This window comes from Globicephala melas, chromosome 2 (assembly GCF_963455315.2).
Source record: "Globicephala melas chromosome 2, mGloMel1.2, whole genome shotgun sequence".
NCBI classification, from domain to species: domain Eukaryota; kingdom Metazoa; phylum Chordata; class Mammalia; order Artiodactyla; family Delphinidae; genus Globicephala; species Globicephala melas.
Window position 1 is genome coordinate 115,287,091 of NC_083315.2, and position 72,089 is coordinate 115,359,179.

Below are 72,089 nucleotides of genomic sequence, written 5' to 3' on the forward strand. Positions count from 1 at the left end.
TTCCAGGATGGAGTTCTGGCTCATCCCATTAACTGGCATTCTATTGCAGTTTATAAAAGATGTTTCCTTAACAGGTGATATACACATGAAGGAGTAATAGGAGTTCTAATCTCTTAAAGGCAGACACATTAAATGAATACGATTTTAAAGCGGGATTTTTAAAAAGCTAAAAGAATAATGATAATTGTATCAGAGAAGCAAAAATGGATAAACTGAGTAAATGCCCAGTTCCCGGTGGAAGTGAGAGTACCCTAAATCAGGAGAATACTCTGTGAAAGGGAAAGTTAAACCAGGAAATGGTATCACGCGTTACCTGGACGCTAGCAAACTTCTACGTAGAAACTGATGTTTGTGTCATTTCTTTTCAAAAACCGATTTTAAAGAATTTGCAAATGAGCAAATTATAAGCAATTTTTAAAATATATTGCTGCAAAAGAGGTTTTCAGGGTTCTGTCCTTAACTAATATCAATCCGGTTAGTATGATAGCTTAGAGAACTAGTAAGTTGAAGTTACGTAGAACTTTCTAGATGTAGAATATGTATGAGCTTTTAAATGCATATTCCTTCATGTATCACATGTACACACACACACACACACACGCTTACTATGTATGTGTGTGTTGACTTAAATTTAAAGTAAGGGTTTGCAAGAGAGTTTCCTCTCAAAAGTAGTTCTCTGCTATAGCAATTAAGAGAAAATGGTGAAAGGAGGAAAATGAATTCTGAAATGCAAAAGGCTTTTGTTAAATGGCAGGTTTTAGATAGTATGTCTTAGTGAACCTGACTGGACTCAGGCTGGTAAGTTCCGGCTGTGAATTCTGCACAAGTTGAAAGATGTGCAAAAACTGCAGCATCAACAGTTCATTTCAAAAAGGTTCCAGAAAAAAAAACCCCTGCAGTCACATTTCAGCATTAATAGATGGGGTTGCCATGGGCACCAGAGAGAAGCTGGGGATAAGGACTGCTGACTGAAGTTCCTTGTCGGGGATGGACAAAAGCGGGAGGCGAATATGTAGGGTTGGGCATCCGCAGCTGAAGGGGAGCGTCGTCATTCCATGGGGCCTCAGCAAATGTCGCGTACTGTTGGTCAGTGGAAGAGAATGGGTCTGTATAATTGTGGCACGCCTGTTAAGTGAGAACTAACTGATACCCTGGAATTTATAGACAGAGAGACTGAAGTTTCTTGCCCAGGGAATGTGACTAGGGTTAGAGAAACAGTTGGTAACTTGATGCAGTTGCCCAGGTACTAGTCCTTGCTCCCGTGTGCTGTAGTTTAGGGAAGTGACTGGCCAGGTATCCTTCTGGATAACTGATTAGCTCAGGTCGGAATTAACCCCACGCTGCAAATACAGACAGAAGTTTGGTAAGCTTGTGTGGCCCTGGAACGAAACCAGCAGAAAGCGTCAGAAAAGGACTTAGTTCCTTCCAGTCAAATATAGAGTTTGTATTTATTCAGGGAGAAGTTTAGGGTAGTCCAAATGAGCCACCTCTCCTGATGGAGGTCCCAACCTCCTGCAGAAGCCTAGACAGACCCCAGAGGGCCAGAAATAAAATGTATCCTCAGCTGAGAACCACAATCCTGGAGTTGAAGAGTTCAACTTATTATATTCCATTCCATGAACATACAGAAGGAGCTTTATTGATTAATGGTAAATTCATAGAGTAGAGTCTGTTAGCATTAGCATTGTAAGGAGACCCTCTTAAAGAAAATGGAAACAGTAGCTGTTATGGTACAGGAGAGAAAATGAGCAGATACCCAAACATCGATGAATAACACATTCCCATCTTTCCTAAACTTGGGACAAAGAGGCTAGGCAGGGATCTGATTTTTATTCCCCTCTTTTAGCCAATAAGGAGAACTTTAAAAAAAAAAAAAAAGAAAAGAAATCCATGGAATAAACTAGAAATGTGGCTCAAGACAGACAAAGGGAATGCAAAATTAAATTCTTGATGTGAAAAGGAAGGCACAATGAAGGCTTCTAGATGAGATACCTTTGGAGAAAATTTCAATTTCACTGTTTCTTTTCTTGCTTGCTTGCTTTATTTTTTTTTTTCACAGATATGCTCTGTGGAATGCCTGAAAGCCTTTGTATTATTTCTTATTTTCTTTCTCTTTTTACTATGTGGTATACATTCATTATTTATTTTTTATCTTCCTTCCGAAGTGGTTCCCATTTTTCTAGTTTTGTTTCTGACACCTAGCTGTGCCCAACAATACCTTCCATTGAATCCTTTCTTTCATCTGCTCCGTTTCTCTTATTTCCTCATCTCTCCTGTCCCTTCACTTTCCCTTTACTTCTTATTAACCCTTGACATTCCAGGTATATTGTGACTCTCATAATGATACACTTCTCTTTTTTTTTCCCAAGCCTAACCTATTTGTCTACATAAGCTCTAGTTTCTAGCCATGATTCTGTCTAACTAGGTCCATGAACTCAGTCTTAGCAGACAAGGAACTCATATTAATTTATTATATGTTATATAATTTTACCTACTTTTTGAGGTATTTATAAGATGCTTTTCTCCTTAGGAGAATAAAGTATATTTTAGTCTGGATGTAGAACAGCTCCACAAACAGCTTTATATTGCATTAATTTGCTAAGTCACTGACTTCCAAGGGTCTCTGACACTAGATTTTGACATGTCTTAGACATGACATGATGTCTTCTGTCAGTTTTTCATATCATTTTTCTTATGAAAGGGTGGTGAGTATTCCACTGAATGACATTCATGTCAGGAAAACGGATCTTTAGGAAGCTAAACTTATAAGAGATCAACTAAAATTTTAAATTGCCATATTATTTCAGTATCTTGAGCTCTTCCAGACACATGAACGCCCATGACATTTGGGTGCATTCATAATTTTTCACCACGAAAATCCCAAATTTATGAATGAGAGTTATCTCATTACAGTACCGTCCCTATTCATGAATATTTGCATTTTGCTATATTCTTCCACATGTTTATTTTTTGATGTTATATTCCCCAATAAAATACTCTGAAACATACGGGAAAAAATAATATTTTCGGAAAACAGGGATTATGTTTGCTTGTGAGTGTGGAAGATGTGTAGGCTTTTCTTTAAATACCATCATCTAATATAAAGTCAGAAAGGTATAAAATCCAAATGTGCTTATTTATTAGACGTAAGTCTTCCTTTAAATATACTCAGAGAGGGATTTTTTTAAACTCACACTTTGATTAAATATTCTGAATTTACACCTCACAAGAGTCTCTGTAAGTTAAGGAACTTATTGGAAAATTGATTAATATGACAATATATTTTGCATAAATCAACCATGAAATTTTTACAAACTTAATCAACTTGGAATTTCTTTTTTCGTGGTCTTTTCTACTTTGGAAGTAAGGCTTAAGGAAAGTACTTTTACTTTTCTTCCTTTAGAAGGAAAAGTTCTTTTTTAATACAACATAGAAATAAATTTTCACTTTTTAAAACATTTTATAGAAGTCAAGCCTTGAGCAAATAGAAACTTTGAAAAACTTAGGGAAAGACTTTTTGGCTGTATCTCAATGATAAAGACGTGTTATTTTTGTGACAATACACTCGTACATTCCATGGAACTTACTCTAGGTCATTAAATAGAGCAAATTTAAAACAAATGAAACAAATCATCTCAAGGAAAAGACTATAATCAGAAATAACCTGAAATGTGAAATATTTAGGAAATCTTAGAAACTTTTTAAAGTAGTATTTTAAAAAAATTTTGTAAATACTATGCTTTCCAAATTCAGAAAATCCATGAACTCTAACAGGCTCCTGTACCATTAAAACTCATGGAACACAGAATTGCTCCTCACCACCCTATTCTAAAGTAGCCACAAAACTGAAAATATAGTCATGCGTCCAAAATATTTGTTCACGTGACACAGATGTCTTTCAGTACAAGCAGTCATGTTCAATGGCAAAATGTGTATTTCGAAAAGGTTATTAGAAAGTTTGACAGGAAATGGTCTTTCTGTCTTAGGAAGAGGTTCTCTTTTCACTTTCGTATTCTCTTTCTGTATTTTCTTAGTTGTCACTTGCATCATAAACTTTCATTTTCATCAGTTGGACTTAGTAATATTTTTATTTCCACTGTGTTCTAGAAGGGATTTTTAGTAGAAGTGAATTGCAAAGCCAGTGAGCTTGGGGCATGGCTTTTCTTTTGTCTTTTATTTATCTATTATTAATTTTTATTGGGGTATAGTTGCTTTACAATGTTGTGTTAGTTTCTGCTGTACGGCAAAGTGAATCAGCTATACGTATACATACATGGTTTTTCTTTTATTCATGAATTCGGAGGTATTGTTCTAGTAAAATATGCTTTCAGTATTGCTCGGGATATCATATTCTTTTAATAGGCAACAGTAATTTTCTCCAACTACATTATGCCTCTCTGTGTCAGTCTAACAATTATATGCTATCAGTTTTGTGTCATTTCCTTGGGGATTCCCTGTCTGTCATCCACCACTTTTGAGTGTTTCACTTCATTCAACATACTCTCTAATTGCCATATCAAAGGTTTCCTTGTACTCATTTTTAAGGATAATGCATTTGACCATAAAATCAAGCATTTACGGTTGAGTATGCATTTATGTCAAACTTATAGCTTTAAATTTCACTTAGGGGAAAAGCCTCATATTTTAATGCAGGTTTTGAATGCAGATTTACTATCAAATAAGTGAATAATAATGCCGGGTTATTTTGGAAAGTGTTCTTTTATGCAATCGCTGCATTTAGTACAGTCACAAAATGGCAGCCCAACAGGTGGTCTTTTCAGAGTATTAAGCCACAACAATCAGAACAAAAAGGACACCAGAATCTAATGTTCTTCAGAATTTAAAAAGCTGTTCACTTTCTTTTGTTAATTTTCAGATTTAGCCATGTTCATTATTGTTGAGTCCCAAATGCAGGACATTCTTTTTTGACATTTTGCCCTAAATAGACACTGACCGAGGCTGACTCTCCAACTAGCTGTTTTGTCACATGCAAGCGGAAACTAGTCGTGAACAATGAGTGGGCATTCTTGGTACTTAAATGGCTAAGGAAAGGACCAGTTTTGACATGCTGCAAATCTGGCAAAGTCTGGGTTAACAAAAGTGTGTTTGACAAAAGATGAAGTTTCTTTTCCTCTATTTTCCCCAAAAGTATTTAATTATGTCCTAACACATTTTCTTCTTCTTCGCCTGGAGGATTATATGCCCTAGTGACAGGCTTATTCACTCTCTGAGGTTATCGGGTAGAATTATGGACCGACCATGCCATTCAAAAGCTTTCTGTAGGAAGAAACTATTCTTTAACTATTAATTATTCACTTAAGGGAGAAGGGTTACAAAAATATATAATTTCATTGTAGCATTATTGTTACACTGTGATAGTAGCATTTTATAAGGTAAAGTTGTTTGAGAAACTTCTCAGAAAATTGATAAATGTGGCAATATATCTTTCTAAGCAAAAGAACGGGCTACGTTAAATACAAGAAGGAAAACATTTCAAAGGATTTGAGTTTATAAATGTTCAAGTAAAGAAGATAACTTCTATACTTAAATGCAAGACGTAAAGTACACTTTAGAGTAAGCTGTTGAATATCTTACCCTTCATTGTAAAATCTGTAGCCTTTTAAATTGAGGCTTTAAATATTAATATATATAAAACATGGCATTATTTACATTTCCATAAAGCTAAATAATCCTCTACTTAGAGAAAGAGGCTAGTGATAGGTGCTTGTGAGAAGAACGTATAGATCTTATGATACGAATAAGTTAATGTATATGTAATAAATTACCATTCATTTGCAATGAATAAAAGGGAGGTTAAAATAATTGAAACTGTTTTGTCTGGATAGTGTCATAGAAAGAAGCAATAAAAACATCTTACATTTTAGGGTTTTATTTAAAAAATACAACCTAGGGAATACTGTGGGCTGTTCCAGGTTCAGCCAGGTCACCCTTACCTTCTGCGTCAACCATACTATTCAAAGAACACTGATGTTCAGAAGGGTGAAACTGAAGCATTTGGACTTCTGCCTTGTCTGCACCATCATCTTTCATTACATCTGGTAGAGTTTTTTAAAACCTCTTTGCATTATTGTATCTTAATTCTTGGCACTCAGTACTGTGTGTATTATAAGTGGGACTTTCAGTTTTAGAGACACAGAGTCTTTTAAAAATGGAGTTTATTGTGATGCCCATAGCTTTTGTGAGACTGGCCTAAACAGCTCTCATTCTTCAAGGATTCCAAGGCTTTCTGGTTTAGAGAATTTCAGCCTAAAATTCTATCTGATTTTTAAGGTAGACCTAAGTTTTTCCATGTAAATGTGGACTGACCTCAGAGAAGATCTGGCAAGAAGAGACCAGGTGGGTTAGGGCCAGGCCAGAAAATGGCTTACATCATGTCTTTGGCTTATATCACTCCCACCCACGTTCTGTTGGCCAGAATCGGTTGCATGATCCCTATCTAACTGCAAAGGAGTCTGAGAAGTGTAGTGTTCCTTTACATCCAGAGAAAGAAAATGGTATCGGTGAATCTCTAGTAGATCTCAGCCACATTGATCTTTACCCCGGGTTACAGATCATTTGCTTTTTCTCCCAGTCACTCAGGTATCCAGATTTCCCAAGCTTGGCCTTCTTGTGCACACATCTGAAGTGTCTTGACCTCTCTGGTCTGCACTGTAGACTGAGTTGATCATTAGCACTTAGGAGAAAAACTAAAACGCCCTTCCAGTCCTTCCAAAGCATTTTTAACTGATCTGGATTTTAGGGAAACAGCTTTAATTAGCTTCTGGTGGCATAAAGAAAAAAAGTGTTTTGGTATTTACCTACTAAACTCTGGCCCTTAAACTTGTTTAGGTTTATCCAAATGTCAAATCTAAATACAGAAAAAACTATATATATATATATACACATTTGCATAGTAAAGTTCTAGAAAAGAAAACTGAAAGGTTCTGAATAGACATTGTGGTATTTCAGTGGTACTAATTATAATTCAAAGCAAGACAACAAAGGTGTGAGGTTCAACATAGTATATTACTAAAGTGGAAAAAAATCTATTCATTGAAAAAAATTAGAATCAGTGCTGTCCATGAACTATTTGAGTGGACTATGGCACTCTGGGTTATCAAACGTATATCTATTTACTTATTTTTAACAGATGATTATAATTTTTTATCCTCTGACTCAAAGTGTGAGAAGTCTTCAGTGTGAAATTTATCATCAAGTAGCATTGAAGATGACTGTCCTTTTATTGTGCTCTTGGAGAGTGTGCAGTATATTGTGAAACTAGAACACTGTGCCGTTATTAATTTGGGTAGCTAGTCCAGCCACATGGACAGAAGCAATTCACTTGCACTTATGAAACTGATTGGTAGGCAGACTCTATTTTACTGCTGAGACCAAGTAGATTTTTCATGATATTGTTATGCTTAGTTGAACATCACACCTTTTATGTTCTCTGCATTTGGCCTTGAATAAACATCAGTACAATAATAATCTCAATGGTTCCCAAGTGGTCATGAGCAGTTGCCTATGTGCTTTGGACAGAATTATATAAATCAATTACATGGACATAAAAGCCAAACAAATGTGGGTGAATCAACAACAGAAATGAAATGGACGAACTCTTCAGTTTTGTTCATCATATATAACCCCTTTAGTAACCAAAGATGGGCAAATTACACTCATTGACCTTGAAAAATTAGATGATTTGTACATAATAGGTTTGAAACAATACTTTTCTACTCCCAGTTGTGATGAGTATTTTGTCCCGCACAGGCATAGTTTAATTGGAGGTCTACAAAGGGGATTGTTTGGATATGGTTTGCTCCTTTCTAGAGAGATTATTCCATAAAATTAGCATGTATTTGTTTTTCACTCTCGAACTCAAACTAAAAAATCCAATTGCTCAGTTATGCTTAGGTAAAAGTGAACGTTGACTATCCTAGGAGCAAAGTAAGTATGTGTTTAGTTTAAAGGAATCAGTACTGAACCTGGGGTCAGGGACTTACCTTGAGAGAAGCCAAAGGAAACAGTGTTTAAGCTTTCTAATGGGTGTTTGTCAAGAGAGTCTTAAACTAGGCATCACTGCCATGAAAAACCTATCAATGAAGAAAACATGCATGTTGGGATAAAGTTAAGGCAATATCTGAAACATCTAGTTTTTCTGAGACTGTCCTTCTCCCATAAAAGGAAGACTCATTGAGATTACTTTTCCAGCCATGAGGCTGTCGGGGAGATCATTACTGGTAATCCCTGAGAGATGGGTTTTGGGTTCTGGTTCTGTTTCCTATAAGACACTTCAACATCACTGCATGTGGGTTGTCCCCTCCCCTGTCAGGGAAGCCTCCAATTTACAGGATCGGGGTTGAAAATCCCAGTGGCACCCTCTCAGAATGGCTTTGGAGAAAGCCATTGGCCATCAATTCTCCAAAATGAGAAAAGCCTATGCATGAATAAACAGGCTTGTGTTACAGAAAGGGAGCATTATCTTGCCGTAGGAATGATTTGACGGCTTAATTAAAATGAAATGGGCTGTGTAAGTGGAGAGTTATAATATGATGGTTAATTTTATGTGTCAACTTGACGGGGCTAAAGGTATCTGGGAAAACGTTATTTCTGGGTGTGTCTGTAAGGATGTTTCTGGAGGAGATTACCATTTGAATCAGTGGACTGAGTAAAGAAGTTTGCCTTCACCAGTGCACGTGGGCATCATTTGATCTGATGAGGACCTGAATAGAACAAAAAGCTGTAGGAAGGGCAAATTTGTGCTCTGTTGAACGGGAACATTCATCTTCTCCTGCCCTTGGACATGAGACTCCTGGTTTTCAGTCCTTTGGGTTTGAACTGAAGCTATACCACCACATGTCCTAGGCCTCTAACTTGCAGATGGCAGATCACTGGACTTTGGTCTACATAATCATGTGAGCCAATCTCTCATATCTATCTGCCTGCCTCTTTGCTTGCCTATCTCTCTGTCTGTCCTATTGGCTCTGTTTCTCTGGAGAACGCTGACTAATACGTATACCTAAGAACCTCATCAGATGTTACCAGCCTGGACAAAAGATACCTTGAATCTCCTTTCTGTGCTGCAAAACTACTTAAAATGACTGCAGGAAAAATATTTTCTTTCCATCCCTATCTTTTGTCAATGTTTTTTATTTATTTCAGGCAACTTTTCTTTTTTTGAGGACGTACTCTGTGCTAGGCCCTCTGCTAAAAGCTCTGCATCTCTCATGTCCTTCATACCTCCCTCCTTCCCACAGCGTCTTCTGAAGCGTGATGTGATATAAATCTAACATATTGAAGCCATAAATTTTTAGCTTGTTCTGACAGTATGTCTGGGCTATCTTTCTAATTTCCATTTGCTATCTTTTGGCGTTTTTTTTTTTTTTTTTTACCAGCACCTACACACATCTTGATTTCTTAATCACTCTGGGTTGTTGCTTACCATTGCTGTTTTCAAAGCTCTTCCTGCATCAGGATTAATCCAGAGGACTTAAGCTTGGCACTGGAGGAGTTAAAACACTTGAGGAGTAGTGTACATTCTTAATTAATACAGAAAGAAGAATCACTTATACTTTACTTAAAAAAAAAAAAATCCAATGCTGATCCAAATAACATTTTGGAGTAAATGGGTATGTAGTGAACAGTCTTCTATGGTTCCTCATTCACTGATTCTTCCTGCTGGTGTGAGGGCTGTTCAGAATAGCACTTCACTTTTTGGTTTATTTATTAAGATCCTGCACTCAACTATAAGAAATTAGCCTCCTAGAGGTGAATCACTTTCTACAGTGCAAAGAAGAAATCTGTTCCTATAGCAAAGAAGAAAACCCTGCACACATTCCTGAGGCAGACAATAAAGAAAAGATCAGATAGGTTTATTGCATAGCCTATTCCCTGTGTAAAATAGGGCAGCTGGATGTTTAAGTAATGTGGACTGTAGTGTCTGAAAGAGTGATTTCCTTACTACCCATTAGACAAGGGGGACGCCTGAGATGGGAACATGATGGGTTTGGGGGTGAACTTTTAAACTCAAAGCTCTTTAATAATTGAAAACTGGAATAGCTCGAAGAAAAGTGTTTCTCCCCACGTAGGATATTCTGAAAGCTAATAGCATAACTGCACAGGAAAAGACATTGAGAGAGCTCTAGTCAAGCCCCGTGCCAGGTACGTTCAAATCCCCCTGCTGCGAGTCACGGTCCTTGCTTTAATTATCCGCAAAACACTCTGACAGTTGGAATGTTTCTCTTCCCTCCTGTCCTCATCCAGTGTACTTGTGGCTGCTTTACTGCATCGGAATTTTCAAAGACTCCCCCACTTCCATTTCCAGGGAGAGAACGCCAGTTAGACTTTGTCTCAACAAAAACAAACTCCTCGATAAAGGCCACCTCCAGGACACAGGTGTACTGATTTATGGTTGGCCTGCCTGCCTAAGTGATGCTGTCTGCAAGAGGCCAGATAGGGGTGAAGAGAATTACTAAATTTGGCCTTGCCTCTCTCCCCGCCCACTCCTTTTTTCATCTTTTTTCTTTGCTGCTTTACTAATAAGTAGAAAGGCACAAAAACATCCACCCATATTTAGAAAAGCTCACACATGGCTCACACTATGCCCCGTGGAAAGGGTGTACATATGTGTGTGTGTGTGTATATATATACTATATCAATATATACGAAGGATATATAAATATATAAATAATCACTTTGTTCAACTGAGCAGTTTTTAGCCTGTTCAGATATAGCCAGTGGAAAACTTGTTCAATAAGCATTAGTTTGGGGCCTGACTCCTAATCCCTACTTTTCATAACACCTCAACAATTCTTCAAGAAACACTGAGCAGTGACTGTGGTCACAAGAGTCCGTGGTCTGTTGGATATGCAGCCCTGTCCTCTTTACCTAAATGGACTCACTGCTTCCTGGAGAGCTGGCCTTCTCTTTGAGGCAGGTTACCCTGGGCCAGCATTTTCTCCTTGCACCCACCCCGTCGAAGTTCACCAAATCTGTGTTCCACTCCTTGGAGTTTTGGTAGCTGACTGGCCAGTTCATAAGGTGAGTGGGTCGTGATGCAACCATGCAGATTAACCAAGACCTCCACAAGGTAGTAGGGAGGCTGGTTTCACGAAGGAGACATTTCCTGTGCTCTTGGAATCTCAATATGTCTGTAACCATTGGTGGCCCCCTGGCCCTGGATTAGCCTGTGTCTTTGAAAAGGCATGAAGTGATTTTTTCAGAGTGACGGGATCTCCCTCCAAAGAGAGTCTGTATTCTAGAATTTTTGTCACAAGCCTGGATGAATGCTCCTTTTGGAGACGGGAGACCCACCATTCCTTGTAGCAAGGCATGTTACCTTGCCAGGTAGCCAAATACACTAAAGCAGCTGGCTTTCAGAGGATGTGGTGCTGATCAAACCTCTTTGGCCAATGACAAACAGTCTATATGAGAGGGGTTGTGTTAAATGATTTAATAAGTGGATTTCTTCTCTGTAGCATTTTATCTTTAATATTAGTACCTCAGCAAGAAGACCGTCTCTTGAATTCTGTAATTCAATAGAAACTATACTTATGATTGTACTTGTCATATTCCCCAAAATTCAAAGTTGATACTCTCCATTATTCCATATCTCTTCATTTGAGAAGAAAATTTGCCTTTCTTTCTCTTATGAAAAGGATAATTCCTCATATTTTATTTTTCCAATTAAATGTTTGCCTTTGCTTTAGCTGACCATTTTCCCCCTTTTATTCTGTTGTTATTCAAGGTTACCTCAGCCTTTCCCCAATCCATCTGCTGCCTAACTTAGCTGCACCATAAATGTATTTGCAGCTTTTTGTAGAGAAAAAACATGGGCTTAGAGAGGGTGAGGGCCGGTTAGCCAACCCTGCCCCTTGCAGAGGGCCGTACTCACCTTTCTGAATCTCAGATCCATTATCTGCAAAGGAGGATAATGATAACAAGAACCTTTCAGCCGACTGTAAGGGTTAAACGAGATAATGCATGAGGTCTTCATCCTCTGTCTGGCTTGAGTAAATCCAATTGTTAGTTCATGTCAGGTCTTTCTTCCTTTTTCTCCATTTTAAACTCTTCTCCATTAGTCAGAATTCACAGACTCGAATACAATTGCAGATGTTTCCTATTTATATAATAACTTTAAAAACTACGTTTAGACAGACCGTAGTAGGATATTTAAAATAGACCTACTGTGGTTTCTTCAAAGGGGCCCTTTTCTGAAATTTTTACTTGAAGGCCCAGAGGTTTAAGGTTAAGACCCTGTTTATAATAATAACTTCTTAAGTGTAATGTAGGGAACAATAGTAATCTATTCCCCATGCTCTAGCCAGAAGCCAGAGTAATTTTTCTAAGGAGCAAGTCTGACAGGGCCATTCCCCTGCTCCTTCCATCGGCTCCTTAAGCTGATTTACTGGGCCCTTTGGACTTGGGTCCTTCTTCCCTCTCAAGGGTCTTTCTCCCACCCACCCCCATCCCCCCACCTGACACAGTGCTCTGCATACAGCAGCCGAACAACAGCTGTAAGTTGAATGAATAAGTATATGAAGGAATCAACAAAGAACAAGGTGGTCACATATTTTATAGCTTTTATTAAGCTATAGAATTCAACAGATGGCCGCCTAGCTGCAGAAAAAAAGTTCATTTATTAATTTAAAATATATATCTGTAATTGGTGGCTATCAAAGAAAGGCATAATTGGGAAATTCAATCACAGTGTTTGGATTTCTTTTTTAAGGTAATTTTCCCCCATGGGAATTTTCTATTTTGTCAGCTGTGTGTCTGGTGTATTTTTTGGAAGACAAACCTCTTTTCTCCAGTTTACAGCAGCCGGTTAGCTTTAAGTGGAAATCAATTATATTAACATACGTGCATATGTATTAAATTGTGCAAATAGCAAGGAGGGAGAGATAGCAGTGCCCGTGTTTTTCCAAGTGTTTTCATAAAAAAAAGCTTTCAACCCTTCAACACGGTGGAAAACAAATATGGTGAAAAATGAAATTCTTCGATCACAAATTAAATTTGCTTTTACGCTGGAACAGCTCACATGGAGATGACTTTCCAGAAGAGGGAGCAGACAATAAATGTGATATTTAAGTAATTATGTAGCTTGTTAGAAGAAACTGTTGGGAGGAAAGGAACAAAAATAGGGCAGGTGAGAGGAATCTGGAATGTGAGGGTAGAGGGAAGGCAGGATGTACTTGGGTGGGGACAGAATCCACTGTAGGGTTGCCAGATTTAGAAGACAACAAAAACAAAAGGGCACCCAGTTAAATGTGAATTTCAGATAAACACTGGGTAATTTTTTTTTAGTGTCCATGTGTTCCATGCAGTTTTTGTGGGATGTAGGTGGCCGTTTATTGCTTATCTGAAATGAAAATTTAAATGGTGCCCGGTGTTTTTTTCTGGCGCGTCGATGTCATCGAGAGTGATGTTTGAGCAAAGGAGGTGCAGGGCATGTGGGACAATCTGAAGAAGGCATTCCCGGCCGAGAGGTGGGCATATGGTGAGCACACTGGGGCATCAAGGCAGCCAGTGTGTCTGAGGCCGAGGAGTGGAGAGGACACCGTCACAGAAGGACGGGGGCAGGCGGGTTCTGCAGGGCCCTGTAGACTTCTGGAAGCATTTTGTTTTCTCTCTTGGGTGAACTAAGGATCCATTGTAGCGCTCTCAGCAAAGAAGTGATGTGAACTGACTCCCGACTTTAAGGGATCACTCTGGCTGCTGGGTTGAAAACAGAGACGAAGGAGCCAGGGCAGAGGGAGGGAGACGCACAGGGGATTTCGCAGTTACCCAGGGGACTGGCGTGATGGTGGCTCAGACTGGGGTGGTAGCGGAGAAGTGAACAGAAATGGTTGTATCTTGAATATATTTTGAAGAGACAACAGAATTTTCTGACAGATTAAATGCGGGGGATAAAAGAAAGGTAAGGGTTAAAGGTGGGTTTTGATCTGAGGGCCTAGAAAGAAGGGAGTGGCCATCTCTGAGATGGGAAAGATGTGACGGGAAGGGGTCAGAGGAAAAGATCAGGAGTCCAGTTTCGGAAGTGCTGAGTTTGCTGGGACTCAGGACGGCTCAGGGGTGATCCGAGTGCGCCATGGGGAGAGGAGTCTGGTCTGAGCAGGAGATGTCAGTTTTGTGCTTTTTGTAATCTCCACGTAAATCAGCATTCCCAAGGAGAAACGATTTCTCACCATCCTCTTAAGGAAATTGTTGCTCCTTCCTTCTAGTTTTACTTAGAAAATATCTGTCTTTGAACCCGTTGCTGTGTTTAGTTTCCTGTCACCTATCCTTCACTTTTGAAAAAAAGAAGTGTGGCAGATTTAAAACATCTTCACTTTTAACCCTCCTGAAGTCCAGGAAAGTGGGAAGAGTCATTCTTCCTATACAATGATCCTTTTAGTGAGATGCTTCTCAAATTTGTCCTTGAGGATCCCATTCTAGGTAATCTGGTTCTTTTTTTAAATTTGACTTTTGGCTGTTTCTGAATCAAGATGTAAATAGGATTTAAATTCATACAAGTGTCTAGGCCAAGGCTTGCCACGTTCTGGGTTCATGTGGAATATGTCGCAGTTTCTAATAAGGGGAAGGTGATAGCAACATTTGAAACAGAAATATTTTGAATCTAATATATCTGAAGTTCCTAGATTTCAGGGACCTAAAAGCTGGGGCTACACTGGAAAGGATAAGGTCTAAAAGAAGACATTATATTTGAATTTATTCAGAAGAGAGATTCTGAATTATTTTTTTGCTCTTTTAAAAGGTTTTAGAGGGTCAAATAATTTTAAGTTACATGAAACTTTGCTAAACTGATCCAAAAGCTTTGGGTTAGGAGAAGTAATTAGGTTTTAATCCTGATTCTGTAACTACTTAGCCATGAAGCCCTTGGGCAAAGCTTTTACCTTTCAACACATCCCAGTTCTCACATCTAAAAAAATGAGGAATCAATGCAGCAGGTTACCCCTTCCTAGAGTAAGAACGTGGTACAATTCAGATTACTGTATGAGAAGGTAACTTGAAAACATAAACCAAAGGGATTACTTCCCTATTGTCAGCAGTATTATTTAATACAAGAAGAATTCCTTCTACTCCGTCACTGACATAAAACATAAAATTTGACTTGTTGGCACAATATAAAACAGAGTCAGAGACATATTTTTATTTCTTGAGGGACGAAAATGTTCGTTCAGTAATGGTGTTTCATTGATGAAATGAACAAGAGTTTAAATATTGAGCGATGCCTAATTTCTATTATTTCCCACTTGAAGTTTCAGGTTTGTAATTATTTTTCTGAGACCAAGAAATTATGAGAAAGACTTAATGGGGAAATAGGCATCTCCCAACATTGACCTTCTTCCCCTGTTGCAAAACATAGTCACATGGAAACATTAAAAGCAAATTAGTTGATCAATTTATTTAACACAGGGATTTTAATTTCCCATTTACATCACTGTCTGTATATCCCTGAGCTTTACACAATACCTGTCCTCTATTTGGTTTGTTCATTTACTTATTTTTTCAGTTAAAAGTAGAGGACATTTGGCATGTAGGTGTTCAATAATTTAAACTGAACTATATTAGTCTAAGCCAGTCATGGAAATGTAATTCCTCTGGACAGTCATTGGTTTGGGAAGGCACATGGGATGCAGTTCTGGCCAATGAGATGTAAAAAGAGGAAGTCTCATAAAAAAAGAGACACTTGAGAAGAAGTATCACAAGACAGCTTCTTCTGCTGTCCTACTTACATTGTTTTATCTGGATGTGATGCCTGGAAGTGTGGCAGCCATCTTGCCACCGTGAAGGCTTATAGGTGACAGAGCAGAAAGATGGGAAGAACCTGGGTCTTTAATGAAACTAGTGGATTAACCTATCTTGGACTTCTCTTTATGTGTAATAACAAACTTCTCATTGTTTAAGCCAGTTGAGTAAGAGTTTTCTGTAATTTGCATACAAAAGCAGCATAATATTACAGATAAACAAATCCTAATGGTGAGCTTTTCTGGTTATTTTCATTCATACATTCTCTTGGTCATGTTAGTTATGCTTCCTGGCATTTCCAGATCCCCCTAGTTTTCTTGAAAAGAAGTAACTAGGGCTGTTGTCAATGCTGTGGATAAGGACATATACTGCTTCAGGCTTCTGAGGGCAGCAATTGCATCTGTTTTGCGTATCATTGTATACCCAGCCCCTTTATTGTGCTTGTTATTTAATATAAGTTGAGTGAATAAATGAATTTTCCATAATGCCTTTTTTACCATAGTGTTACATTAGGATGATAGCCTTAGGCAGCAGACTAAGGTTAACAGAATGCCTTTTCAATTCCATTCTTTTTTTTCCCCAATTTTGTTTATAAAGGCAAATAAAGGTCAGAGGCCATGACTTTTCAAGCATCAGTCACATTTTTTCCTCCACATTTGTTAACTGGCATGAGAGGTCATCTATGCTTGTCTATCTATTGAGACAGAAAAATGAGATCACAGTTCCAAGAACAAGGGGGAATAAAGGGTGGTGAATAGCAGCTATTTAATAGGCTGCCACGTGAAGGCTGAAGTTCTTTAGCAACAGTGAATTTTAAAGCATACTTCCCATGCTATTAAGCCTTAAATGTTTAAATCAACTGAGATGATACAGGAAAGAAACAGAATTTTCACGGTTAAAAATTGAGCATACATTTTATGCTTGGTTAAGCTTTCCTATCTAACGTTTGAAATATCTGGTTCTATCTGTATTAAATGACTGGTTAATTTGCATCCCTGTTTTAAAATTACATTCCAGAAAATCTCTAGGGTAGCTTGTTTTCCAAGGTTGGAAGCTATGTGTTTTGGAAATCTATCCACTCCAGAGGCTACCACCTGTACTTCAGGGTACCAGCCAAGAAGTAAAACGAGTGGAAATAACTTAGATGTCCCTCGTTGGGAAATGAACATAGAAACTCTAGTTTATTCATATATTTGAAATACTAAGTAACAGTTAAAATAGGTAAAGTAGATATACATAAGTCAATATGGTTAAAACTCAAAAACAATGTTCAGTGAAAAGTAGCAAGCTTTAAGTAGGATACAATTAAAATAACATGTTAAAAACAAAACAGTACTAAAAAAAGTGCATGAAAATGATGCATACCAACTTCAGGATTGTGGTTCCCTCTGAGAGAGGGAGATTGATTGATTTTCACTGTATCTCCACTTGGCCTATTTCTTTAAAAGTAAAAACTTGAAGTAAGAATGGCAAATGTTAACACCTGTTAATGCGGGATGATGGGAAATGATTGTTTGATATATTATTGTCTGTACTTTTCTGTATGTTTGAAATAGTTCATACTTTTTTAAAAAGGGGCTAATTTCACAGTTCTGGAATGGCAAAGATCTATTATTAACTCCTGTATGATAGTCTAAACTTATATTAATATTCAAACTTTTAATTTTAATAACTTGGAAAATTTTTCTATTTCCTAGTGATTTATAGCAGTGTAGATTAAAGTCATCCCAGGAAGGCCATTTAGACAAGAAAATAGTACTTATAATAAAATAAATTTCTCAGACAGTTCTGTGCTTACCAAGACTACAAGTTATAAAAAATGAGTAAAGAATATTTGAAGCATTTTGTCCTACAACGATGGGTTGTTTTTGAAAGTGTACCAACTTTTTACGTAGAGAAAGCAACTTAAATGTTTACTTTTTCAAAAAGCATAAGCATGTGAATATTTTGCAACCCAAGGATTTTCTCACAATTTTATTCATTCCTCTTGACTAAGGTTTCCTAGAGAAACTGCATGGGTAAGTGACTTCATGTCTTTAAATTTCTTGAAACCATTAAAAAAAAAATCTTGGAAAGTGATTTCATCTTGCCTAAATACATGATAATTTTTTTACTTTGTTACTATTATAAAAATTAATATTGGCATATGAATTTTATAAAGCTCTTCATATTTTAAAAATATATCTTAATTCTCAATATACCAGGAAAAATACCATTACCATCTGTGTCCATTAATCTTAAAATTTAAAACTATATATTTTAAGTCATATTATGAATAATTTACAGAAGTATAAAGGGATAGCCTAATTTAAAACTTTAAAAGGAATTTTAACACAGTAAACACAATTTTTATTTCTTTTTTTTTTTTGGCTTTGAAGTTATATATACTTGAAATGAGTAATGTCAGTTGAAGGTAACTAACGGCTCATTACCTGCCATGCATGAACCTGGAATATATCCATCTTGTTAATTATGACTCCAGATTTCAAATACGTTTCTATTAGGTTCTGGCTTATCATTACTCTGGTTCTTCTTGCATGTGCATTACCAAAATGCAATACTTTAAAAAACTTTGACATAATTTTTTGAAGAAGGATGGCAATGATTGGAAAACATTTTAATTTTTTGATTTAAAAGTACAAATTAGAATAAGTCCAGTAATTTTTTCATTTCTACATCATTTATTTACTTTCAGTCACATTTGTGTACATACCTGTCTTCAGCATATTTCACTTAGGAACTATGTCAAGTAAATTTTGGTGGCTAAACATCATAAAAGGTGAAAGAATACTGCCAAACTATCTACTTAGCAAAATTAGATGGTCCAGGTCCTTGTCGTAAAATATTGCATGATGAAGCGCTTTCTGTTGAGTAAGTGGATGAGAATACCATATTTGCTTGTTGTCCTTAGAAATGTATGGTTCACTCATCCATTCGTGAGTTTGAGAAAACTCATTTAGAATATGCACCTGAAGACTCATGGTCTGAGGTTTTCCCTACATGATCAGTTTCATCACATCATTAGGATCTAGACTGTCCTCTCTTTGCATTCACCTTCTGATTCTCTTAATAATTGTGAAAATTCCTCCGTTAATGTTCTCCTACTTGCCATTATGGTCAAAATGAAAAATTCTAAACTCTCAACTGTACTACTCATTGAAAGCCTTTTAAAAAAAAAGAAAGACTCAAAAGCTGGTGTCTTTCCAGAATTTTATACCTTCTCAAAAGATGATGTTAATACTGGGGGCAATGCGATATGAAAACTAAGGATGAAGTAATAGTGATCATTTATTGTAAAATAATTACATGGGTATAATTAATTAGTAATGATTAAATAATTCCTGAGCTAATGAAATATCTCAAAAGATGTAGGAAAAATTGAATAAAATTAAGTCACTGAGATTCCATAATGTATCTTAGAGTTATAAAAGGGTCCAATGGACATGCATAGGGATTGAAAGATATAATGAATTTTATTATATTTTTAAAAAGTAGGTTTTCTCGGGCTTCCCTGGTGGCGCAGTGGTTAAGAGTCTGCCTGCCGATGCAGGGGACATGGGTTCATGCCCCGGTCCGGGAAGATCCCACATGCTGCGGAGCGGCTGGGCCCGTGAGCCATGGCCACTGAGCCTGTGCATCCGGAGCCTGTGCTCCGCAACGGGAGAGGCCCCAACAGTGAGAGGCCCGCGTACCGCAAAAAAAAAAAAAAAAAAAAAAAAAAGTAGACTTTCTCTTTATCCCTGGGAGAATATTAAGAAAAAGCAAAAGTCATGAAATCAATCCTTATAAATAGTTAGTTGCTCAAAACAAAACAAAAACTAAAATTTTGTCCAGTGGACCCAGATGGTGTCTCTAGGGTTAACAGTCATAAAACGTTTTCAGTTAAAGTAACAGGTAAAAAGGTACTTCTTAAAGAACTAAAAACTTTATAAGGCGGCAGAGATCACAGGGGCAGAGTTCCCAGCCCATGATTTCTTTCCCCATAGGGCTGGGCAAGTGTGGCTATTTTTGTTCTTCTAGATCCTAACACTCAAGCCAAAGATAACTGGCCCAAGTGTGGACAGCTGACCCAAGTTGAGAATATGAGTTCCTCTTTTTCCAGATTTTGAATCATATGAAACAAACACGGGACACCGGAACCAAAGGGCTACGTCTAAGCTAACAGCACCATGGAGCCCAAAGTCTCGAGCAAAATCAAACTGCAAAGAGGCAGGAAAGAAGACATCTTTCAGAGAAGCCAAGCTACAGAGTGAAGCAGGTATGCAGAATCCAGACAACATGCCCCAGTGCGGGCAAGAGGGTAACCAATCCTGGCTGAACTTCCTGCAATTTGAATTATTCACGTTCTTTATTACAACACCCCTTTACTTAAGTCAGAATTGGTTTTCTGTTTCTTGGAAACAAGAAATCCCTAAAACGGAAATCAGTGCCAGGAATAGGATTGTAATAGGCTCTGTGTAGAACTAGCTGTGGAGTCAAGGCAGAGGGATGGGGTGAAGGCAGGGGTGAGAGAGAGAATTCCCAATTCCATAGAAAACGGGTGGCATAGAGGTAAGAGGTGGCAAAATACCTAAACAACTGCCCCAAATCTCTTGGGCCCAAGCCACATGTCACTAAAGCCACAGCTTCAGATTTAAGTAATCAAATGTTGAAATGGAGGAATGTGTTAATTCCCTTTGGACATAATTTAAAAAGTCAGTGGCAACGAGTTTTCTGTACCAGGTTGTCGGGCTAAAAGTAAATAGGAAAAAGCAGGAAATTACATATCTATGTTTCATAAAGGGAATTCTTTTCTGCTAAGATTGTTGAAGGTAAGATCCGGATATTATTCATGAATTTAGAAAAGCTCAGGGCTCAGGAACCTAGCAGTTGAAAGGAGGATAGCTACACTAGTTGGGGAAGCTCAGCCCTTTTCCACAGGATGAACCCCCAGCCCCCAATTTCCAAACCCTAGTAAAACACGTCCCTAGATTGGAATGTAACCTGTGGAGGGGAGGGATTTTTAAGGGCAGACTAGGGAAGAAGTGCTTCCTGTCCTACAATCCAATCCTCTTTCAAGTCACTTTTCCTCCTTTATTCTCTTGAGAACAGAGCCATTAAGAATAATGGGGTCTAAGAAGAGCTGAATAACAAAAAGTCCTGAAGGAATGGTCATTAGGTGGCCTGGTGATTAAGAGAGCAAGCTTACTCGCTCCCCGGTCCACCCCAGAAATTCTTGGCATCACCTTTTAGTCAGTGATGCACTCAAGAAAGACAACGATTGAAAGCCCACTGAAATACTGGGTAGTTATCACCAGAAGAACGGGTCTTAAACAAGCAACTACACCAACTCACGCCAAAGGCCTCTTCTGGAGGCTCCGACTCAAGCAGAAAAGGATGCTGGCACCAGACATTACTTACTGTAGACAGGAGGACTCTCTAATGTCCTTCAGAAGAGTAAGTCTGAAGGATAACAGAAAAAGGAAATCCTTCTAATGGCCAGATCCTAGGACTGTCAGACATGACTTAGGAACATATTCTACTGCTAACAGCCAAGAAACAGATTTGTGGTATTTATTTAGGGGCAGACTAGTGACCAGTATATGATCCTGTTTTCTAGGTTTCTTCCCCACCTCTAAGTCATCCTCCTTTTCTAATCGATAATTTTTGTTGAGGTTTTTCCTACTGTATTGCTGATGTGATCGTAGTACCATGTGCCAATAAACCCAGAGGTCATTCTGTCAGGATGGTGGTTACAAGCACTGGATAGAGACTGAAGGGCAGACATTTGTTGCTGTACCTATAATACTGGATGACATTAGGCAAGATTATCTTGAAGGATAAGTTTGTTCTGCCGAGAAGAAATATAGTGGTAAGACATTAGTGGAAACAACTTGTCCACATGCAGTTCTTGGGAATGATTTTAAAGTCCCATTTTTTTTTTTTTTACCAGGTGACCCCATTTTCAAGGATTCCACAAACATGGTACAAGACTGTGTGTACAGTGCATATTCCTATGAAGAGGTCCTGCCCCATCATCCTGGCCACAACTGACTGAGACCCCTGATGACATTGAGATTCAGTTTCTGAAGGACCTGAACTAAGATACAAAGACAGGTAAGCAGGCAAGGGTCAATGGAGTTGCGAGGCTCTATAGAGCTGGGCTCAGAGTGTGCACCATGGAAGTTCAAAGGCATGAACAAGCCAAGGTGATGGAGACAGGGCTAACATGTCACCCATGTGAGGAAGCAGAAATGAAGAGGCCTTCAGAGAAACCAGTTCACAGAGAGAGAATAAAGCAGATGCATAGATGCTTATGTGTAAGAGAAAAAGAATGAGGAAGACAGAGGGAAAGAGACACAGAGGGAGAGGGAGAGCAGAAAAAAAGGAGGGTAGGGGACAGAGACAGAAGCAGAGCCAGAGGCAGCTAGAGACACAGAGAAAGAGATGAACCAAACCACTGGTAACCTTCTGGATGCCACACTGTCAAGCTATACTTCCTGCAATTAAATTCCAGATTTCTGATGCTTTTTAACAATTCTGCTTTACAAGCTATTTTAGGTAGATTTCTGATTCTTGCAACCAATTACTGAGCTAAACATCTGCTCCTTGATTATACCTGCTTTAAAAAAAACTTTTTTTACTGCAGTATAGTGGATTTATAATATTGTGTTCCAGGTGTACAGAAGTGATTATTTTTGCAGATTATATTCCAATATAGATTATTACAAGATAATGGGTATAATTCCCTGTGCTATACAGTAAATCCTTGTTGCTTATCTATTTTACACATAGTTTCTGTTAATGCCATACCCCTAATTTGTCCCTCCTCACTTCCCCCTCACCTTTGATGACGGCAGGTTTGTTTTCTAGGTCTGTCTGTTTGTGTTTTGCATATTACATTCATTTGTAATTTTTTAGATTCCACATGTAAGTGATGTCATAAGTATTTGTCTTTCTCTGTTGGACTTCACTAAGCATGATATTCTCTAGGTCCACCCGTGTTGTTCCAAATGGCAGTTATTTCATTTTTATGGCCAGGTAATATTCCACTGTGTGTATCTACCACATCTTCTTAAGCCAATCATCTGTTGATGGGCACTTAGGTTGGTTCCATTTCTTGGCTATTGTAAATAGTGCTGCTATAAACATTAGGATGCATGAATCTTTTTAAATTAGTGTTTTTGTTTCCTCTGGATATATACCCAGGAGAGGAATTACTGGATCATATGGCAGTTCTATTTTTAGTTTTTTAAGGAACCTCCCCAGTGCTGCACCAATTTACATCCCAACCAACAGTGTATGAGGGTTCCCTTTTCTCCACACCCTCTCCATCATTTATTGTTTGTAGATTTTTTGATGCTGGCCATTCTGACTGGTGTAAAGTGATACCTCATTGTAGTTTTGATTTGCATTTCTCTGGTAGTTAGTTGAGAAATGATGTTGAGTATCTTTTCATGTGCCTGTTACCCATCTCTGCCTTCAGAAAAATGTCTATTCAAGTCTTCTGCCCATTTTTTGATTGGATTGGGTTTTTTTGATAGAGTTCTATGAGCTGTTTAAATAGTCTGAATATTAACCCCTTGTCAGTCGCATCGTTTGCAAGTATCTTCTCCCATTCTGTATGTTGTCTTTTTGTTGATGGCTTTCTTTGCTACGCAAAACTTACAAGTTTAATTAGGTCCCATGTGTTTATTTTCGCTTTTATTTCTTCTGTATTGGGAGACTGATCCAAGAAAATATTGCTACAATTTATGTCAAAGACTGTTTCACCTATGTTCTCAGAGTTTTATGGTTTCATGTCTTATATTTAGGCCTTTTAACCATTTTGAGTTTACTTTTGTATATTGTGTGAGGGAATGTTCTAATTTCATTCTTTTCCATGTAGCTGTCCAGTTTTCCCAGCACCACTTGTTGAAGAGACTGTGTTTTCTCTGTTGTATATTCTTGCCTCCTATGTCATAGATTAATTGATCATAAGTGTGTGAGTAGTAGCTGCATCTTTTAAATGTTTAGTTTGCAACTATGGAAATATATGTGCTGCCTAATATAAAACTGGGGCACTCCAAAAAGGTGAGGCTCTCAAGGGAGAGGAACTATATAAGTTGTAACATCTTAACTACTTTCCAAAGACACACTTGGTTTTAGTCAATAGTAATAATAGCTAACATTTACTAAGCACTTCTTTTAGGCCAGTTTCAAAAGCTGTACATGTATGATTTCAACTACTGTTCATAACAAATGTAGGATATATTATCCTACATTTTACAGCTAAGGAAATAGATTAAGGTCACACAGTCTAAAGGGATAAAAGGTATGGTCTACTATTTAGATTAAATTGACACTTGGAAAAGAATATATGCATTCATTTAAAACTCACTTCAAATTTTTATTGAATGCCTATTATGTACAAAGTACTGGTTTAAACTAAAACTGGTTAGTATCAATGTTACAAATATAAAGTCTTCTTAAATATCACTATTCAAAATAAATCTTCCTTTCTGTGGTAAACACACACATACACATGAAGATGTACTTTCAAATTAAGTTTTTCAATTTCCAAAATACCTCCTTTAAAACAGAAGGGAATAAATTCCAACATTGCTATTTTCAATGCATTAACTATTTTAAAGTACACTGGAATATTTGAAGATTGCTTGCTGCAAAGTGGACTCACATGAAAATAAACCTTGCTTTCAGAGGGACGTCTACATTAATACACTGCAATTAATTAAATGGCTATGTAAGTAAGTTATACACACATATCTAAAAAAGTAAAATGACAACAGAGGAGTTTTTCATGGAAGGTGATGCGTCACCATAGATTCTGCTTCTCTTGATTTTCTGAGCAGAGCTTGCTTGAGGGCACTAATTTTCTCATCAAGTTCAGCCAGTGAATAGTTCTGCTGTAAACAATAACAAATTGCTGAAGTATCTTAATGCAGATAAAGTTCTAAATGTACTATAAATATATAAAAATCCAAAAGCATGGTAAATACCTTTTTCTCATGAGAATTTAAAAACTGAACTATATATTAATGTTGACTATACTATAAATTTAAAGGCATAAAATAACAAGGCTTAAATATTTCTTACTTTTGCTTTTCTAATGACTAAGCTCTCCTGGAACTTTTATACTTTTTGAAAGGATTGTAAAAACATTTTTTCAACTGACTGACTATTCTCATAATCAATAGTAAAAAAAAAAGTATTTATTTAGGACTAGTTTAACTGCTTAAAATAACTAGAAATTCTCTTTTGATAGATTAACTGCAATCAACTACCTCTCCTGGAAAAAATGGATACTCTCAAATATACTCAAAATTTTACAATCAAAAAAATAAGGAGAGGGGGATCAAGATGGCAGATGAGGAGGATGTGGAGCTCACCTCCCCACACAAACACATCAAAAATACATCTACATGTGGAACAGTTCTCATGGAAAACTAACTGGAACCTGGCAGAAGAACTGTACAACCACAGCTGCAAGGAAGATCTCTACAAAACTAGGTACGACAGAAAATAAAACACATCAGGTCAGGACGGGTACCCCTGGGAGGAATATGTAAGGAAGAGAAGGTTTGCATGGGTGGACCCTGGCATTGGGGAGCAAGCAGGTTAGGCCACAATCCTTAATTCCAGTCCTGGGGTCCTGCACAGGGGTGAGAAGTGCCCTTGCCTGCTGGGAAATCCACTGGGACAGAGAGAAGGGCTGGAGAAACCTAGACTCTACCCAGGAGGAGTACATGTGCTGGCTTCCCAATAATCAGGGTGGAGAGAGCCTTGCACTGGTGGATGCTGCCTCATTACACCTCCCAATCCGAAGGGGTGTACACCCCCGGCCCTGTTCACTCCACACCACAGACTGAGAGGTCTGGGCCAACTGAACACTGGGAAAAAGATGGTCTAGTGATGCAGGGACAGAACAGGGTGCCTAGAGTATGATCCGGGTGGGGCAGCGGCAGCCATTGTCAGAGCACTCAGGAACACAGTGGTTCATCTCCTAGCGAGAGTGCCCTGGAATGTCCAGTCCACACTGCAGCTTAGTGCTAGATTCTAAGAGAAGACTGCCACGGAGGCAGCCCAGATCTCAGGCAGCAGTGCAGCCACCTCAATTCCTGCAGTCACAACACTCCTCCATGCCATACCTTTGCACTAGATCCCGGACGAATACAGTAGAGGAAAACACGTAGCCTTGGGCTGCTTCTAAGCAGAACCACAAACACCTACACAGGCAGTGCATAGGTTCTCTCTGACTGCACTGGGCCTCACTTGCTTCAGCAATCACCTTCTTGGGGCAGGGCACACACTCAAGGTTAAAGAAGCCTGATCTAACCCAACCCTCTGGGCTTCTACAACAACTGTGAAATAGACCCCACCCTTGACAGGGCGGTGACAGCAACAGCAGAGAGAAAGCCCTGCCTCACACCCTGCACAGGCTTTAGATACTCCAACACCAACCACATCCCCTATTAAGGGGATAATGGCCAGCACACCCAGAGGAAAGACATGGCTGTCATCCATACTAAAACCATCCCTTGCACCAAAGACACTGGATACAGTTTACACAGAAATGTCCCCACGCAGAAACAATCCTTCAAGAAGACCACAGTAGATAACTTTCTGCCTCTATGAATTTAGAAGAAAGTTAAGTAAAATATATAAAACAAATACTAACAGACATAAAAGGAGAAGTTGACTATAATGCTAGGAGACTTTAACAGCCCACTGACATCAAAGGACAGCTCATCCAGACCGGAAATCAGTAAGGCAACAGAGGTACTAAATGACACAATATACCAGTTGGACTTAATTGATTTGTACAGGATGCTACATCCAAAAAACCCAGAATACACATTCTTTTCAAGCACGCATGGAATGTTCTCTAGGATAGACCGACCATAAGGTCACAAAACAAGCCACAACAAATTTAAGAGGACAGAAATTATTTCAAGTATCTTTTTTACTGAAAATGGTATGAAACTAGAAATCAACCACAGAGACAAAAACAGGAAAAGGAGAATAAAAAACATGCACTAAAAAACCAGTGGATGAATGATGAAATCAAAGAAGAAATCAAAAAATACCATGACAAACAGAAATGAAAAACACAACTTTACAAGATCTATGGGATGCAACAAAAGCAGTTCTAAGAGGGAAGTTCATAGGGATATAGGCCTTCCTCAAGAAAGAAAAATCCTAAACAACCTAACCTACCAGCTAAAATAATTAGGAAAAGAACAAACAAAAATACAAAATATCAATAAAACCAAGAGGTGGTTTTTTAAAAAGACGAACAAAATCAACAAACCTCAAGCCAGGTTCCCCAAGAAAAAGAGGACCCAAACAAAATACGAAATGAAGAGCTATAACAACTGATACCAAATACTACTACGAACAGTTATATGCCAACAAATTGGACAAACTAGAAGAAATGGACAAGGTTCTAGAAACACAGCTGCCAAAACTGAGTCAAGAGGAAACAGATAATTTGAACAGACCAATCACTAAAAGTGAAATAGAATCTCTAATTAAAAAAAAACCCCACAAAACTCCCTGCAAACAGAAGTCCAGGACCAAACGGATTCACCGGGGAATTCTACCAAACATAGAAAGAAGAACTCATACCTATCCCTCTCAAAGAGGAGGGAAGTCTCCCAAATTCATTCTATGAGGCCACCATCACCCTGATACCAAAACCAGAAAAAGACACTATAAAATAAGAAAATTACTGGCCAATATTTCTAACAAATATAGATGCAAAAGCCTCAACAAAATATTAGCAAACCGAATCCAACAATACCTTCAAAGGATCATGCACCATGATCAAGTGGGATTCATACCACAGTCACAAGGATGGTTCAACATATGCAAATCAATGTGATACACCATATTAACAAAAGGAAAGACAACACATGATCATCTCAATAGATGCAGAAAAAGTATTTGAAAAAATTCAACATCTATTCATGAGAAAAACTCACAAAGTGAAAATATCTCACCATAATAAAGGGCATTTATGACAAACCCACAGCCAACAGAATATTCAAGGGTGAAAAGCTCAAAGCCTTCCAGCTAAATTCAGGAACGAGCCACTGATGCCTACTCTTACCACTTCCATTTAACATACTATTAGAAGTCCTACCACAGCAATCAGACAAGAAAAAGAAATAAAAGGTATCCAGATTGGAAGTGAAGAATTAGAACTGTCACTATTTGCAGATGACATGGTACTCTACGTAGAGAACCCTGAAGTCTCCACACAAAAACTATTAGAACTGATAATGAATTCAGTAAGGTAGCAGGATATGAGATTAATATAAAGAAATCTATTGCATGTCTTTACACTAATAATGAAATATCAGAAAAAAATTTTAAAAGGCCCATATAAAACCATGTCGAAAACAAAAAACCAAAACAAAAAAAACCTAGGAATAACTTAACCAAGGAGGTGAAAGACCTATATGCTGATAAAATGGCCATACTTCCCAAGCAATCTACAGATTTAATGCAATCTCCATCAAAATACCTATGACACTTTTCACAGACCTAACACATAAACCTAAAAGTTACATGGAAACACAAAAGATCCAGAATTGCCAAAGCTCTCCTGAAGGAAAAGAACAAAGCTGGAGGTATAATACTTCCAGACTTCAAACTATACTAAAAAGCTACAATAACCAACACAGCTCTGTATTGGCCAAAAAACAGACAAATAGATCAATGGAACAGAACAGAGAACTCAGAAATAAACCAATGCACCTATGGTCAATTGATCTACAGACCAGGGAGGTAAGAATACACAATGGAAAAAAGACAGGTTTTTTTTGGTGGGGAAAATGACAGACTCCAGGAAGGCTAAAGCCAAGGACTACTTCCCAGTACTTCTGCTGCCAGTGTCCGTGTCCCTGTGGTGAGCAACAACTGCCCCCCACCCATGCAGGAGACCCTCCAAAACTAGCAGCCATGAGGCTGACACAGTCTTGGTGCTCTGAGCAGGTGTCAGGCCTGTGCCTCTAAGGTGGGAGAGCCGAGTTCAAGACATTGGTCCGTCAGAGACACCCTGGTCCCACATAATATAAATCAGCGAGAGCTCTCCCAGAGATCTCCATCTCAACACTAAGACCCAGCTCCACTCAACAACCAGCAAGCTCCAGTGCTGGACAACCCATGCCAAACAACTAGCAAGACAGGAAAACAACACCACCCATTAGCAGAGAGCCTGCCTAAAATCATAATAAGCTCACAGACACCCCAAAACACATCACCAGATGTACTTCTGCCCACCAGAAAGACAAGATCCAGCCTCATCCAACAGAACACAGGCACCAGTCCCCTCCACCAGGAAGCTTACACAACCCACTGAACCAAACTTACCGAAGGGGGATAGAGACCAAAAACAACGGAAACTACAAAAAGGAGACCCCCAAACACAGTAAATTGAGCAAAATGAGAAGACAGAGAAACACAGAGCAGATGAAGGAGCAAGGTAAAAACCCACCAAACCAAACAAACGAAGAGGAAATCTACCTGAAAAAGAATTCAGCATAATGATAGCAAAGATGATTCAAAATCTTGGAAACAGAATGGAGAAAATACAAGAAACGTTTAACAAGGAACTAGAAGAACTAAAGAGCAAACAATGATGAACAGCAGAATAAATGAAATTTAAAATTCTCTAGAAGGAATCAATAGCAGGTTAACTGAGGCAAAACAGGTAAGTGACCTGGAAGATAAAAGAGTGGAAATAACTAGTGCAGAGCAGAATAAAGAAAAAAGAATGAAAAGAATTGAGGACAGTCTCAGAGACCTCTGGGACAACATTAAACACACCAACACTCGAATTATAGGGGTCCCAGAAGAAAAAGAGAAAAAGAAAGACACTGAGAAAATATTTGAAGAGATTATAGTTGTAAACTTCCCTAATATGGGAAAGGAAATAGCCAGTCAAGTCCAGGAAGCGCAGAGAGTCTCATACAGGATAAATCCAAGGAGAAAGATGCCAAGACACATATTAATCAAACTATCAAAAATTAACTACAAAGGAAAAATATTAAAAGCAGCAATGAAAAAATCAAGTAACATACAAGGGGATCCCCATAAGGTTAACAACTGATCTTTCAGGAGAAACTCTGCAAGCCAAAAGGGTGTGGCAGGACATATTTAAAGTGATGAAAGGGAAAAACCTACAACCAAGATTACTCTACCCAGCAAGGATCTCATTCAGATTTGAAGGGGAAATCGAAGGCTTTACAGACAAGCAAAAGTTAAGAGAATTCAGCACCACCAACCCATCTCTACAACAAATGCTAAAGGAACTTCTCTAGGCGGGAAAGACAAGAGAAGGAAAAGACCTACAATAATAAACTCAAAGCAATTAAGAAAATGGTCACAGGAACATACATATTGATAATAACCTTAAATGTAAATGAATTAAATACTCCAGCCAAAAGACATACACTGAGTAAATGGATACAAAAACAAGACCCGTACATATGCTGTCTACAAGAGACCCACTTCAGACCTAGGGACACATACAGACTGAAAGTGAGGGGATGGAAAAAGATATTCCATGCAAATGGAAAACAAACAGAGCTGGAGTAGCAATTCTCATATCAGACAAAATAGACTTTAAAATAAAGACTATTACAAGAGACAAAGAAGGACACTACATAATGATCAAGGGATCGATCCAAGAAGAAGATATAACAATTGTACATATTTATGCACCCAACATAGGAGCACCTCAATACATAAGACAAATGCTAACAGCCAAAATGGGGAAATCGATGGTAACAAAATAATAGTAGGGGACTTTAACACCCAATTTTTACCAATGGACATCATCCAAAATAAAAATAAATAAGGAAACACAAGCTTTAAATGATACATTAAACAAGATGGACTTAATTGATATTTCTAGGACATTCCACCCAAAAACAACAGAATACACTTTCTTCTCAAGTGCTCATAGAACATTCTCCAGGATAGATCATATCTTGGGTCACAAATCAAGCCCTGGTAAATTTAAGAAAATTGAAATCATATCAACTATTGTTTCTGACCACCACGGTATAAAACTAGATATCAATTACAGGAAAAAATCTGTAAAAAATACAAACACATGGAGGCTAAACAATACACTACTAAATAACCAAGAAATCACTGAAGAAATCAAAGACAAAATTAAAAAATACCCAGAAACAAATGACAATGAACACGACACCCCAAAACCTATGGGATGCAGCAAAAGCAGTTCTAAGAGGGAAGTTTATAGCAATACAATCCTACCTCAAGAAACAAGAAACAACTCAAATAAACAACCTAACCTTACACCTAAAGCAACTAGAGAAAGAAGAACCAAAAAACCCCAAATTAGCAGAAGGAAAGAAATCATTGAGATCAGATCACAAATAAATGAAAAAGAAATGAAGGAAATGATAGCAAAGATCAATAAAACTAAAAGCTGGTTCTTTGAGAAGATAAACAAAATAGATAAACCATTAGCCACGCTCATCAAGAAAAAAAGGGAGAAGACTCAAATCAATAGAATTAGAAATGAATAAGGAGAAGTAACAAATGACACTGCAGAAATACAAAAGATCATCAGAGATTACTACAAGCAACTATATGCCAATAAAATGGACAACCTGGAAGAAATGGACAAATTCTTAGAAGTTCACAACCTGCCAAGACTGAATCAGGAAGAAATAGAATATATGAACAGACCAATCACAAGCACTGAAATTGAAACTGTGATTAAAAATCTTCCAACAAACAAAAGCCCAGGACCAGATGGCTTCACAGGCGAATTCTATCAAACATTTAGAGAAGAGCTAACACCTATCCTTCTCAAACTCTTCCAAAATATAGCAGAGGGAGGAACACTCCCAAATTCATTCTACGAGGCCACCATCACCTTGATACCAAAACCAGGTAAGAATGTCACAAAGAAAGAAAACTACAGGCCAATATCACTGATGAACATAGATGCAAAAATCCTCAACAAAATACTAGCAAACAGAATCCAACAGCACATTAAAAGGATCATACACCATGATCAAGTGGGGTTTATTCCAGGAATGCAAGGATTCTTCAATGTACGCAAATCAATGTGATAAACCATATTAACAAATTGAAGGATAAAAACCATATGATCATCTCAATAGATGTAGAGAAAGCTTTTGACAAAATTCAACACCCATTAATGAGAAAAACCCTGCAGAAAGTAGGCATAGAGGGAACTTTTCTCAACATAATAAAGGCCATATATGACAAGCCCACAGCCAACATCATCCTCAATGGTGAAAAACTGAAAACATTTCCACTAAGATCACGAACAAGACAAGGTTGCCCACTCTCACCACTATTATTCAATATAGTTTTGGAAGTTTTAGCCACAGCAATCAGAGAAGAAAAGAAATAAAAGGAATCCAAATCGGAAAAGAAGTAAAGCTGTCACTGTTTGCAGATGACAAGTAAAGCTGTCACTGTTTGCAGATGACATGATACTATACATAGAGAGTCCTAAAGATGCTACCAGAAAACTACTAGAGCTAATCAAGGAATTTGGTAAAGTTGCAGGATACAATATTAATGCACAGAAATCTCTTGCATTCCTATACACTAATGATGAAAAATCTGAAAGTGAAATCAAGAAAACACTCCCATTTACCATTGCAACAAAAAGAATAAAATATCTAGGAATAAACCTACCTAAGGAGACAAAAGACCTGTATGCAGAAAATTATAAGACACTGATGAAAGAAATTAAAGATGATACAAAGAGACAGAGAGATATACCATGTTCTTGGATTGGAAGAATCAACATTGTGAAAATGACTCTACTACCCAAAGCAATCTACAGATTCAATGCAATCCCTACCAAACTACCACTGGAATTTTTCACAGAACTAGAACAAAAAATTTCACAATTTGTATGGAAACACAAAAGACCCTGAATAGCCATAGCAATCTTGAGAACGAAAAATGGAGCTGGAGGAATCAGGCTCCCTGACTTCAGACTATACTACAAATCTACAGTAATCAAGAGAGTATGGTACTGGCACAAAAACAGAAAGATAGATCAATGGAACAGGACAGAAAGCCCAGAGATAAACCCCCGCACATATGGTCACCTTATCTTTGATAAAGGAGGCAGGAATGTACAGTGGAGAAAGGACAGCCTCTTCAATAAGTGGTGCTGGGAAAACTGGACAGGTACATGTAAAAGTATGAGATTAGATCACTCCCTAACACCATACACAAAAATAAGCTCAAAATGGATTAAAGACCTAAATCTAAGGTCAGACACTATCAAACTCTTAGAGGAAAACATAGGCAGAACACTCTATGACATAAATCACAGCAAGATCCTTTTTGACCCACCTCCTCGAGAAATGGAAATAAAAACAAAAATAAACAAATGGCACCTAATGAAACTTAAAGCTTTTGCACAGCAAAGGAAACCATAAACAAGAGGAAAAGACAACTCTCAGAATGGGAGAAAATATTTGCAAATGAAGCAACTGACAAAGGATTAATCTCCAAAATTTACAAGCAGCTCATGCAGCTCAATATCAAAAGAACAAACAACCCAATCCAAAAATGGGCAGAAGACCTAAACAGACATTTCTCCAAAGAAGATATACAGATAGCCAACAAACACATGAAAGAATGCTCAACATCATTAATCATTAGGGAAATGCAAATGAAAACAACAATGAGGTATCACCTCACACCAGTCAGAATGGCCATCATCAAAAAATCTACAAACAATAAATGCTGGAGAGGGTGTGGAGAAAAGGGAACACTCTTGCACTGTTGGTGGGAAGTTTAACTGATACAGCTACTATGGAGAACAGTATGGAGGTTCCTTAGAAAACTAAAAATAGAACTACCCAGCAATCCCCCTACTGGGCATATACCCTGAGAAAACCATAATTCAAAAGGGGTCATGTACCACAATGTTTATGGGAGCTCTATTTACAATAGCCAGGACATGGAAGCAACCTAAGTGTTCATCGACAGATGAATGGATAAAGAAGATGTGGCACATATATACAATGGAATATTACTCAGCCATAAAAAGAAATGAAATTGAGTTATTTGTAGTGAGGTGGATGGACCTAGTCTGTCATACAAAGTGAAGTAAGTCAGACAAAAACAAATACTGTATGCTAACACATATATAAGGAATCTAAAGGAAAAAAAAATCATGATGAAGATCCTAGGGGCAGGACAGGAATAAAGATGCAGATGTAGAGAATGAACTAGAGGACACAGGGTGGGGAAGGTTAAGCTGATACGAAGTTAGAGAGTGGCATGGACTTATATACACTGCCAAATGTAAAATAGATAGCTAGTGGGAAGCAGTCACATAGCATAGGGAGATCAGCTCAGTGCTTTGTGACCAGAGAGGTGGGATAGGGAGGGGGGGAGGGAGACGCAAGAGGGAGGAGATATGGGGATGTATGTATGTGTATAGCTGATTCACTTTGTTATAAAGCAGAAACTAACACACCATAGTAAAGCACTTATACTCCAATAAAGATGTTAAAATAAAAGAAAAAGAAAAAAGACAGTCTCTTCAGCATGTGGTGCGGGAAAGCTGCACAGCTATATGTATATCAAGTCGCTCCCCCACACCATATAGAAAAGTAAACCGAAAATAGTTTAAAGACGTAAATATAGGACATGACACCAATAAAACTCCTGGAAGAAAAACACAGGCAAAACATTTTTCAGCCATAAATCACAGCAATTTCTTAGATCAGTCTCTCAAAGCAAAAGAAGTAATAGTAAAAATAAACAAGACCTAATCAAACTTAAAAGCTTTTGCACAGCAAAGGAAATCATCAACAAATTATAAGACAACCAACATATACTGCAGAGAGAAGACCAGCCCAGAGCATTTGGCTTTGAAGCCCAGCAGGGATGGCTTTTGGGAATCCCACAGGGTTGGGGAAATAAAGACTTCACTCTTAAAGGGCACAAAATTTCACACACTCTAGGATCCAGAGCAGAATCAGAAATTTGACAGGAGCCTGGGTCAGACCAACTTTCTGATCTTGCAGAGTCATCCAGAGAGACAGAAATTAGTTGTAGCTCACCCTGGTTACACAGCCACTGGCTGGTGGGCCAGCCATTTTTAGAAGCCTGTTCTAACATGTGGACAACACTGGTGCTAGCAAGTGGCATTGTGGAATCCTCCCTCTAGATTATTAGCTGCAGGACCCAGCCCCGTTCTAGCTCAGCAGCCTGTAGGCACCAGTGCTGGGATGCCTCAGGCCAAAGCAACTAAATGGGCCGGGACACAGCCCCACTCACCAGCAGACAGGCTGCCTTAAGACCTCCTCAGCTAATGGCTACCTCTGGACACAGCCCTGGCAACCAGAGGATCCAGGACCCAGCTCCACCCACAAGTGGGCAGGCACCAGTCCCAGAAACCCCTGGGCCCCGGCCCTGCCCTGGAAGCCTGCTTTAACCTCTGAACCAGTCTCACCCACCAAGGGACAGACACCAACCACAAGAAAACCACAGCTCCACAGCCTGCATACCCAGACTGCCTACCAGTAGGCCACACTTTAAACTGGGACCAGCTTGGCCCTGCCCAGTAGCAGGCCAACACAAGCTTCAGGATGTCCTGGATGCCACACTCAACTGTGTCAGGAACCGGCCCCACCCACCAGTGATGCAACACTAGCTCTGGGTCACCTTGGCCATAGAATTAAGACTCCAGGACCTGGCTCTGCCTGCCAGTAGGTGAGCACTAGCTGCAGGACCTGGATTCACCCACCATGTGCAGGCAACAGCCCTGGAGTGTCCTGGAACTTGACTCCAGCCACTAGTGGGGCAAAATTAGCTCCAGGGCTACCTGGGGTTCTGCAGTCGGCCACCGTGTGACCCAGTCCCACCAACCTGTGGTTGGCAGCCTCCACACAAGGCAGGACCTGGCAGCCAACCAGACTAGGGGCCAACCAAGCCTACTAGACCACCCACATAGCCAGCCGCAACAGAAGGACCCATGCAGCTCTCATAGGGGGAACCCCTAGAGCACACAGCTCAGGTAACAAAAGGCCAATTCTCCATTGTTGGGAAACATAACCAACCACCAGATACATAAAAGTAAAAACAGCAACTCAGGCAAAATGAGACAACAAAGGAACATGTTCCAGACAAAAGAACAAGATAAAATATGAGAAGAAGAACTAAGTGAAGTGGAGACAGGAAATCTACCTGAGAAAGAGTTCAGGTAGTGATTGTAAATATGACCAAAGAGCTCAGGAGATGAATGGATGCACAGAGAGAGAAGTTAGAAGTTATTAACAAAGAGTTAGAAAACATAAAGAACAACCAAACAGAGATGAAGAATACAGTATCTGAAATGAAAAATACACTAGAAGGAATCAACAGTAGACTAAATGAAAGAGAGGAATGGATCAGTGAGCTGGAATACAGAGTAGTGGAAATCATTGATGCTGAACAAACAAAAGAAAAATGAATGAAAAGAAATGAGGACAGCTCAGGAGACCTCTGGGACAACACTGAGCACACTAATGTTTGCATTATAGGGGTCCTAGAAGAAAAGAGAGAAAAGGGCCGAGAACATATCTGAAGACATAATAGCTGAAAACTTCCCTAATCTGGGAAAGGAAACATCCAAGTCTAGGAAGCACAGAGAATGCCACTCAGGATTAACCCAAAGAGGAACACACCAAAACACACTGTAATTAAAATGGCAAAAATTAAAGTTAAATGTAGCAAGGAAAAAGCAACAAGTTACATAAAAGGGAATTCCCTTACGGCTTTCAAGTGATTTTTCAGCAGAAAGTCTGTAGATCAGAAAGGAGTTGCATGATATATTTAAAGAGATAAAAGCGAAAAACCTACAACCAAGAATACTCTATGCAGCAACGCTCTTGTTCAGATTTGATGGAGAGATCAAAAGCTTTACAGACAAGCAAAAGCTAAGAGTTCAGCAGCACCAAATAAGCTTTATAAGATATGTTAAAGGAGTGTCTAGAAGCAGAAACAAAAGGCCACAAATAGAAATGTGAAAATTACAAAAGGAAAAGGCTCATCAATAAAGGGAAACATACAGTAAAGGTAGTAAATCATCCATGCACAAAGATAGTAAGAAGGTTAAAAGACAAAAGTAGTAAAATCATCTAACATCCACAATAAACAATTAAGGGATACACAAAAAAATCAGATGTAACAATATGACATCAAAAACAGTAATCATGAGGCAAAGAGAGGACAAAGGCAGGGTTGTTAAAATGCATTTGAAATAAGAGATCAACAACTTAAAACAATCATGTATATATATGTGTGTGTGTGTGTGTGTGTATATATATATAGTCTGCTATATAAAAACCTCATGGTAACCACAAACCAAAAATCTGTAATAGATATATACACAGAGAAGAAAGACAAATCCAAATATAACACTAAAGACAGTCATCAAGTCACAAGAAAAAAAAAGCAAACAAAAATTACCTACAAAAAACAACCCCAAAACAATTAACAAAATGTCAACAAGTACATATCAATAATTACTTTAAATATAAATGGACTAAATGCCACAATCAAATGACAATGGCTAAATGGATAAAAAGCAAGACCTCTATATATGCTGCCTACAAGAGACTCACTTCATATCTAAAGTCTCACACAGACTGAAATTGAAAGGATGGGAAAAGGTAGTCCATGCACATGGAAATCAAAAGAAAGCTGGAGTAGCAATATTTATATCATACAAAATAGACTTTAAAATAAAGACTGTTCCAAGAGACAGAGAAGGACATTACATAATGATCAAGGGATCGATCCAAGAAAAAGATGTAACAATTGTAAATACATATGCACCCCAGCATAGGAGCACCTAAATACATAAAGCAAATATTAACAGACATAAAAGGAGAAATTGACAGTAACACGATAATAGTAGGGGACTTTAACACCCCACTTATATCAACAGACAGATCACCCAGATAGAAAATCAATAAGGAATCACTGGCCTTAAATGACACATTGGACCAGAAGAACTTATTCATATACAGAGAACATTCCTTCTGAAAGCAGCAGAACACACATTCTTTTTAAGTGCACATGAACAGTCTCCAGGATAGATCACAGCTAAGCTACAAAACAAGCCTTGGTAAATTTAAGAAAATTGAAATCATATCAAGTATCTTTTCCAACCACAACACTATGAGACTAGAAATCAACAACCAAACAAACAAAAAAATCACCTGCAAAAGACACAAACACATGGAGGCTACTAGAAAAACAATATGCTACTAAATAACCAATGGATCACTGAAGAAATCAAAGAGGAAATAAAAAAAAATACCTGCCGACAAATGATAACGAAAATACAACATTCCAAAATCTGTGGAATGCAGCAAAATCAGTTCTAAGAGGGAAATCTACAGCAATACAAGGTTATCTCAGGAAACAACAAAAACCTCAAATAAACAACCTAAACCTTACATCTATAACAACTAGAAAAAGAACAAACAAAACTCAAAGTTAGTAGAAGGAAATAAATCATAAAGATCAGAGTAGAAATAAAAAAAATAGAAACAAACCAAAAAAATCAACAAAATAGGTAAACCTTTAGCTAGACTCATCAAGAGAAAAGAGGGCCCAATCAATAAAATCAGAAATGGAAAAGGAGAAGTTACAGCCAACACCACAGAAATACAAAGAATCATAAGAGACTACTATGAAAAACTATATGCCAAAATGGACAAATTCCTAGAAATGTACAATTTCCCAATACTGAACCCAGAAGAAATAGAAAATACCAATATCAACAGACCAATTACCAGTAATGAAATTGAATCAGTAATTTTAAAAATCCCCAACAACAAAAATCCAGGACAAGATGGCCTCAGAGGTGAATTTTACTAAACATTTAGAGAATTAACACCTATCCTTCTTAAACTACTCCAAATAACTGCAGAGCTTCCGAAGTCATTCTACAAGGCCATCATCACCCTGATACCAAAACCAGACAAAGATACTACAAAAAAAGAAAATTACAGGCTAATATCACTGATGAACACAGATACAAAAATCCTGAACAAAATACTGGCAAACCAAATTCAACAATATATTAAAAGGATCATATACCATGATCAAGTGGGATTTATCCTAGAGATGCAAGGATTTGTCAATATCTGCAAATCAATCAATGTGATACACATTAACAAACTGAATAAAAACCATATGAACATCTTAATAGATGCAGAAAAACCTTTTGACAAAATTCAACATCTATTTATGATAAAAACTCTCCAGAAAGTGGGCATAAAGGGAACATACCTCAACATAATGAAGGTCATATATGACAAGACTGCAACTAACATCATACTCAATGGTGAAAAGCTGAAAGCATTTCCTCTAAGATAAAAGGATGTCCACTCTCACCACTTTTATTCAACATAGTATTGTAACTCCTAGTCACAGCAAAAAAAAAAAAAAGAAAGAAAGAAAGAAAGAAAAGGAATCCAAAGTGGAAAGGAAGAAGTAAAATTGTCACTGTTTGCAGATGACATGACACTATACACAGAAAATCCTATGGGTGCCACCAAAAAACTACTAGAGCTAATCAATGAATTTGGTAAAGTTGCAGGATACAAAACTAATATATATAAATCTGCTGAATTCTACATATTAACAATGAATTATTAGAAAGAAATTAAGGAAACAATTCCATCAAAAAGAAGAAAATACCTAGGAATAAACCTACCTAAGGAGGTAAAAGACTTGTACTTAAGAAAACTATAAGACACTGATGAAAGGAACTGAAAACAACATAGATGGAAAGATATACCATGTTCATGGATTGAAAGAATTAATATTGTTAAAAAGACCATATTACAAGGCAATCTACAGATTCAATGCAATCCCTATCAAAATACCAATGGCATTTTTCACAGAACTAAAACGAATAATCTTAAAATTTGTATGAAACCACAAAAGACTGAACAGCCAAACAACAGAGCTGGAGAAATCAGGCTCTATGACTTCAGACTGTACTACAAAGCTACAGTAATCAAAACAGTATAGTACTGGCGCAAAAAACAGACACGTAGATCAGTGGAACAGAATAGAAAGCCCAGAAATAAACCCACACACCTATGGTCAATTAATCTACAACAAAGGAGGCAAGATTATACAATGGAGAAAAGACAGCCTCTTTGATAAGTAGTGCTGGGAAAATTGGACAGATACATGTAAAAGAATGAAATTAGGACATTCTCTAACAGCATATACAAAAATAAACTCCAAATGTATTAAAGACCTAAATGTAAGACTGGAAACCATACAACTTTTAGAGGAAAACATAGGTGGAACATTCTGATATAAATCATAGCAATAATTTTTTGGATCTGTCTCCTAAAACAAAGGAAATAAAAGCAAAAATAAACAAATAAGGCTCTATTAAACTTAAAAGCTTTTGCACAGGAAAGGAAACCATCAACTAAATAAAAAGACCTACTGAATGGGAGAAAATATTTGCAAATGATATGACTGATAAGGGATTAATATTCAAAATATATAAACGGCTCTCACAACTCAACAGCAAAAAACAAACATCCCAATCAAAAAATGGGGCAGAAGGGAAGGGATGAGATTTAAATTACTTGAGCATTTATTATTTTTCAGCATTTTGTAACTGATATTTTCTTCTACAATTAACATCTGGATAGATTTTAATACTTATTTGGCCCATCTGAGTCATTCCACACGCTTAAAATTACTTCTCTAATTCAACACATTAATTTATGTTGCTCTTTTTTTTTTCAGTCCTTAAATCCACAAACAAGTCCACAACCACAGTAGAAACTTTTATTAATAAGAAAGGTATAAAACCAATCAAACTATTTCAGAAACAAAATAAAAATGTAGTAACTTACTTGAGGTGGTTGAACTTTTCTTCTTTTTCCAGAAAAGTTCTAGATTAAAAGTAAAAAAATAATAAGTAATCAATGCTTAGAAAATCTAAACAATTTTCCATTATAGAATAGTGAACAAAATAAGGAGAACCCTGGCAGAAATAAAGCCCACAAACTCACCTAGCACTATCTGTAACTAATATCTGCCTTTTTCTACTTTGGAAGTTACCCTCCAGAGATGGTATTAAAAGTATATAATAGTAACATCACAGCAACATGCTTGTCCCCGACTACACACACTTTCCCATTAATTCCCAGCTTCTAATGAGGCTGAGTGATTGTGGAAAGAGGTGCTCTGTGGATTTCCTACTTAGTTTCCTTTCTTTAACATTTCTATCCCAGGATATTGAACAAGTGAAGCAGCAATAGACAGAGGGAAACAGAATTTAGAATACCAGGCAAAGGGGTGAAAACACACACATACACACACACCCTTGATTGACTATAAGGGACACTGTGGTTGTCTAAGTGAGCAGCTGTCTACTGTTCCTCTATGTGACTCAGAGGAATACTGATTCCACCCCACTGGTCTTGTCAGTGACCAAAATGGGCATGGGCCCAATTCTGGCCAATAATTAAGGAGAGTCAGCTGGGGATTAGGGGGAGAAATTCTGGAAGAAACTTCCTCACTTCTAAGAGAAAGCCCTCAAAGGAGGCAGTTCTTCTGGACACTGCTGTTATCTGGTTAGGACACCAGAAAGCACTGTAGCTATCTTGCCATCTGCCTGGGGAAAGAGCCAACACCAAGCAGAGCTGAGAGGGGAAAGAGCTCAGTTCTTTGACAATCATGATTTAGCCCAGTAAATCAATTTACCCTGAAGACTGCATTCTGCTGAACTTCACATTTTATAAGATTATTTCCATACTGTTAGAACCAGTTTGAGTATAAACTTCTATTACTTGAAGCTGATAACATTCTCACCAACACACTGCTGTGTGTTTTTTAAACCCTGACCTAATGAATTATTTCTAGACTTTGTTCTTAGTTTCACAGAACCACAAGCTCTTGAATGGCAAATTAGTATATTAGTACATCTGACAAAGAAACTGTCAACATAGGTGGCAAAATTTTCTCTTGAACATTTGTGACCACTGTGATTTACAAGAGAAAGTAAAAATCCTGATTTTCCTTTGTGTCAAAAGCTATTTTCAAAGAATACTGAGGTATGCCTCTTATCAGTAGTTTATAATAAGTGGGAAATCAGTTAAGTGTTGGAATTATTAAATATGGGGAAGAAAGTGCCTATATAAACATGCTCCTTCCTGTGCCAAACTGAGCTGGATACCTGTGGTGGGGCCTATGGGCAGGTAAGGGCTTAATGTTTAATTTGGTCACTACTCAGTCGCCTACCTTCCCACAAGGTGGTTTTTTACACCCTGATGAAAATATACTTCCCCTTGTTTTCCTAACAGCTTAATCTGTAAAATATGGACAGTTTCCATGTCATTGAGCAATCAGATTATTAATATATCATGAAACCAAAGTGAAAAGTATCAGAACAAGGACATCAGTGGTTCAATGACTTAAAAACAGTACAATGCGGCCTTTGGGGGCTTATTTTAGGTCTGAGCAGAATATTTCAACACGCTGGACACTTAGAAACATATCTGTTGTGGATACACTGGACCAGCTTTAACATTTATTCTGTTTGGGTACAAGGAAATCTCAATGTAAAAGGCAGAAATTTTAACAAGTCTTGGTACCTGAGAGAAAATACTTGAGAGCACAACACACTAAACAGCTGGACAGAGATAATTAAAAATTGTCTCTACTCTCCCACTATTTTAAGTTAGCAGGTAATTTATAGCTACATTTATAATGCCTGTGTCCCAAAGAGAAGGTGATTAAACACATACATGAGGTTCAGAAAACCCATGCTCTAAGAAAACTCAGTGGTAAGGAGGCCTTTTTCATGACCAACCCCCTTCCTTACTTCTAATCAGTTTTAAAGGGTAACCAATTGCTAAGGGTTACAGATGGAGTGCCTTAAATGTTTCTTCCCTTCTAGTCCCACTGCCCTGATTCAGACCTTCATTTCTCCCTGGTATGGACAATGACATGTTTCCTAAACTACTTTCTTTGACTCCGAACTCTCTCCAACTCACAACTTCACAATGTCACCAGACAGAAACCCATTCTAGGTTTCTTTCGCAAAGACTTAACTGTGCCCCAATGACACTGGAATTACAAACAGGTTAATGTGACCTTCAAGGCCCTCCAAAATGTGTTTGCAATTTAATTTTCCAGCCAGACCCACTTGTTCACCTCACGCTACAGGCCCACCATGACCTTCACGTGTAAACGGCCTGCATGCATGAAGTTGACGTGGCCTTCAGGGCTCCTTCTTCCCACGCTTCCCTTTAGAACCGGGACTTAACCATTACAGACTAGAGTTAAGATTCCACCTAGTCAGTGCTTTCAAACAAAGTTAACATACTTTAAAAGTCCAATAATTAACTATCAGCCAGGTCCTATCCATTCATTCGCACATTTATTCCATGCCTACTACACTCTGTGTTCAAAGATGAACAAGACACAGTTCCTGCCCTTCAGAGGCTGAAAACATAGTGTGAAAAATAGACGTGTAAACATATAAGTCAGAAGTGCTATAAAATGAACAAAGTGCTGTGGAAATATACCTGTGAAGAACATTACACTTACTGTTTTCAAGGATCATAATTTAAAATCAGTAAGTAATTCTCTGGAAATACTCATAAAATTGTTATCTTTTAAATGGTATGTTAAGCAATGCCCTTAAAATTTTTAAAACATTACCACATTCAAATTTTTCCATGTTGAATGTGATGGGTAAAGATCTTAAAACGTGCAACAAATACTAACTTTGTTGTAATTCATGCTTTACATACATTAACTTTTTTTTGAATTTTATGTCTGTTTCATAAATGAAAAGAACTTTACATAATCTAGGTTTTTTTTAAGAACAAAATACAATTTATATCTTTTCTCTGTTAATGTTTCTCTTTTCATATGCTGTGCTTCAAGGTTACCCAAGATAATCTCTATCCAACTGTGTTTAGAATTCATCTACATGTGAACCTGGATTAGACATATTTCAGTTAAAAACTTTTCATAAATTCAATTTCTAACAAAAGTTCAATCCTTAGGAAATTTAATAGGCTCAATCTTCCCTTACTTTCTAACTTTAGAAGCTACATATCTAGTCTTTTCCGTAGACTTCTGAGGAATAGATACGTAAAACTATGCAATTGCCATTCGTGTACTCCCAGCAAGAGGAAGGTAAGAGCGGTGAATAATGTGCTATGTCGTCTGCAGGGTGTGTGTTCATCTCCTCTCACGCGCAAGGACAATCCTAGAGCTGGCTCCATTCTGAGCGAGAAGCACAGCTCCTAGAGATGGCACATTCATCTGTTATGGAAGGGTGGGTATGAAATCTTTGCCTTTGGGTCTGAATATGTACCATACATATTCATAGGCCTTAAGGACACAGTCAATCTGAATGTTTAAAGCATTGTCAGTGTTTTGTGCTTGTTGCTCAGTATTAATTTGTGTATGTCATTTCCGATACTAATCCAGAAGTGATCCTTCTAATCAAATATAGATTGTTTAATATATTTGGAACTATTCTTTTAAAGCACTAGTTTTGTTACAGATATGCCAACCCAACACATCCATGCCAATCCTGTTTACATTTATCACACTTCCTGCCCCTGAAGTTAGTTTCAGACCTTAGGCCTCTGAAAGTCTCAGTGTTCTTACCAATTCTATGTTCTCACCTCTACACTGTCTCTCCCAACTATCTCAAGTTTAAGTCCTACATTCTGAAAAGCTTACCCGATATTTCTATCTGCATAGCCTGCTATGACTCTAAGTTCACATTTCACCCAAAAATCTCTCTCTCCAGATTTTATTTCTACCAATGATGGTATCATTTTTCCAACCAGAAACTGGACTCATTCTTGCTCCCTGTCTCTTTCCATATTCAATCAATTATCAATATTTGCCAACCTTTCTTTCCTACTGTCTATGGCACTAATCCTTTCTATTCTCACTCTCATGTCCTTGTTTCAGGATCTCAGTTCACATCTAAACTAGTATAATACTGTCTCCTTATTTTCAGTCTCTCCCTTTTCATATATTTCCCAGAACAGTAATAGATAAATCTTCTAGATATCACTTGCACAAGTCCCTTCCCTGCTCAAATGATTTCAATAGCATTTAAACTTTAAACTTCTGGGGACAGCATTTAAGGTCCTCTACAATCTACTTCTACCTCCTTAATCAAACATTCTAAACATTCTATCCTGTGTAAAAAGGATCCCCCAAAATAAGATTATGATTTAAAGGGCTTGTTCTTTTGTTAACTAAATTTAGTAATAGGTGTATGTTAAGCTTTTAAAATCAGAATCAGAGAGAAAAGATAAATGATGGGGCAAGATCTCACTTGAGGCATCTAATACTACGATACTCTCTTGTAAGATCAGTTCTACTGTTAACAAGAATTATATTAACAAGGTATGAAATTGAACGAGAAAAAATAACCTGCCTAGGGATTTCTTAATGAAGGCAGCTTGAATGGGAAAAACTTACGGTATATTGTTGTAGGAAAAGGCATACAATCTCTATGAAGTTTTCTAGGAAGATACTATGAATAATTCTAAAAGTGGAAAGACCTTTGTAATTATGTAAAACAACCAACAAGTCTTCTAAAATTAAAGATATATTGTAATTGTATGACTTATCCATGTTTATACAGCTACTTCATAGATGGTTTCTAAAATTAAATATATGCCAATATTTACTGAGGTTTTATCATGTGCTAGACAGCAGCCTAGGTGCTTGACTGGTATTATCTCATTTAATCCTTGCTTCAGCCCTCAGTACTTTAATAGACATCATTTTATATTTGAGGGAAGTAAATCACTAAACGTCTCTAAATTATTGAGCTTTAAGATTCACTACTCACTTTGGTTATTCAACTTGCCTTCTTCATCTGGAAATATTCCTACCTTTGTACCTTACTCTAATACCAATTTGAAACTGGAAAGATTGCTGTTATTCCTAAAATAATTCTAAGCGCACTTACACCAGTGACTTATAATGATCCATGCTAACTGAGCTATCTTACATAATATTTCAGAAACAGGAGTTTCAGTAAATTTTATTAAAAATTTAGTAAATTTAAAAATTTTGTTCACTTTTACTTTAGTTCTTTCTAATATGGCATTGCTTTAAAACAAACAAACAAACACTAAGCCCCAGAAAAGGCAGTTGTTATGTACAATCACCCCAGAAGACTGAGGAAATTAACACAAGGAGCTCAGAATGACTGGTCTGAAACATGCTGATATGACAAAGAAGATGCTTATCAGCACAAATTGTTTTCTACTGTCCTTGGTAAAAGGGATAAGAATGAATGAATAAATAAATGCTAGAATTGAGAAATTAAACAAATATAGACTAGTCTTTCAGAAAGTCTAGTGGTTAGGGTAAAGAAAAAGGTAGGGTGGCAGATTGAGGTGTGTGTTTGTTTCGTATGGGGGAGAAATGTAAACGTGTATGAGCTGAGGGAAGGAGTCTGTAGAGAGTGAGAGATTAGAGAGACAGAAGGGACAACAGAGAACAAGGTTTCAGAGGGAGTCTTTGTTTTACAAGATAGAAAGTTCAGAGTGACAGGACTCACCACTATTCAGGCTGATTTATTATGCCACAAAAATGGCTTAAGTTTGAGAATTTGGGTAATGTACCATAAAAGTAACCCTTTAAAAAAAATTGAGTCTATAATACAATATTCAAAATCACAATCTTTAAAGAACGAGGTAACTCTTTACTCAGAACTACGTTCATTCATCACTGAACTATTAAAACAGTGTTTTGCACACAGCAGATCGATGAGTGAATTATGTGATAATGAATCCTAAAATAACATTTATTTCTTACAGACACTTATACTTACTACAGATTGAAAATATTCAGGAGAAATGCCTTCCAATTCAAGGATTCTGTCCTCAAGTTTTTTAATTCTCTGATAAATGTCTCTTGGCACCGGACCACCTAAATACATTTAAAAAAATTCTGAGATACTATGGATAATTCTTTCTTCTTACAATTTTTATTCTTAAAATACCATTCAAAGACACTTATGCAAAAGAATGGGAATTATTTAAACTTAAGAAAATAAGTTAACAAGAGTAAGACAGAATGAAATCTTTAGCAAACATTTTCATAATATACTCTATGGGATATATTATTATACTACACTTCTCCCCAAGCCCCATTTATGCTTCCTATGTTGCTAGGCATTTTGTTTTATGTTAAATTCATTTTACAAGACATTGAATAGTTCCTGTATAGAACAACTTGTATCTCTGACAGACTCTGACAGTTGTTTAGGAGGAGGAAAATGCATAGTGACAACTGACAATTCAATTCAGTGGCTGTAATATGTCATATCATTTTCTTCAATTTATACTTCTCCTTACATGCCATATTTTCTCCTTTAACCCAGAAGACCATTTAAAAGGAGCTTTACCATAATTTTTTTTAACATCTTTATTGGAGTATAACTGCTTTAAAATGTTTTGTTAGTTTCTGCTGTATAACAAAATGAATCACCTATACGTATACATATATCCCCATATCTCCTCCCTCTTGCGTCTCCCTCCCACCCTCCCTATCCCACCCCTCCAGGTGGACACAAAGCACCGAGCTCATCTCCCTGCGCTCTGTGGCTGCTTCCCACTAGCTATCCATTTCACATTTGGTAGTGTATATAAGTCCATGCCACTCTCTCACTTCGTCCCAGCTTACCCTTCCCCCTCTCCGTGTCCTCAAGTCCATTCTCTATGTCTGCGTCTTTATTCCTGTCCTGCCCCTAGGTTCATCAGAACCATTTTTTTTTTTTAGATTCCGTATATATGTGTTAGCATACAGTATTTGTATTTCTCTTTCTGACTTACTTCACTCTGTATGACAGACTCTAGGTCCATCTACCTCACTACAAATAACTCAATTTCATTTCTTTTTATGGCTAATATTCCATTGTATATATGTGCCACATTTTCTTTATCCATTCATCTGTCGATGAACACTTAGGTTGCTTCCATGTCCTGGCTATTGTAAATAGTGCTGCCATGAACATTGTGGTACATGTCTCTTTTTGAATTATGGTTTTCTCAGGGTTTATGCCCAGTAGTGGGATTGCTGGGTCATATGGTAGAAAGGATGCTCAACATCACTAATCTTTAGAGAAATGCAAATCAAAACTGCAATGAGGTATCACCTCACATCAGTCAGAATGGCCATCATCAAAAAATCTACAAACAATAAATGCTGGAGAGGGTGTGGAGAAAAGGGAACCCTCTTGCACTGTTGGTGGGAATGTAAATTGATACAGCCACTATGGAGAACAGTACGGAGGTTCCTTTAAAATACCATAATTCTTAACTAACAAACTTTCTAGGCAGGGGTATGGTAAAATTAAGGTTACTCAAATTTCAAGATTATGATTATATCCCAAATCCTTCCATTTCTTAGCACCTCCAATGTAAACATTCTGGTCTAGACCACCATCACCTCTCCCTGGATTATCACAACCTCCAAACTGGTCTTCTTGTTTCTGCCTTGCACACATAAAGTCTGTTCGCAACACAGCTGCCAGCAACCCTTCTAAAATGCAATTCATATAGTGTTAGTTCTCTGCTCAAAACCTTCCAACACCTTCACATTTCACTCAGATTAAAAACCAAAGCCTTTACAATAGTCTACAAGATCCTATACAATTTGGACATTCTCCCCACATTCATACCATTTCAGCCCTTTTTCTGTTATTCAACTAGGCCAAGTACTCTTACAACTTTAGCACTTGTGATTCTCTCTACCTCTGTATTCACAAGGCTTGCACTTGCCAACTTCAGGTCTTGGCTCAAAAGTTACCATATCGGTAAGGCCTTCTCTGACCACACTTTAAAAAATACCAGTACTACCACTTCCCCCTACCTAGCACTCCCTCCCTATCTTTTTTCCCTTATTTTTCTCCAAACCATTACTACCCCAACATTCTGTGTATTTTGCTTATTTATGGCCTGTTTCTCCACTCTAATGTAAGCTCTTAGAGGGCAGAACTTTATGTTTTGTTCATTGGGTATGGCTGTGCAGGTTGTACACTACACAAACCTAGGAAGCATCAGTGCATAGACTGAACAGGTGCTCAGTATTTACTGAATGAACAAATACATGATTAAACAATCGTTACGCAATTAAAGAATATGGATAAATTTTCATATCAAAAGTATCAACTTGTTAAATATAAAAACTCTAGAAATATGGGGGGATTTTTTTGAGAATTTTTAAAGTTTAGGATCTTGGTTTTTCTTGCTTTCGAATAAAGTAAAATGAATAACTTACTCACCTGACTTTGCTCTTGCTGCTCCCTTTACCTAGAACATCCTCTGCCTCACCTCCCTACCTTTCAAGAACCATTTCAAGCTTCCCTGGGTCAACAAAGCACTGCCTGAATCTCTTCACATGGAGGCTCCTTGTGCCCCACCATACCCTTCCCTCACAGCCCCTTTAACATCCCCCTTTGCTATTAATCTTTCTCCCAAACAGATTATAAAGTCCTTGACGCCAGAAACTGTGACTACATCTCAGTGTCCCTCCTGTCTAAAACAGTGCTTGGTGTATAGTAGGCATTCAACAGATACTTTTCAAAATTAACTACTTGACACTATTAGATTTAATAAACCAGTCAATCCTGTTATACAGTTTGTACTGTAAATGCATCTAGTTCTGAGAAAGGGAGTTAATTTTAATGCTAATCTCTTACTATCCTCAAAGATTTACTCATTCTCTTATCATCTTCTCCCTTCATCCACAAATACACCAGATAGACTGGACTCAGAAATTCCCTGAACCATATTTTATGCCTCTGTGCTTTTTGCAGATATTTAGAAGATAAAATCAACAGGATCTGGTGACTAAATCGGGAGGGAGACTGAGGCTTTGCAGCCAGTTAAGATCTAAGTTTGATTTCTAGTTGCCACTTACCACCTTGGGCATGCTGCTCTGAAAACTTCAGTTCCTTTATCTGACAATGATTACAGCACCAACATCTCACAAGGGTGCTGTTAAATAGTGAGTTGATATACGTATAATACTTTCAGAGTGACTGGCACTTAGGATTTAGTCAGTCACTTAATAAATGTTAGTCCCCAATGGCACTTATTTATTTATATGCTTATCCTCACTGGAAGATCTTAAAGAGCTAGGGTTACACTTATTAATACTTTTTACCAGCACAGTGGGGGATACGAGTGAGAGATGGTCATGGTTATGAAGTTAATGGCAGGAAAAAAACTACATTAGTTTTCAGCTATGACTTTAATAAACTGAGAGAGTCAGGATATTGTTGAGAAGTGTAAGAGGAGGAAGAAGGGCGTAAACACATGAACTGTAAATTCCTTGAAAGCAGGGACTAGGCTTTCTTCATTTTTGTACCAGTCAGAACAATGTTTTTCGTACATGACAGCTGCTCAATGAAAACCTGGCGACTAAGTGAATCGGAATTTCTTTAACCACTTGCAAAGATACATTACAGGACACTGCCCAGCACTCTGCTTACCTGTCTGCAATCGCAAGTGAGCCTCAATGTTTTGTAGTCGTTCTTCTACAGCCTGATTACCACAATCGCGGAGCATGCTGTTAGGTTTATGACCTGACCCTTGAATTCCTTCAGGTCTAGTCTGTGGTCCATATGTATTCACAACTCTAGAAACTAAATTAAGAAACTTTTGAGCCTATTAAATTTACATTTCAAAAATCAGAAAGTCTCTCTTCTTAACAGTATTTGATGTTCTTTTCATAACCACAAACCCAAGTACAAAGAAAGGCAAGAGTTTTTGATTTGTTTTAAAATAAATAAAATTTAGATAGGAAAGTGATTTCTATTCCATTTTGCTTATAATCTAGAATAAGTTTCTGACAGTGATGAAGATATTATATAATGGATACTTACCTTTTACATGACTTTTAAACCCAGGGTAAGGAGTAAAAACGGCATCGGTTCTCGCACAACTATTTTCTAAGGAGAATTCAGATGAGTATAAGTTTAAATATATTCTTAACTTCAAATGTATGATATTTTGATAACCCTTCAGTAATACATATTAACATATTACTCATAATCAGAGAATATCATTTTAAATAACAGTAATTAAATTACTATCATGCACAGGATAAAATTTAGTTATCTTTACTCTCTAAAACTTATATCTAATGTTACCTATTTCCAGATTTATATATAGAAAAGTCCTCAACATTTAGTGGCATAATTTAATTTTTAATGAATACCAATATCCCTAAAAACCATCTGGGCCTTTGGAGAAAATAATTTATATATTATAGAGAGTTAAAATTTCTAAGCTAAAGAGACATAGAAATAAACAAAACTCAGTATTTTTACTAAAATATCTTTTTAAAAAATACAGCATTTTTGATATTACTGATCATATTAGTGAACATGTAATATAAAGTATTATGCCTTTAACATATTTTTATTTCAGAACGCCACACAAAAAAGACCTTGAAACCTACAACACATACTTTTATACTTTTCCTAGATTTCCAGTGCTCATCTAAAAAAAATCCCTAATCACAAAAGCTATCTCTTTCCAGACTGCCCCTTTCAAAAAACGCAATTTTAAAAATAATACCATGTGAAATTTTGTTCCAAATTTTTTCTAAGCTGAAAAGTATAGTTTCTTTCAAGTTATATATCAACAAATAAATCATAAACCAAGGGAGAAAGTTGAAATGATATTAACATAATATATAAACAATTCAAATATTATAAAATAATCTTTAAAATGACATTAAGTAAAACCATGCATTGCAGTAAATTTCCTAAAAGACTCCCCTTAATTATTTTGTAATAAAAATGGATGGTAAAAGATAATGAAGGAAAATTCTTTTTTTCCCTAGGGAATTTGATTTTTTAAAAAACCCATTGTTTATATTTTGGTCAATTGAGAGGTATTAAAAGGAACTCACTAACACGTTACAATACATCTGATTTTTTTCAGTCTGTTTCCTTAAGATAGTTCTGCTGACACATCAAACTGTGAATAAAATTCCAAACCCACCTATCTTTTATATATAGATACTACAGTCATTTTCTTTTTCTTTTCTTTTTGAAACACCTGAAAATATGTTTAAATGGCCATCACCTCTCCATTCTCTTTCTACCATTTCATGGGGCTAAGGGTTAAAAAAAGAAGCTATCATCCATTCCAGAACTATATTCCAAATATATAGATTAACTGACCCATTAGAGAAAAATTCAGCATGGTGTGAAGATAGTGAATGTATAAGTGCTAGTCACTCTCCACAGCAATTCTTCCCAACACTGTTTGGAGCCAGCAAGGGATTGAATGGGCTAAGGAATCCTGCTGAGCATTTCAATTCTTGTCAATTTCTATCCCCTGGTGGTTTATAATAATAGAGTTAGCAGGGAGAACAGAGGAATAACATTAGTGATACATGTGCTTGCTCCTTCAACAAACGCTTTCTCATGGGTAGCTTGCAGTTGGATTGTAGTACCTGAGATTTTGCCACTGCTGAACCTGTTCTGAAAAGCTAACAGTAAAATATACCAAATCTAGAGATATGTATGTATAATGTTAATAGTAGAAAAGGCTGCATTTAGGACCCACCTTGAGCCTGTATTATTTCATTATTAAGAGAATCAGTGTACCAATGTGATACGAGTCAATTCTAGGTTCATATGTGTTCATAATAATTAGCCACAAGATATTAGAGGCAACAAGAAAAATGTTCATTCCAATTAGGAACTCTTCTCCATAATTTTTTCTAAGAACTACTTGTTCTGATTATTACTATGATGCCTGACTATGATCTATGCCAGTGCTTTGCAATTTTGTATTCTGCAGCATACCTGCAGATCTGTAAATATACTATAAAATCATGTGGAGAGGAAAGGAGAATCTGATGAAAAACAGCAAATGTATGCACTATGAGAGAAAGGAAAAAAGCATAAGACACCATAGTCTTGTTGACAAATTGGTTTTATCATGACATAAAACATTTCAAACAGCTAAGGAGTAGTGAGAAAACTGCTCCCTCTTGAGGAGTATTAACTTTACTAAGTTCACTTCATGTATTAGTATCATAATTTCATAAATACCTTTAGAGACTTGAAATTTATATAGCTTAGACCTTCTTACTAATGAGACTGAGACACCCTACCACCCACACTTTATCTTCATTTCCTGAAGGAACTTTAAAACAATCTTTACACCTGTGGTAAACATTTGCCTTTTTACGTTAGCATTTATTTGATTTTTGGATAACCAAGATGAAAACCATTTTGTATTGTTAAACAGAAGGAAATACTGCTGTCTTAGTTTCCAAATAAACCTGGGAAATAATTAAAAACTGTGTTCTTAATGTTATTCATTTTAAAAAACAAATGAAAGATCATTAAAATCCTACAAAAATTAACTTCTTCTAGGTAGTTACCTTGATTACAATCAATAACATTGCAAAATTCCCTGACGTTGTTTTCATTGATTTCAGCTTGCTTTCTTTCAATAAATGCAGATATTCGTCTGTCAATCTACAAACAATAAGCATGTGTGTCTTAATTCAAACACAGTAAGATTAAAAAAAATACTCCACCCACCCCCCCAAAACCCAACTTCTTACTTCTGCTTTTCCAGCCTTTATTTGAACTACTTCTGGATCAAAATGGATCTGTGTCTTTTTCACATCTCCCAAATCACAATCTTTGTGCTTTTCTTCCTCCTGTAGGTCGCCAATGGGAAATTTGGCATTTACTTCATTCTTGTTCCCTGTTTCTGTTTTTCCTATTTCTTCAACAACAGTTGTATTCTCCTCTTTAATCAGAGGCTGAAGTTTTGCTAAAAAAGGCTGAGAACACAATTCCATCTGCTGAGGTTCAAACTGATCAAAATTAATCACATATTTACCATATTTATATAAATTTCTGCTAAGTAGAGGCAATATTCAATATCAATTAACTAAATTTAAAAGGTTGGCACATCATACATAGATCTGAGCACATGTAAGTGTTTGTGCTGTCCTCTGCTATTGTGACCAATATCATTTGCTATAAATCTGTTTAAAAAAAAAAAGGAAAGGAAAGAAGAAAAAGAAAACCTGAGGAAATTTAAAATTTTCTTTGAGGGAATCATTCTGTCACTCATCTTTTATTTTGTGCCAAATCAAAGCCTCAGCCTCTGGCACCAATGCCACTTAATTAACATGTCATTCAAATGCCTCCTCAGAATACTAAGGCTTAGTATTTTTCCTCCTTAACACGAGAGCCAGTGCTCTCACTCAGCAAAGCCCTGTATTATCACTATATCACTGGAGATTCTCCACTTGAAACTGCAGTTGGCCGAAGTAAATGAGAGAGCATAGACATGAAATATATAGGTGTTATGCTGAGTGAACACTCAAGCTTCTCCTGACATGGCAAGATATCTTCTTGGGTCATGAAATTAAATTTTTAAAAAGAAAACGAACAAGAGCCATAGCTGAAAAGAGGTAGATGCCTATCACCATACTAGAGGGGGAAAAAACCCTGTTGTATAATGTAAATTATACTACCCATTCCCCCCGCCCAGACCCATCCACAATTAGGCCTCAATTGAGTCCTATAGCTCATTGCTTCCGCCCTTTAAAACTAGGGTTAACTATTACTTTTAACATGAAACAGAGTTAAAATTTCCCATAAAGTCACTGAATAGAGGACTGAAAATTAAATGTCTACTCCATTAATCAAAACACACCAACACTTGTCAGTGTTCCAATTATTTCATACCTACAATTTTGCTTCCATTATTTGCTATACCAAATACTCTTCTGAATCCTTGTAACATCTTAATAGAAGTAAACTTTTCGACACTTCATATTTATACTTTGATTAGAGATAAACTGCAAACTTGCATCAATTGTAACTGCAAAGATGTTCAATTGGAAACTAGCAAGGTCATAATACTGTTCAGTTATTGAACTGAAATACTAAAAAATATAACAATACTATTATAAATTAACAATTCAGTGTTGACTTAATATAAAGGATGAATTATTTCAAACTCAAGAAAAAGACGATAAAATAGTGACTGGCTACTTACTAATATGAGACATTAATGTCACAGAAATTACTTTCTTTTTAAAAACTATGCTGAAACTGTTTAATTGCAATAGACACTCCAGGATGTGTCATGCTGGGATAATGCCACTTCTTGAACCACTGAAAGCACTCCATGAGCCTCCAAACTCACCCAAGGCATGGAATCATTATCATAGCATGACACACACCTGCCGTGTCTTATTGCTTAATTATAACCTACCATAGATGCAACTGTATTGAATTTTCAGTGCAAGTCTAGAATTGAATAGAACTGCATTTTCAATCTTCACATCCACATCAGCCTATTGGGCTATATTCCTGTAATTGTCCTGATCACTATGTAAATTAACAGATTTGGATCCAATCTGGCCAAAGTAACCTTTTATTAATACCACTATTAATACAGTGTTAAGATAGAGCTAACAAATACTACAGCTTACAATTTAACTACAATTAATTTCTAGTCTCAATATCGAGTTAACATTTTTAACACGAAATTTACCTGTAAATATAAAACGTGTTGTTCAAGTGCACTAAAGAGCAAAGCAGGCTGGAATGCCGAGAGGCTCTGGAGCTTGTTCCAATCGATTGTAATTTTCACCACATCATCTCTGATGTTAAGCTTCAAAGGGGCAAACCAGCAACATCACAAAAAATTACAAGATTAAGCTGTACACATGGGATTGTCCAAAAATAAGATTTCTATAGAATAACACACCATTTAGCTCAAAGTTCTCAAGTTTTCAATCATACATAAAAATGCTCTACACCTAGTTACCACTTTAAAAAGCCAAAAAACGTGAAATTTTCATAAAAAAATAGAATGACACCTCACTCTAATTCTATTCTTGGGTCTGTGTAACGGGACCATCTTTTTCGATAATTCATTATCTAAAAAACTTTGGATAGGGGTGAAAATAGTCTTGTCCTACTCAGAATCCTACTGCTTCTAGCTCAGAGCATTAAACAGAGGGGGCAGGTACCTTTATGAAAGTTCTGATATATACATTTCTTTTTGTTAAATATGCACATAAATACATAACAAACATATCATTCCTCTGATGTCTTCTGAATCACATTTTTATTGTTTTCAATTTTAACGAATTTTAAAAATAATTTAAAAATCAATTCATACATTTATATTCATACATATTATAAAGTCTAGTGATACATGGCAATGTGTTTATCTACTTCAAATAAAAATTAAACTATTATTTAGCTGCGGAAATCTGAAATTGAAAAACAAATAGTTTTCCACAGTAGTGAAATAAATGGCCAGAGACTGGATGGAAAGGCCAGACTTACTGCTAAACAGTATTTTCTAGTAAAGTATGAGGGCTCATTGTATGAAAATTTCTTATAAATTGGCTATCCGTGACCTATTACAATAATAGTATATATAGAAAACTACCAAGAACCTGAATATAAAATTAATATCAAAATGAGTGAAGATTTTAGAGGGAAAGCCTCCATCTCTAGTCTTTTGAGTGAATAAAAGTGAATCACCGTAAACTTTTCTAGGGACATGTGTTTATAAGGATATACTACATCGCAGAATCAAGTTAACTATTATTTTTTCAAAAATCATTTATTTAAAATTAGTCATGTTTTCTACAAAATAAAGACAACTGTTACATTAGTTCAAATACAGATCTTATAAATTGTGATTGTAATAAAACAAAAATATAAACCAATGTACATAGAACCGAAAAGATCCAAAGTTCCCAAAAAAGGCACTATATGAATGAACGCTACATGACAGAAGTTTACCACCCTTTGACCAGAAATATTTAAAGTCCATATTAGACAAGTGTAAAGAAATAAGTTTTGTGTAGGCTGCACTGGCAAAAATTAGTTTACATTATTTTAACTAAGGTTTTATATTAAGATAACCACATTAATCTTAATTTACATTATTTAATGCCTATAAAGATTTCCTTAGACAACAACTTATGCATGGAAGTAAACTATTACTATACTTTTACAGTTCTCAAGGGATCTATAGTTTACTATAACAAATTTATGAATACAGTTTGGGGATAATGCAGGCAAATCCTCAACCAAAGCAAAGCATCAAATTTTCTAGAGAAAATAATAACTTATAGAAATTAAATTTAATGTTTGGATCATATTCTCATTTCAATTCAGCAAAATTATGTAAGCTTTCAAGTGCAGTTAAAGATATTTGGTCTTTTAAGAAAATCACATAATAATGTCACAAATTAACTTTAAAACTATCCCAATACATCCAACTATTATTCAACAAATTCCCTGTTAGTAATATGAATTCTATGCATTTTTACACTGTAGAACTTGTAAACCATTCAGTCAAAAACGTATTAGTCTGCCATTAATATGGCCTATTTAAAATATGTATTTCAGTAAAAACTTTATTAAATTAATATGAAAATCCAAGCTAACAATAAATATTTCTTCAGCTTGGTAAAATGGACCAACCAGAGGTAAGCAATAAAGTTAAAATTAGAAAATTGGAAATCTGAGATAAAAAATACTTTTTAAACATTCAACTTTGTTTCCTATTGAGGAGAGCTAATAACACGATACTATACAGAATAAAGTAGGCATTTTACAACGTATATTTTAAAAAATTCCTTAAACTGGTTTTGAAAGGAAATAGTGATTTCCACCAAGGGCAATTTTATAAGTATAGTACTCGGGCTTTAATTCTTTAAACAATACATCTCGAAATACAGAGAGTATTACCAAGTTGGCTAGCATTTAATTGATGAGATGATCTTATTTTCTGACACTTGTATAAATGGTCCTTTCACTCTGTCATGAAAACTCACCAAATATTCACTCTAAACATTTTTGACAGGTGACATAAGTAAATTTTAATCACATCTCTACTTTTACCTACAGAATATCTGAATGTTTATAATTTTTTAATGAGTTTTAAAAATTCAGTATACAAACTATTTCAAAAGAAATGTTTTATTTCTTAATGTTATTTTTAAAAAGTATCTCATCAGTGGGGGGAAAAAACTTGCGTAAACTATAGGTGAGTATAAACTTTTTTCATCCTGATATTAGGATATTAAAAAAAAAACCTTAAAGTTCCAATGTCCACGCCATAGAAAGTTCTCAAACTTTTAAACCATTTACAGGTCTTGAGTCTTGAGACTGAAATAATGTGTCCCCAAGTCTTAAAAAAAAAGTTTAAGTCCTTGACAAACAAGTGAGTTTAAAACTTTTAGCCGACTCTATTAACAATCGTTCTATTAAACCAAACTGAATGTTTAACTTAGAGTAATGCTCTTTTTAAGTTAGAACAAATATTAGGATTTTAAAAAATATTTAAATAACGTTTTAAGAGACTGATTCTCCATTCACCCAAGGCTTTTAAAAATAATTTTCACAAATCAAACGCTCTATTTTCATAAAGGAAGTTACCATTATCTTCAACATAAATGCCTAATTCCGCCTTAAGATTAAAAACATCTGTTTTTTAAAAGCAAACAAACATATTTTCAAGTTGTTTCTCATTTAAAATTTGCTTTGCACTTTACATCATGAAACGAAATAGTGACTTGAGTGTAAGGAGTACCTTTATTTAAACCCGATTTTATTATGACATTTCTACAAAAGCTATTTATCAGCCAGTTAAACTAGTTAATAGCTAAATTACTAAACAACAGTTGTGATACAAGCAGTATCGACCATGGATAACTCAGCCAACTTTACGCTATGAGTAGTTTAGATTAATTCCTTTTCTCTTCCTCCTCGTTTTAAAGGGGAAGAGATGCAAGCAACGGCCAGAAGGAAAAAAGAAATAAACAAAAGCAAGTGACTCATAAGAGGAAATCACCCAAAAAAGGCGGAGAGACAGCTTTTCCAGAAATCGCAGGCCGTACTAACCTATCAATTTCTATAATGAATGAACTGGAAGTAAAAGGAGCCTGAGCGCCAGACGCCTCCCAAACCCTCAGAGAAGCTTCTCCGCATCCATTCTCTCCAAGCCTGTTCATCTCCGAGCCGGGTTTTCACTTACACTAGCCTCACTCACTCTTGGGGAGAAGAGTTGCAAGGAAATCTAGCCTGCAACCGGCCGTGAACTAACCCGCGCGGCCATCCTCACTCAGACCACAGACGGCTGGGCCCGAGCTCCTCCCCCGGCCTCGGCTACTCGCGCCGGGTCCCACACCCCGCAGGCCTCCGCTGCCCCCTGCCTCCGCTCGAGGAAAAAAGGGGGGAGGGGCTAGACGGTTCCCAGACCCCTTCTCCCACAGACCACCACTCACTTGTCCAGCCAGGGTATGCAAGGAGCGAAAGACTTCGCAGACCACCTCTTGGGAGAGGTTGGGGCTGCAGCTCCGCTCTAGGCTCCTGTCACCGATGGTCGGGCGACTAAGCTCAGCGGCAGTAGCCATGACACTTTCGTAGGCCGCCCCCGCCAGCACCGAAAAGCCCTCACAACCCACCCCACCCTCCCCTGCTTTGGTCGCTGCGCGATGATGTAAAAGCACTGCGTCTCTTTTAGAGCGGGGCTTTGAGCACCCGCCCCCTCTATGTGACTGACAAGCACGTGCACCAATCAGGTGCAGCTACAAGGTTCCGCAGAGGACCCTGAGCGGATGACTGCGAACCTGCGTGAGGCTAGCTACAGTATTTCAGATAATGATTGGAGTCGTTATCTAATGAGGGTTAGCTTCTTGAACCCTCATTAGTTAGTTAACATCGCTAATTTAACATAAATTAGTTATCATAACTAATTTTTCATGCGAGGAAGAGGATATAAAACAAGAAAAAACTTTTATGCCTCATTTACCATCAAGGGAATGATATTAATTACTTTAAATCTGCAAAATAATTCTGTCAAGTTTAAAAACTCGTAAATCAGTTGCTATTCCCTGCGTACTACGGTAGAGACGCTCATCCTAAAACTGTTTCAAAGAAGGGAAACACTGTCAATATGATTCTAACAGGAATTTAACTAAGTAAGCAATCGCATGCAACACAATCTTTGAAATTAGAGATCAATCCGAATTGAAATTTGACAAAGTATTACTTATCAGAAAACTTTGGTAAAAGATATTTGAAAGACTTTGTAGTATTACAGAGTCTAACATTAAAAATTTTGTTGTGCAATTGAAAAGTTTAGAAAGTTTTTAGTGTTAAACTTTATTCCAAAACACTTGAAAAAAATAAATATCATCAGTTTAGAGATGAGGGATTTAAAATTCTTAATTCCAGTCGTCTAATGCTCTTACAGTAAAAGAAGCAGAGGTGGAAACTTGCACAATGTGTATTCAGTTTTAGAGTACGCTGAATGAAAGGGGGAGGAATAAGGCATCAAGGAACTGGGATTAAGGGCAGTAGGGATAAAAGAACGCCTTTGACCTGCCTCTAGGGAGCCTGTTAATTAGGCTTTCATTTCCAAAGATCACCAGGCGACAGGATCTTGAGTAATCTTGTCTGCTCCCTTGTTCACAGCAGGATATACAGTTTATACTCCAGCCTATGTCTAGAGATGTCCATAGAAAGATTTCACAATATCTAATCCCAAATTGAGCAACCTTCTCCTTCAAGCCACTCCTCCCCATATTTAACCTAAATTCATGATTCTTTGCAATGTTAGCAATTTTCTTTGCCTCTGGTTCTCTTGTTAGAGAATAATTCTAATGGGGTAACTAAAAGTTTTTGTTTTGTAACATATTAGCAACTAGTTTCAGATTATTTGTTTTCACCTAGGTGTGAGGTTTGTTTTTGTTTTTTTTTTTCAAATATTCAGGCCAGTGGTATGAGACACATTTGGGAACTTGCTTTGTATATTATAAGAATACCATCTTTAATAAGGTACTGCTCATTCTTTCCTTTGCCATCACTGATTTTGAAATTTCAAGTTTTACTTGTTCCCTTGAACATCTAATATAGAATTAATTGATGGCCATTTGATCTCTATATAAATTCTCTATGAGATTCTGTTTCAATATGCAGACTTCCACTTATAGTATTGCTTACTTAGCTAATACTTGCAATTTAACTCTTTTGTGCATTATTTCTTCTTTCCAGGGACTTTTCTTACTCCTTCCTGATGCCTATTACCTTCATTTTGGAACTTATTTAAATAGAAGAGTTTGTAGGCTGAAAAGATGTGGATTTCCTTGGGCTAACTTTATATAGAAACATATAGAAAATAATGTGTAAGAAAAATATGATGAAAGCTCTGAAATTTAGAGAGTAAAGGAAATAATTTACCCTTTATAGAAAACTAATTACAGTTTATAAAGTGGGTTGCTGAAAAATCTTCTGCCTGGTGGAAATAATTCAAACTGTTGGTCTTGGCATTAGCAACAGAATTAGAAAAACTGTCCTGAAAATTCATCCTAAGAATCACTTGGGAGGATAAATGAAATCTAGGCTATCTACCTTATCAACAAAAATGTCCTTTATGAAGAGCTTTAAAGGTACAGCCCTATTAAATAAACCAGTGCCCAGCAAAGTGCCTGAGATATACGTGCTCAATAGATGGTATAATACACCTTTTTTCTAATGTAGAAAAGGAAAAGTTTAATTCGCCTTCTCTGGCTCCCCATCACCTGATGGATAAGCCCAAGTTCCTTAGAATGGCATCTAAGGCTCTTCTCATGATCTGGCCTTTGCCTAAATTTCCAGCCTCATTTTCTGCCACAAACCATCTGGTGCTTAATGCTCTCAAAACTGCTTTTACTTCTTGAAAGCTTTACTATTTTTTTGCCTCCATGTTTTTATTTGTGCCCCTGCCTCCTATCCGATTGGAAAACTCCTATTCCTCCTTCAAAAACTCCAGTTCAGAAATCTCTGGGAAGTTTTTCCTCATACTCCTTGTCATAAAGACCTTATCTTCTCCGCTAAACAACTCCTACAACTCATATATGCTTCCATTATTGTACTTATCACATTGATACTGAAATTTACTTGACTACGAATCTGTCTCCCCACTGAGCTATGAGAATTTATATGTATCATGTTTGTATACTTAAGGCTTAGCATAGTTTCTGGCACAGAGTAATTGCTCAGTATATGCTTGTGGAGCTGAATTTATTTGCCTAAGTCGAACAGATTTGTAAAATGGAAAATAAAAAAGAAGTTCCTACACTTGAGGGGAAATTGTAACATGTAGTAAGAATGCTACAAACAATTCATTTCAAATAATGAAGCATGTCCGTTTATTCTCCTCTGGAACAGCAAATTCAAAGTGCTCAAATTTTTCTTAATGAATAAATACAGCTAGTCTCCATAACCTTCTCACGAATGATATCCATACAAATTAATTGTACCTACTATATGCCAGACACTCTGACCATGTTGAAGGTACAAAGATGAATCAGGCAAGGATATTTCTCAAAAAGCTCCAGTTCTCATGGGTGAGGCATATATGTAAACAAACATCTATGATATAATGTGACAATGATCATATTAGAGATATGTATAAAGCAATACAACCTATTAGTTCCTTTGGGGAGGTGTTTGGATTCAGTGTCAGGAAAAGCTCTAAACACTTGATGTAAAACATTGATTTTGAGGCTCAAATGATGAGTACAAATTCTTAATTAAGATAAAACAGGAGCAGGAACTTGAACATGCAGTGATGTGTTTAGGGAGGATCATTGGATAGAGAAGTATGGTGAAGCCAGCATTTCCCAAAGTTTGCTCTGCTGAATACCAGTTCTGTAAGATGCTTCTTCCAACAGAAGTTTCCACAATCAAAGAAGTTGGAGTAAAACTGACTAATTGTGTTGCCATGTCGTGCAACGGATCACAACATTCCACTTTCTATTAGCAAGGAGCTCAGTACTACAATCAAGTCCAAGGACACAATAAACCAGTTTCAAAATCCCAGCTTTGAGGATTGGTTTATTGGGACTTCCCATACTGATTTGTGATTCATTCAAGGTTTAGAAAACATACCTGTTACTTGAACAGAGAAAAATTTAAAATAAATTATTACTTATGATAAGTTGTTAATTAACTGAAGAGATAACAAGAAAACAATAATCTATCACAGTGTTAGCAAATTCAGGAAGCAGCTAACCCCTCTAGGGCTGCGGGAACAAAGGGAAGAGTTTGGAATTATTAAAATTCAGGAGCTTAGAGGAACATGGAGTCCCTTAGAGAAGGGGCTGCTGCTCAGATTGGATTGGTGACTTAAGGGGGAGGGGGCATGATGAGGCTGATTTTGCAAGTTTTTAAAACTGAAAATAAAGCATCCAACCACTGTAGAACAATATAATGTAGTCTACTATACATATAATTGGAACCTCTAAAGGAGAATAGAGAAAGATTGGGGCAGAAGAAACATTTCAAAAGATGATGACTGAGAAATTTCCAAATATAGTGAAAGCATCAAACCACAGATCCAGGAAACCCAGAGAACTCCAATATTATATACTGCTGTGTAACAAATTACCCTGAAATTTAGTGGCTTAAAGCAACAAATATTTCTTATCACCAAGTTTCTGTGGGTGAGAAATTCAGGAGTGACTTTGCATGGTAGTTTTGTCACCCACTGTGGAGAAAAGCAGTGAGAGAGAAGACACAGGGGTTTTAGGACTAGTCTCTCAAGTCACACGTTGTCATTTCCATCTGATTCTACTTGTTAGTAGCAAGTTACTATGTCTGGCCCACACCCAAGAGGTGGGAAATTAGGTTCTATATCTCCATTTCAAATATGAAGGAGAAATAAAGATTTTTTTAAAGGTAAACAAAACGAAGATTATTCATTACCAGCAGACCTGCACTATAAGAAATCTTAAAGGAAGTTTTTCAGGCAAAAGGACTGACATCAGAAAGAAATTGGTATCTACACAACAAAATGAAGATCTTACAAAATGATTAAAATAAAGTGATATATGAGACATTTTTTCTTATTTTTATTTGTTCTAAAGATAATTAACTGTCTAAAATAGAAATAGTGGCAAATTATTGTGGGTTTATAGCACATATAAAGGAATGTGTGACAAAAATAGCACAAAAATTGTGAGGGAGGAATTGTAAGTATTCAGTTGTAAGGTTTTTACATGCACATGAAGCAGTGTAATATTTGAAGGTAGACTGTGATAAGTTAAAGATGTAAATTATAAGCTCTAGGGTAACTACTAAAATATTTTTTTAAGTATTAATAATAAGCTAATAATGGAGATATGAAGGAATCATAAAAATATTTAATTCAAAGTCAGGAAAATAAGAAACAAAAAAGAGATGGGGCAAAGAGAAAATAACAAGGTAATAGATTTTAATCCAACCATATCAATAATTAAATTAAATGCGAATGATCTAAACACAGATTTAAAGATTGATTAAAAATTAATATCTAACTATGTGCTGACTAAAGGAAACCCACTTTAAATATAAAGCTTAAAAGTTAAAAGATGGAAAAAATATATACTATGCAAGTACCAATAAAAATAAAGCCAGAATGACTATTTTAATATCAGACACTGAATATCACAGGAGCAGTATGTAACGTTAAAAGGGACAGTTCACCAAAAAGACTTAACAGCATTGTTTGTGCACCAAAAGCAGATCTTGAAAATATTTGAGGCAAAAACTGATAGAACTTAAAGGAAAAAGAAACAAAACCACAATTATGTTTGGAGACTTCAACACCGTTCTCAGTAATTGGTAGAAAAAGTAGAAAAACAGTACCTAAATTGCTAATTTTAGTAGAAAATAGACCAACTACAAGGAAAATGGCTCATTCAAGGGTACAAAGGCATGTTTTACATTTCTTCTCCCATTTTATTATAGTTGTTAATCACCTCATTTATTTTTATAAATGCTCACCTTATATTAAAAATATTTTTCTTTGGAAAATCATGTAAATCAAGCTTTACAGTATCAACCCCACTCTTCCCCTTTGATTTGTATTTTAATTTCAGAGGTAGTTAGTCTACATTTCTAATTCATTTTCACAAGTCAGTAGCTCCTAATATTTAAGATTTAGGTTTCCTAATAGATGTACAAAATCTATCTAAAGAAAACTATAAGAGGACTTCCCTGGTGGTACAGTGGTTAAGAATCTGCCTGCCAATGCAGGGGACACAGGATCGAGCCCTGGTCTGGGAAGATCCCACATGCCGTGGAGCAACTAAGCTTGTGTGCCACAACTACTAAGCCTGCACTCTAGAGCCTGTAAGCCACAACTACTGAGCCCATGTGCCACAACTACTGAAGTCCGAGTGCCGTGCTCCGCAACAAGAGAAGCCACCGTAGTGAGAAGCCCACGCACTGCAATGAAGAGTAGTCCACGCTCAATGCAACTAGAGAAAGCCCGTGCGCAGCAGTGAAGACCCAACACAACCAAAAATAAATAAATGTATAAAAAAGAAAACTATAAGACACTTCTGAGAAACACAAAGTAGACTTGAACAAATTGAAAGACCTCCCACATTCTTGGCTAAGAATTAAATATCATAAAGTTGATAGTTCTCCCCATATTAATGTATAAGGTTAATATAATTTGAATAAAAATATCAAAAAATAAAAAAAAATTTTAAAAAATAACTAGAGCTTAAAAATTCTCAGAAGTCATATGAATTGGCAAGATATTTCATCAGGGGTTAGACAAGTAGGATTAGGGTTAAGTATGCGTTTAATAATGGCCTTTTAGATTTTTATGATGTATGAATAACATTGATATTCACATATTCTTTATCCTTCACAACAAAGCTGTATGGGAAGTAACAGTGTCACTTCCATTTTATGTGAAGAAACTAAGCCTCAGGGAAACTGACTTCCACAAGACGGTGAGCTAGTAAGTGACAGAGCTGGGATAGGAACCCAGATCTTCTCGCTCAGCTTTCTGTCCACACTGCCTGCCTTAGGGTAGCTGTAAGAGTACTAAGATCCTATAGCTACTTCCAAGCAGGAACTCCCAAGCAGGGCTTGCAATGGGAGGCTGGACAGTCTGGGAGTCTTTTCAGGACAGGGATCATGTCCTGCTTTCCTTTGTCTCAGGGGCTGGTGTGTGGAAGACTCATCATGAATAGTGAATGAAGGAGGAAGAGGGGCAGGAAAACTTGAGGCACCCAGTGGGACTCAGTGCCAGATCACAGACCAATGGGTTTTGGCCAATCAGCATCATTCCCACCATGGGCTCTGTCAGGAGGTAAAGCAATAAAACTTCTTAGAGCACCTACAGGAGCAAATGCGGCACAGTGACTGCACCTGTGGGCACATGTTAACCTCCCTCCTCACCCTTCGGGGACTTTCAGAAACCACCCTGGGCCACTTCTAAGGTCAGGGCATGGGGTCCTGCTTGAGCAGGTGGAGAAGGGAGGAGGAGGACTGGAGCCACTGAAGATTGAAGCAAGTGATATTTAAATTACTTTTGTGTTTAAAGATAGGATCATACCTGGTTTTGAACTTATCAATCTATAGTGGGCATCTTTCTAAATCAGCATACACTTCACTATCACCATGGTTAATAGCTGTATTGTTCTTCACAATATACAAGAATACAATAATCTATTTAACTGACACCGTATTGAGGGTCATTTATATTGCTTCCCTTTTTTTTTTTTTTTTTGGCTGTGATAACCATGCTGCTGTGAACATCCCTGCAAAGACCATTTCTGAACTTAATAAAGAGGACTGGCTGGTCAGAAGAAAAACGGTGTCTTTCAGCTTAGGGAGGAGAATTGGGGCAGGCTTCACGGCACACATGAAATGTGAGCTGGACCTGATGTTTAGGTATAGAGACTATGAGATGATAATGAGGAAAAAGTCAGCCCAAGCAGACAGCTTACCGAGAGCAAAGGTACAGAGGCAGAAAAGCCATGAGGTGCCCATAGGGAAAGAGAACACTGTGTAATGAGATTAGAGCACAGAGTGAATGAAGCAGAGGGGCTGGAAATCAGATTCCCAAGTGGGCTGGACAGAACTCAGGAGGGCTTTGATCATCAGTCAAAGGGATCTATTATCGTACAACAGATCAACAAGACAGTTTCATGTTCATCCTCTTAGAGATCATCCATCCAAGCGTCAGTACTCAATAGGTAACTCAAAGTCAATTCTCCTGTTAATGGTTGCAATGGAAAAAGAATGCCCTTGATTCTAGACTGGAAGATTTAAAAGAAAATTCACAGATCCAAAAGTTCAGTGAGATATGCATGAAAGAACTTGGCATGGACTTGTCACACAGTTAAGTGTTTAATAAAAGCTAACTCAGGCTGAACAATCATAACAAGAGGTCATTTTTAAATTCTGAGATTATGAAGTTAGACACTTAGCTTTTTTCATGTTGACTTTATTCTGCCTGCTTTGTGGTTTTAGTTTCCAATAACGTTGCATGGGGAGAAGGCAAGTTTGCTTCAAGGAGAGAGAAGGAAAAGCCCCACACATCCAGGCAGCTCCTGGAATTAGTTTTTGGATTGTTTATCTCTTTAGTATTCAAACCCTCGCCATCTGATCATCAAAATCACTCCAGTCTAAACTGGCCTAGGATTTTTTTTTCTGTGTTTGGAGTTTATATTAGAAATTAAGATTTACTGCCTTTGCAGGCCACTTTTAGCCTTTTTATGAAAAAAGTCAAGGCAATAGAGACCCACTTGTCCAATGTGTCATTTTAAACATGGTGGGCAAGTGGAGGGTGGCAGCTTTATTTATCACCACACGCTCACTGGAGTGCTGGTAGATGGAATTGCTTGCTCTACCAAGCACACAGGGAATAAGCACAGCAGTGAGGGGGGGTTTACAGCTGCTCTGTGATCTTGAATTATGAAAGGATTAGACAGGGAGAGAGAAGGGAGTCTCTGCTGTTTTTCTTCCCTCTTCTGTAAAAATTTGAAGGTGAGGAAAAGCCTAGAAAAAAGACAATTTAAAAAGTCCACCAGATGATGCTCATTGGAAAATGGGGTGGGAGATTTCTGATTTACTTCCTTTGGTTACTTGCCAAGTCAGAAATCATGATGCAAATAATGACTTCTCTCTCTAGAGTGAGGAATTCATTAGTGTTAGACCCAAAGTCCTGCTGGGGTCCTGAAGCACTTGCTTTCACTGCCAATCTTAAGGCCCACATAGCATTTTGTTTTCATGAATTTGAGGTGAAGCCCATGTCTGCTTAACAATGTTATTAGTAAGTGAACTATATTTTTTGGAGCTGCTTTTCTCTTTGCTGCTAAATTGCATCAAATCCAATTGATCTGCAAGCTGACAGTATTTGGATATCTTTGCTAAGGAAGCTATGGCTACCACTAGTACCATTTTTAGGCCAATCCCCTACCTGCCTAACCTTTACACCATGCCCACAGTCCCTCTCTGCTCATCCCAGTATCCTCAGGTGCCACTGCAAGGCACTCCCGACAGAAGCCTTCTTCCCAGGAACCTTATTCAGGGGCTTTAGTGCAATGAGCGACTCTCCTGAAGCTCCATCCTCAGCCTTCCTCTCCATCCTCATAGGGAGACACCAAGCTCCTTGAATTAAGTCATGTTCTCTCTTATTTCTGGGATAGAAATAAAGGCTGGCCCTTGGCAAGAAAAACCCATCTGTCTCAGTCAGTAAGACTCATAACAAAACACCATAGACTGGGTGGCTTAAACAGCAGAAATTCATTTCTCACTGTCTGGAGGCTGGAAGTCCAAGATCAGGGTGCCAGCGTGGTTGGATTCTGCTGAGGACTCTCTTCTTGGCTTGCAGATGGCTGCCTTCTTGCTGTGTCCTCACAAGGTGAAAAGAGAAACCTCTCTTCCTCTTCTTTTAAGGACACTAATCCCATCATGAGGGTCCCATCCTCATGACCTCATCCAACTCAACCTCCCAAAGGTCCCATCTCCAAATATCATTGCATTTAAGGTTAAGACTTCAACTTATAAATTTTGGGGGGATACAAACATTCGGTTCATAACCATCAAATAGGCTTTGCTTTAGGACTTGACTTAAATGCTACTTCTGCTGGGAGTGTTTCCTAAAATGTCCAAGGCTATGTCCTCTCACAATATCCCATGTTTATCATGGTACTTACCACACTGTTTGGCAACTGTTGGTATATATGTCTTCTCCTACTGAGCTGAACATTTTGAGAGCAGAAACTGTGTTATTCACAGATGGGTCCCTACTACCCAACATAATGCATATAGTAAGTACTTAAATGCCTGTGGCCTTACTGCATTAGTCAGGGTAATGCTAGTTGTTTCAACAAAATTTAAGACATAGAAGTGTATTTCTCAGTGCACAGTCCAGTGCAGTTGTTCAGCAGGCAGCCTTAAACAGGGTGATTCAGGGACTCAGATTCCTTCCATCTTGTGGCTCTGCCATCCCCTAGGGCTTTAGAGTATATTCCAGTCAGCAGATGGGAAAGAAAGGATGGAAATGATACACCTGCTGCCTAATCACTTCTGCCTGGAAGTGACATGCTTCTCTTCCAATCATATCCCATTGGTATGAACTGGCCTCAGCTAGGTGCAGAGGATGAGAGGGCGGGGGGAGCAGGCTGAGAAATATGATCCCTAATGGGATCCAAACAACTGCCCCTTACTGTAGGATGAATGAATGAATGAAATCAAAGATAGAGTACAGTGGAAAGAATGCAGGAATGTTGGGAGCAAGAGGGAAACCATGTTAAATCTCCAAACACTCTGATTTTATAAAAGCAAGAGGTCCAAAGTAGATAACTGACTGACCCCTGATCCCACAACTATTTAGTAGAAGACCTGGGGTTTCAACTCAGGTGACCTTGGTTCTTGCCCTAGTTTGCTGAATGGAAAAGTCACCCCTCCCCATACTTCTCTGAACCTGTTTTGTCATCTGTAAAATGAAAGTTTTGTACCAAATGCTCCCTAAGATCCAGCCCAGAAAAGGGGCCACAACTAAGATCTTAGAGGCTTGTTCTGAAAATGGTACAGTTCAGATCCCTGGAATCACACTTCACAACCAACTTAGAAGTGAAAATTTGATCCATCAACCAGCTGTTTTATCTGCACATCCTCTGTTGATCAGAAATCATCCTTCAAAGAAATGAACCACATTGTGAAGGTGTTTAGAATCAGGCAGATGGAACACCGTTTACATATCTTTATTCATTCAGATGTGGTCTGGGTTTGCACCTGAGGTCAGTGAGCGTGGCCTGAACGCCTGTGTCATTCCTCAGGCAGACCTTAGACCATCACAAAGTGAGACTGAGAGTGAGACTGTTTCTCAGTTATTCGAGATAGGAATTTGACGTCTGATGGTATTCTTTTTTTTTTAATTAATTTTTATTGGAGTATAGTTGCTCTACAATGTTGTGCTAGTTTCTGCTGTACAGCAAGGTGAATCAGTTATACATATACATATATCCCCTGTTTTTTTAGATTTCCTTCCCATTTAGGTCACCACAGAGCACTGAGTAGAGTTCCTTATGCTATACAGCAGGTTCTCATTAGTTGTCTTTTTCATACATAGTATATATGTCAACCCCAATCTCCTAATTCATCCCACCCCCCCTTCCCCTTGGTATCCGTAAGTTTGTTCTCTACATCTGTGTCTCTATTTCTGCTTTGCAAATAAGTTCATCTGTACCATTTTTCTAGATTCCACATATAAGTGGTATTATAGGATATTTGTTTTTCTCTTTCTTACTTCACTCTGTAAGACAGTCTCTAGGTCTATCCACATCTCTGCAAATGGCATTATTTCATTCCTTTATATGGCTGAGTAATATTCCATTGTATATATGTACCGTATCTTCTTTATCCATTCCTCTGTTGATGGACATTTAGTCTGCTTCCATGACCTGGCTATTGTAAACAGTGCTGCAGTGAAGACTGGGGTGCATGTATCTTTTTGAATTATGGTTTCCTCCTGGTATATGCCCATGAGTGGGATTGCTGGGTCATATGGTAGTTCTGTTTTTAGTTTTTTGAGGACGACTGATGGTATTCTGATTGTTAATACCAACCCTGTTCTTTCTTTTTAAACAGTTCTAACCATACATTTCATGTTATTCAGGTGTGCTCTAAATCTCAAATTTTAAAACAACTGGGTAGAAAAGATAAAAGAGGACTCAATAGCATGCTGACTTCATTAGAAGCCTATTTTAGGAAATTAAAAAAAACTTCAATGATAGAAGTTTTCAAATGAACTTCAAATGGAGACAAACTTACTAGTCATCTTTCAAAATTTACTGAGAAACTTCAAATGTTTTTTGGCCCCAAGACTTTCTTTTAACTGTAATAACTTTTCAGACTCTCATATAGATAAATGACTGAGGCTTTAGTCCTCAAAGTACAAATCAGTAAGAATGTGTCCTCGAACTCTTATTATAAGTTTCTATTTTCAGTTCAACCATTGTATTTCCTCAAGAGAAAATGAAAAGGATCTCGAGTGTCCTGAAGGCTGTGTGTTCCCATGCATATATCTCAATAAACATAATCATAGTATCTCTTTATACCTCCCAAACTTCAAGTCCTTTCACTGTGAAATCCTGTTCTGACTTATGTGTCTTACTTCCATGTCCTATTTCCCTTTCCCTGCTCTGTATCCCTTGGGAAGAATGTCGACTGCCTGAGGATGGCAAAAGAGTGGCACAGAAACAACACCACTTTAAAAATTACTAGCAAAGCACTCCCTGGTTCCACCTGGCGAGAAGCCCCCGCCCCCGTCGCCTCCAGCCCACCACTGCCATTCCACACAATTTACCTTCCACCCCAAATAGGCAGCACCAGTCTATAAAGAACAAAAGAAAGAGCAAGCTGTCTAAAGAGTCTTAATTCTTCTTCATGGAAGAAAGCAACATGGTACTGTGGCTTTTGACCTCCAGAGGTTGGATTAGATGATTTTCCACCTGGTTTATTGTGAAAGGTTTTATTGCACATTCACCTCACAGATCCCCCGACAATTTACTTGCCATAAAAATGGCTAACATATGTGGCAGGTTTTAAAAATGTCCATCCGCCAAATGGATCTGCTTCTCATGTGGCCACCCGGAGTGGGCAGCTTTTCCTCCACACACCTCAAGAAGGTTCTAAGAGAGTGGGTAGAGTCACTCTGATAAGCTGTAATGAATGTGGCTCCCAGGAGAGAAGTGACAGACTCTGCTTCTACGACCCTCAGAGACACATCTTGGTTGCCATTTTTCTTCTATACTGGTGGGTGTTTTCTTTGTTTGCTTTTCTTCTTTGGGAGGTGAGTTTTTAAAAACATTTCTCTGTAGGTCATAAAACACTTGTATTCCTAGATTCTATGAAGGCAGAATGAACCAACATGGCCCACAGCCACTATCTCAGTGGGCTATACCAATCCTCACACTCCCCC

The 72,089-nt window shown here is 37.3% G+C and overlaps 1 protein-coding gene across 4 annotated transcripts; it reads right to left on the reverse strand.

Annotated features, from left to right (window-relative positions):
- Window positions 1-24,052: 24,052 nt before the first annotated feature.
- Window positions 24,053-59,279, reverse strand: MBIP (MAP3K12 binding inhibitory protein 1). Of its 4 annotated transcripts, none has more exons than XM_030854813.3 (9): window positions 59,119-59,279; window positions 55,359-55,478; window positions 53,404-53,502; window positions 53,218-53,314; window positions 50,696-50,761; window positions 50,303-50,455; window positions 46,637-46,734; window positions 40,662-40,700; window positions 24,055-24,635 (listed from the first exon to the last, which is right to left on the reverse strand). In XM_030854813.3, the coding sequence occupies exons 1-9, from the start codon at window positions 59,245-59,247 to the stop codon at window positions 24,528-24,530; spliced, it is 909 nt and encodes a 302-aa protein (XP_030710673.1). In that variant the 5' UTR covers window positions 59,248-59,279; the 3' UTR covers window positions 24,055-24,527. The 4 variants fall into 4 exon arrangements, with proteins under 4 accessions (XP_030710674.1, XP_030710673.1, XP_030710672.1 ...); XM_030854812.3 differs by having other exon boundaries at window positions 24,057-24,632; window positions 53,404-53,628; XM_030854810.3 differs by having other exon boundaries at window positions 24,058-24,635; window positions 53,404-53,628.
- Between the last annotated feature and the right edge of the window lie 12,810 nt (window positions 59,280-72,089).

Bases quoted from the DNA above. Each gene is read 5' to 3' on its own strand.
- MBIP (XM_030854810.3), bottom strand. From the start codon at position 59,247: ATGGCTACTGCCGCTGAGCTTAGTCGCCCGACCATCGGTGACAGGAGC. The intron at 50,456-50,695 runs GTAAGTATCCAT...TTCTTAATTTAG, and splicing joins GTTTAAAAGTCATGTAAAAG to TTTCTAGAGTTGTGAATACA. The intron at 40,701-46,636 runs GTAAGTATAAGT...CTTTTAATCTAG, and splicing joins CTGAATATTTTCAATCTGTA to AACTTTTCTGGAAAAAGAAG.